General features: G+C 40.1%; 2 protein-coding genes across 3 annotated transcripts; one reads left to right on the forward strand and one right to left on the reverse strand.

Moving 5' to 3' along the window:
* Positions 1–705: 705 nt before the first annotated feature.
* Positions 706–36,218, forward strand: LOC131228596 (cell division topological specificity factor homolog, chloroplastic). 2 transcript variants are annotated; one of them, XM_058224361.1, is made up of 3 exons: positions 706–934; positions 34,464–35,035; positions 36,015–36,218. In XM_058224361.1, exons 1-3 carry the CDS (start codon positions 845–847, stop codon positions 36,016–36,018), a joined length of 666 nt encoding a protein of 221 aa, XP_058080344.1. In that variant the 5' UTR covers positions 706–844; the 3' UTR covers positions 36,019–36,218. The 2 variants fall into 2 exon arrangements, with proteins under 2 accessions (XP_058080344.1, XP_058080343.1); XM_058224360.1 differs by lacking the exon at positions 36,015–36,218 and having other exon boundaries at positions 709–934; positions 34,464–35,397.
* A 13,467-nt stretch (positions 36,219–49,685) lies between these two features.
* On the reverse strand, positions 49,686–53,692 carry LOC131229252 (pentatricopeptide repeat-containing protein At2g20540-like). Its single transcript, XM_058225158.1, has 2 exons — positions 52,383–53,692; positions 49,686–50,791 (listed from the first exon to the last, which is right to left on the reverse strand). The coding sequence occupies exons 1-2, from the start codon at positions 53,535–53,537 to the stop codon at positions 50,315–50,317; spliced, it is 1,632 nt and encodes a 543-aa protein (XP_058081141.1). The 5' UTR covers positions 53,538–53,692; the 3' UTR covers positions 49,686–50,314.
* Between the last annotated feature and the right edge of the window lie 18,397 nt (positions 53,693–72,089).

Raw genomic sequence — 72,089 nt, forward strand, 5'->3', positions numbered from 1 at the left:
AGATCGGTCAACTCGCTCGACTTGGCTCGAAAAAGCTCGAATTGGCTTGGTTCAAAGCTGAGTTCGATCCGAGTCGAGCTGATTTTTAGAGTTCGAAAATGAGTTCAAGTTGAGTTCGAGCTGGCCCCAGCTCGACTCGAATCAGTTCGATAGATAGCTCAAACCCGGCTCGACTCGAGTATTTTCTGATGTTGCTCACCAAGTGTTTGATGAAATGATTCAACGAAGTGTCAACTAGTGGTAAGGAAGGTATGTTTCATCAAATAAATTCCGTTTTTTCTTGATTTTGATGTTACTTACAAGGTGTTTGATGAAATATCTGTAAAACCGCTGCTAGTGTTTTACATTCAATGAGAATTTGAAGATGTAGTCTATGTGTTTGTGAAAATGTTGCATAGACGAACTCAACTCGATCTTGGCTCAAATTGGCCTGAGTTGCTGATCGAACCGAGCCGAGCTAGCCATTCAGGCTCAAGGACCGAGCCGAGCTGAGTTGGAGCCGAGGTCAACTAGTGGCCGCCGCAGGGTCGAGGTGAGGCCAGCTCGACTCGGTTGGACTCGATGCACACCCCTACACCGACCACTAGCCACCAGGCTAGTGGCAGCGTCACTGGCCAAACCGCGTCCGTCCGAGTCCGACGATCAGACGGCTGATTTCGTGCATGATGAGACAAGACGAGCTGATGAACCGCATGGATATGGTGGTACCTGCAACAACGGCACGTGTGCGGGCAGAGGAGAGAGAGAGAGAGAGAGAGAGAGAGAGAGCGTCGTTTTGTCAGCCAAAAGGTTCTGCTGGAAGGAATGGTAGGCACTGCTTGTTGAAAGCAGAAGAGAAAAGGAAATGGCGATTTCGGGAGATTTGAAGGTGGCTGCGACCTTGGCTCCTTATCCTGCACACCCCCTCAGACACTTCCTGCTTCCTCCTTCAAAGGTCTCACCGTCTTCCCTTTCTTTTCTTTTGATGGTAGCTGCATTTGGTTGCACCAAAGATCATGAAATTTCAACGCAGACTAATTTAGGGAAAGTGCTATGATCTTCAAATACGACTGATGAAATTTGACTATTTCATGCTTCGATGTCTCTACGGGTACTCGTGCACTATATTTTTGATATAAGTGTATCTGAAAGTGCTATGATCTTCAAAATTGGGGATTCTCGGTATCTTTTAGTGAAGAATCTTTTAGTCTAGTCTGTGGACATGGTTGGTTTTTTGGTGTATCCTGATCATCCATACCGTAGGCTATTCTTGTGGGTGGCTCAGGATGCAAGACCCATACCAATTGAAGAATCCTAGTAACCCGATTGACCCTAGCCATTTGATATAGTTTGTGAATCCTAGTGCCCTGAGGTTAAGAGTTTGAAGCAGCTGGGATCATGGGTTGGAAATGTATTAATTGAACAGCATCAATTTCCTTCTTGGCGCATTTCAAAGTACTTTTTAAAGTGTTCTTCTGCAAGTGGAGCCAGATTCTAATGCAAATGGGCCCACAAATGTCGCTCGTAGTTCCTCTTTTCTCTGATACATGAAAATCTCAATGCATAAAACAAAGACAGAAATTCCATTACTAAAAAGAAGGAGAATGCTCGATGCATAAGGATGATCTTGCTACCCTTCTCTTGAGCAAGTATTGAATTATCCGTTGGCCATGTGAAGAATCTGGCTGATTTTGATTCATAAAGAATTTTCAGTTCTCTGCAATCTCAACAATGATGTGTCTGGATGCCTTTCTGGCACAAAGTTTTGGAACTCATTATAGATACACAACTTGGCCATTAATGAAACCAACACAGAAATGTTACAGTCTAATTTAGGTATCGTTTGTCCAAGTCATGTTGGTATAAAACAAGCATAGACATGGATTTTTTTTTTTCAAAGAAAACTTGTTATGCACCTTGTTTGTGATGGCCAAGTCACTAGAAGCAAGTAGGCTATTATGAATGTGTGATGGCTGGCTTGGTTTATATATAAAAAAATGTTAGTAGTGGAGTCATTTAGGTTAAATACTTATTTTGAATTACATAGGCAACTTGATCCATGACTTTGAAACTGAGTCAACTGGGCCAACTTGTGGTTACTTGACAATGTCTTTAAACAATGCTTCAATGTCCATGATGTACACTTATCAAATTTCGTTTCACCATAAGACGCCCTCACTGGTTCTTTGAAGATCTTCAAGCATTGTAGCACCACCTTTGCCTTTGCTTCATTGGAATCCTCAAGACTAATCTGATAAGAGAATAAGACTATCACCTTTATAAAGCACCTAATTGTGGTTGAGAAAGATGGTTTTCACTTTTGTGGATTCCATTGAATTTTTTTCCCTTCTAATCCTACTGGCAACCAATAATGAATCTCTTGCAATTTCTTTGGAACTCAAGTTCATTTCTAACTAACGTCCAAGATATGATATCACATGGCACCTGATTTGCTTTAACATAGACAATGTCACCACGATAAAATCACAAACAATTCTTTTCTTTCATTCTTGCTTCTTTTTAAGCATCAATTCTCACTTTGTATTCTGTGAAAGGCAACACCCACTATTGGCTGCAGTTTTCCTAGTATAGTTGGGGGAGGGGGGCTGGGATTTCTTGCTTTGTCCCTACCACATAGGTGCTACCCAATGTTGAAAAGGGATAAAGCTCGTTCACTAAAGTGGATGACTTCTACTTCTTGGTTTAGGCAATGACTGTTGCTATATTGTCGTGGAGACCATAATAGTTACCTTAAGAGCCCATGTTTGGCTGCTTTTGCTAAAATTCAACATTCACTGCAGTTCCCATGACAAAGTCTATGCCATTAAAAAGAAGATGACTCTACTTTTTATTATTCAAGTTGAGAGCAATAAATGACAGGATGGCTCCGCTTTTTTACTCCTTTGCTGGCCCTCTTCTGGTGGAGGGACCCAAAGATGGATGTTTCCTGGGTCACTCTCTTTGTGCCCAATCCATTGATGCATGTGCACATATTAAATAAAATTAAGGCCTTTATATATTTGTAAGTGGGTAATGATGGGTATTGTTCAGTCACGTGTCTAGAAAATTCAGTTGTATATTCTCTTGCAAATGGGTCTCAACTCTTGAGGTTGGCCTTTAATATTTCTAACTCTTATCCATTCCCTCAATGGAAGAACTTTGTTCTTGTCTCTTAACAAATTTGTGGCTACTCATTTAATAAAAGCTCTTTCTCTCATGCACATGCATCGAATATTAGAATGCATGTACTATATAGTGTTTTAAATATCTTACGCTACGTTGTGTAGCTTGCTCTTAACATTACGTAGCTCATGAAAATACCTAAGTCGTGTATAACCTTTGGTACACGCTAATTTGCATACACTACACGCTACATAACCTACTCGACATGCTATGTAGCTTACATTAAAATTAAATTTCACTAAAACATTAAAAGCAATTATTGTGTTAAATGATCTATTACGTTTTTCTATTTTCAATAAAATTTAGTTAATCTTTTCAATGATTTTTGTAAAATAATGTAAGTAACAATGTTAAATCAGTTTCATTGCCCTTTCTTTATCTTTATACTTAATCTTTACTCTAATTTTCCTACTATTTTAGGTTGTGTTTGCTTGCACTAAATATTATGAAATTAAATTAATTTTCCTTATTGATCAATCTAATTAGGTGCAAAATACTATGATATCATAATATTTGGTGCAACCAAGTGCAACCTCAATTAAAAATCTAGAAGTACCCTATAGCTTACGCCTCATACTTGAGAGAGGTGAATGCTATTTTATTTTTAGAGATAGGGGTGAATGCTATGCCACAGGCTATTCACTATTTAAAACACTAGTTCTGTATCAGAAGCCTTATACCTTCTTCTTTGGGAAAATGTTGTGCCCACCACTATAAACACAATCCTTGCAACGTAAGTAACTTTGATGGCACTTGCCCACTAGACCTAAAGGGAATATTGGCTATTCTTGCATAGGATCCATTTGGATACTTCGCATTAGATTGCCTCCACTGAAAGGGACCATCTCTTGTTAGAACCTGTTAGCTCTAACGGCTCAAAACTCCCACGATGGTGGATCATCTAGATACACGATTGTTGCCTCTCTCCTTTTAATATAGAGGACCTAAAAAGATCCATCAATTGGAATTTATACATTCATAGGGGCGTTTCTTTGAACTCACTAGTTTGAGTACACTCCACTCCACTCCACTCCACTCCATACATTCTTTTCTCATAGTTTTCCATGAGGAGCATCTTTACAACACCTCCGTGTGTTTATTTTATTTTATTTACTTAGTGTCTTTCTATGAAAAGAATAAGGAAATAACCAAATCTCTTACTTGAGGACATATCTTCTAGTACAAGAAGGAAGCACCCTATGTGCACTAAGGTGCTCCTACCTACAGGCTACAGGCAAGGTGTCCCGTATCGGTATCGGTTGGCATAACGGTGACCTCCAAAACCGATACGGATACGGGGGGCATAACGGTGATACGGGGGCGTAACGGCCCGTAACGGCGCAATTTTTTTTTTTGCCAAAAAATTATGAAAAAATATGGATTAAATCCGGAATATTCTAAGCATTCCAAATATGCATTCATTTATAAATTGGAACATGTTTATGGTGGTGTAACGGTCCACTCTTTGGTGAGAAGTTGTATCGGACTGTCTGATGAATTTATGAACCAGATAACCTGAATTTGACTACAAAATTCATATATTTAATTTTCTAACTATCTACTATCAATGATAGATATATTTGAATGAATGTAATATGAAAATATCTTACATTTAAGTGTTTGCAATTATTTTTGAGGGCCAAAATTCATGTGTAAATAGAAAAAATATATATATATATATATATAAAATATAAAATGGCACCCCAAATATGTAAAATGCATATTAACATGTTCTACTATGATTAACACATCATATGGCATCATCAAAACAGCAAAAGAATCATTAAGAAATGATTTTTCGAATTTTCAAAAAAAGGGCCGAAATAAATGCGTAAATAGAAAAAAATATAAAAAAATATAAAATGGCACCCCAAATATGTAAAATGCACATTAACATGTTCTACTATGATTAACACATCATATGACATCATTAAAACAGCAAAAGAATCATTAAAAAATGATTTTTCGAATTTTCAAAAAAAGGGCCGAAATAAATGCGTAAATAGAAAAAATATTAAAAAAATATAAAATGGCACCCCAAATCTGTAAAATGCATATTAACATGTTCTACTATGATTAACACATCATATGGCATCATTAAAACAGCAAAAGAATCATTAAAAAATGATTTTTCGAATTTTCAAAAAAAGGGCCAAAATAAATGCGTAAATAGAAAAAAATATAAAAAAAATATAAAATGGCACCCCAAATCTGTAAAATGCACATTAACATGTTCTACTATGATTAACACATCATATGACATCATTAAAACAGCAAAAGAATCATTAAAAAATGATTTTTCGAATTTTCAAAAAAAGGGCCAAAATAAATGCGTAAATAGAAAAAAATATTAAAAAAATATAAAATGGCACCCCAAATCTGTAAAATGCACATTAACATGTTCTACTATGATTAACACATCAAATAGCATGATTAAAACAGCAAAACAACCATTAAAAATTGATTTTTCAAATTTTAAAAAAAGGGGCCAAAATTCATGCGTAAATAGAAAAAAATATTAAAAAATTATTAAATGGCACCCCAAATCTGTAAAATGCACATTAACATGTTCTACTATGATTAACACATCATATGACATGATTAAAACAGCAAAACATATTAAAAAAAGTATAAATACTTATTTTTGACGAATTTCTGAAAAATGGCCCACCGAGCTTTGATTCAAAAAAATCTGTAATATAATGTGTTTTTATCTCAAATACCTAGCCAAGGTTGGTCGAAATTAGTAGTGGAAGGAGTCAGAAACAGTTTGGAAGTAAGAGGTTTCAAAAAAACAGCAAAAACAGAGCTAAAAATGACAAAAAAAAAAAAGGTTACCGTTACGGGCCCGTAACGGCCCGTTATGGCCGTTACACCCCGTAATGGGCCCGTATTGGCCGATACGGGTACAAAAAATCGTATCGGCCGATGCGGCCCCGAAACGGGTAACGGTTCGCACCGTTACCGTTACGTATCGGCCGATACGTAACCGATTTGGCATACCTTGGCTACAGGTAACATTATGCACATTCACAGATAATTTATATGATGAAAATGCTCATAAGTCTTTCTCATATGACTCACATTACATTGGGCCTGTTTGGTCAGGGTGGGAATTAGTGAAAAACTATGCAAATTGAATCAATTTCCTCTACTGTGATGCTTTTCCCTGTTTGTGAAGACACAATTACACTTGGAAATCGATTTTCATTTCCACGGTTTTCTTCAAAAAAGTGGTATAACCATTTCCAAAAAAAAAAAAAAAAAAACCTATTAAAACTAAATCTTTGTAGTTATGAGAGGTAGGTCTCACTTTGTGGCCATTGGCCTTTTTAAACCTTTTCATGGAATCATGCTTGCTAAAACAAACAGGTTAATGTGGATTCTTTTCCACATATTATGTTTTCTTTGATGTGACATTTGTTTTTCTATATGCATGTTTTAGTTTCCACCAATTTGTGAGAATCTAAAATGTAGACATGCAAAAGCGCTATGGAATCCTCAGGAAGTGGAATACGGAATCAAACAATTATTTTGTTGTTTTGTTTGGAGTGTTATTGTTCATGGAAATGTTAAAAGGTCAACAATAAAGTAGCAAGACCTTTTTATTGTAGTTGTGGAAGTCCACATCCATTTTTTAAAACTTTTTTTTTTGACAAAAAGCTAAGAAAAAGGTAATCGGTTACCCCCTCCTTTTAGTTTCCCAAACAGGTGATACTATGAAATCATGAATTTTGATTCTTTTCCAGACTTTTCTCTCTAAACAAACAAGCTGAGAACTCTCTCACCTTACCGTTTCTATAGAGACACTAGAGTATCAAATACATGCACTTGACACACCTAGTTGCCAAGTGTGCCATGTTGCAATATGCTAAATGCTTGATGTGTGCCACCACCCATCTTCAAGTGCCCTTGGTGTCCATATGCCACATGTCCTAACGTGCTAAATGTGCATCCCTCATCTTCAAGCACCCCACATATGCCAATGTACCACATGTGCTATTGTGCCCAATGTACCATGTGTAATCGTCTATTCTTAAGCGCTTCACATGCATCACACGTCCTAACATGTCATATGTGCAACTATTTATTTCATACAATTGCATGCAGAGATGAGAGAGAGTTCTCAATCTATATTACGGGTACTTATGCACTATGTATTTTATATAAGTGCATGCGAGAAAGAGTTCTTCAAATGCTTTGATGTCTCTATGGAAAAGAGGTAGGATGAAATAAGAGTTTCTGACCTCCTTGCTTAGAGAGAAAACTGTGGAAAAAATATGAATTCCCCTAATGTGATAGTTTCTTTGTTTGGAAAACCAAATAGAAAGTGAAATGGATTTCCTTTTCCTAGATTTTTGTCAAGAAACAAGTAAACAACTTTTAGATATTGATTTCCACTGCTACGAGAGATAGCTCTCGCTGTTTGACCTTTCAAACTTTAACATTGCCTCTTCATCCATTGTAAGTTTGCTTGGGAGATGTGGAGTCACCTTCTCAAGTCATTTTGAGATGTCCTAGGTTATCCTAAAAATGATTGAGGGTTGCACTTGAATTGGCACGGCATGAGGATTGGGAGGTAAATGACAACTATTTGGAGATTGGCTACGTTAGCCACTTGGTGGGCGATTTGGTGGGAAAGAAATGGGAGGAGGTGTTTACGTGATAGTTCTTATAAGGATGTGGAGGATTCTCGAAGGCAAAACTTTTTGTAGTGGGATGGGCGACTTGTATAAATTCCTTCAAAGATTGTAATTTAGTTTTTTTATTGGCGCCATTTCAGCACCATTTTAATAAAAATTTTCATTACTCGTAAAAAAAAAATCCATGGAAATGACACCCTAAACCGAACAATGGAATAATTGTTGGATCTCACAGTTTCCTGTATGCTAAGGAGTGAGGATTCCATAGGGTTTTCCATGTCCATATTTTGGATTCTCTCGAACTGATGGAAATTAAAACGTGAGTATCGGAAAGCAAATGTCACATTAGAAGAAAGGGAAATGTGGAAAAGAATCTAAGTTAACCTATTTTTTAAACATATGATTTCTATGGAAATGCTATAAGGTCAATGGCTAAAAAACGAAAGTTGTCTTTTGTAATTATGGAAATTTAGATTTAATAGGTTTTTTCAAGGAAATGGTTATGCTATTTTCTTGAGGAAAACGCTAGAAATAGAAAAGTGATTTCCATGTCTAATTGTGTTTAATAAACTGGGGACAACATCACATCTATGAAAATCGATTAATTTTCATGGCTTAATTCCCTTTGCAGCACAACTCAAAAATAGTTTTTGTAGTGTTCTTCCAGAAGTTGAGCTAGATTCTAATGCAAGTGGACCTACGAATGTTGCTTGTAGTCCCTCTTTTTCTTTGATGCATGACAATATCAATGCATAAAACAGAATGAAATTTAAAGTACTCAAGGGAAGGAGAATGCACGATGCATAAATATGATCTTTCTACCCTTCTCCATGTGAAGAATATGACCAATTTGTTGCATACAAAATTTTTAAGCTCTCTGAAATCTCAATAATGATGGGCACTATCGTCTAAAGTCTGGATTCCTCTTTGGCTGGAGGTTTTGGAGGTTGATATAGGTGCGCGACTTGACTGTTAAGGAAACCAACATGGAAGTTGTACAGTCCAAGTAGGTATGGCTTTGCTAAGTCATGTAGGCAATAAACAAGGATATACAAACCAAAAAAAGAAAAAGAAAAAAAGAAAAAAAGAAAAAAAGAGAAGGAATGAAAAAGAAAACTTGTTACCTTGTCTGTGATGGTCAAGCCACAACAACTAGATTACCGTGTTACGAAAATATGATGGCTGGCTTAGCGAATGTATAGAAATGTTAGTAGTGGAGTCATTTATGTTAAAGACTTGTTTTGAATTACATAGGCAACTTGATCATTTAGTTTGAAATAGAATCAAATGGGCCAACTCAAGGTGACTTGACAAGTCTTGATCAGTGTTGTTAAATGTGACCGCATATTCACATATGCGAATTCCCATATGCATATCGCATATGCCATCATCGCATATTCCAAATGTGCGAGGATATGCAATCGCATATGCGATGTATGCGATCGCATATCTGCCAACTGTTGGTACATTATTTTGTTTGTTTATTTTTTATTTTCGCAAAAATCAAACTTTCGTAAGCAGTGTAACTTGTAACTATAAGTTGTGTAAGTATATTGTTCAATGTAACTTAGTGTTTGTGTAACTAAGTTGTAACTTATTGTAACTAAGTTGTAACTTATTGTAACTAAGTTGTAAATTGTATCTTGTAAGTAGTGTTAGTGTTATAATGTATAAATAGTAAACATTAAGATGTAACTTCAAAATTGTATTTGTACAATAAATAAGTTATTGATTGTTTTGTTACTTAACTATATTGTTGAATGTTGAATTTGATGTACTTCATTCATTTTTCTAACAAGTCACAAACTAATTTTATATATGTGAAATTACTATATTAGTTATCTATTGACTTATTTTCAAAAAATAAAAATAAAAAAATATGCGACCGCATATGTGATTGTGTGATCGCATATGCACACACAAGCATATCCGATCGCATAGAACCGCATATGTGGTTGGACAAGATTGGTCTTGATACAATGCTTCAATGTCCATGACTTGCACTTTTCAAGTTTCCTTTCAACATAATATGCCCTCACTGGTTTCTTGAAGATCTTCAAGCATTTGCAAGACCACCTTTCTCTTCACTTCATTTGAATCTTGAATACTAATCAGACCAGAAATATGACTATCACCTTTATAAAGTGCCTAATACTGGTTGAGTTTACCTAACAAGATTCCATTAAAAGATGAGTTTTCACTTTTGCGGAACCAATTGGAGGTTCTTTTAATTTCATTTCCAATGATTTCCTTTTTCGTCTAATCCCACTGACAACCTATAATAAATCTCTCACAATTTCCATGGATCTCACACCCCAGAGTTCCTGTCTAACTAGTGTGCAAGATATGATAGCATATGGTACTTGATTTGCATTAACATTTATGACGTCAAAATAATAAAATGATGAATGAAGCTTTTGTTTCATTCTTCTAAAGTATCATTTCAACTTCGTATCCTGTGAAAGGTGAAAACCACCATAGGCTGCAAATTTCCTAGTTTAGCTGGGGCAGGGGGGTGGGGAATTCCAGCTTAAGTCCCTACCGCATAAGTGCTGTGTGACTTTGAAGAGGTATAGAGCTTCTTCACTAAAGCGGAAAACTTCTGCAGCTTGGTTTTGGCAATGACTGTTGCTACCATGTGGTGGAGACCATAATAGTTTATTACCTTAAGAGCCCAATGTGTGGATGCTTTTGCTAAAATTCAACATTGGCCGCAGTTGGTCCCACGTGGCAATGATCAACAAAGTCTATGCCATGAAAGACAAGATGATCTTACTATTCAAGTGGAGTTGAGAGCGATAAATGATAGGATGACTATACATTTTTACTCCTTCAGTGGATGTTCCTGGGTTATTGGCTTTGTGCCCATTCTGTTGATGCATCTGTCCATAGTAAATAAACTTAGGCCTTCTCTATTTGTAGGTGGATATTGTTTGGTCATGTGTCTAGAAAGGCAAATTTGGTTGTGGATTCTCTTGCAAAGGAAGGGGCCTCAAGGTCGCCTTTTCTATTTTAACGCTTATCCATTGCGTCAATACATAAGAGCTTCGTTCTTGTTTATTAACAAATTTGTGCCTACTTATTTAATAACAACTCTTTCTCGCATGCACTTGTGTCAAACATCAACACACAACATGAGATGCCATGTACCTTCTTTGGGAAAAATGGCTTGCCCACCACTATGAATGCAATCCTTGAAACTGAAGTGACTTTGATGGCCGTTACCCACTAGACCTAATGGGAAGATTGCTTACTCGTGGGTAGATCCATTCCATCCTTTGCAATATATTGCCTCCAATCCAACTCCAAGGGACCATCTCTTGCTAGACCCCTTCATTCTAATGGGTCGAAACTCCCTTGATGGTGGACCAACTAGAGATAACACTATTGTATTGCTCCTCTCCTTTCAATATCAAGGACCTACAGAGTCAGAGATCCTTTGAATTGGAACTTCTACATTCATAGGGAGGATCCTCTAAACCAACTAGTTTGAGTACACTGCATATATTCTCGTCTCATGAAACTCGATGAGGAGTGTCTCTACAGACACTGCCTAATTGGAAATGTTAAATTTGGAAATAACCAAATCTCTTGCTTGGGGACATGTCTTCTAGTACAAGGTGGATGCATTCCTTTGTGCACTACAGTGCTACCTATGGGTAGCGTTGTGTACATGCATGGATGATCACTACGCTATAGTGGTTTAGATGATGAAAATGCTTGTAAGTCATTCTCATATGACCCATATCATGGGGGCTTGTTTGTTTAGGGGGTGTTTGGATGGGTGGGAAATGGTGGAAAATTGTGGAAATTAAATTGATTTCCGCACATGTGATGTTTTTCCCTCTTTGTGAGAACACAATTATGCATGGAAATTGATTTCCATTTCCACTACTTTCCTCAAACAATTAGTATAACCATTTCCCATTAAAACCTATTAAAACTAAAATTTCATACCTTTCAAAATAAAAAAGAAAAGAAAGAAAGAAAAAACTAAAATTTCATACCTTTCAAAATAAAAAGAAAAAGAAAGAAAGAAAACTAAAATTTCATAGTTACGAGAAGCAACTTTCACTTTTTGATTGTTGGCCTTTTAACCTTTCCAATGGAAATCGCATGTGCCTAAAAAAATAGGCTAACGTGGATTATTTTCCACACATTTCTCTTTCCTTTAATGTGACATTTGTTTTTCAATATCCATGTTTTGGTTTCCACCAATTGAAGATAATCCAAAATGTAGGCTTGGAAAACTCCTATGGAATCTCTAGGAAATGGGAAAACTATGTAATCCAACAATTATTTTTGTTGTTTGGTTTTCAGTGTTTTTTATTTTTTTTATTTTTTTTTGTTTTCCATGGAAACGTTAAAAAGGTTAACGATCAAATAACAAATCCTATGTCTCTTGTAACTGTGGAAATCTACCCTGTATTTTTATTTTATTATTATTATTTTTTTAATACTTATTTTTGGATGAAAAGCTAGGAAAAGTAAATTGGTTTTTCTCTCTTTTTGGTTTCCCAAACAGAAGAAACTACCACATCATGAGCATTCACATTCTTTTCCATAGTTTGTTCTTTAAACAAACAAGTCAAGAAATCTCTCATCCTACCTTTGCCATAGAGATAGAGTATCAAACGCATGCACTTGGCACGCCTAGTTGCTAGGTCCACCATGTTGCAATGTGCCACATGCGCGACATACGCCACCACCATCTTCAACTGCCCTAGGTGTGCCACTTGCCCAAATGTGCCACCTCATCTTCAAGGGCCCAACATGTCTCAATGTACCACATACTATTGTGGCATATGTACCACATGTTGTCATCCATCTTTAAGCGCTTCACATGCGCTATCCATGCTAACATGTGACATGTGCAATTATTTATTTGATACAAGTGTCTTTAGAGATGAGAGAGTTTTCAATCCATCCATTGTTTACTCATAACATTTACCATGCCGACAAAACCAATCGAAGGAAAGAGTGGTGCTGCTATGTCTAGTTTCGACATTTCTTTGAAGGATGCAGTCGTCGAAGTTACAGTTGAGAGGGTAATAGAGGATGGTGGAAAGTCCATTGGGGACTCCCTGCAATCTTCGTTGGAGACTTGCTGGTTATGGAAGGATTCCATTGTCATGGGCCCCATGGTGAATGTGCACCCGAAGGTCATGGAAAATGCTTCATAGAAGATATAGTGGAGTTTGGTGGTGGAGGTCAAGGTCGGCACCCCCATCGGAGTTGTGTGAGACTGGTCTACAGAGATTGGGGGGTGTGTGACAGTGGTTTCGTCCTCAAACCCTTGTCAGAGACAGAGATCTGTGCATCCTTCAGACCACATATGGAGCTCAATAGAGTTTTGATGGCGAGGGTGCTCTTCAATGATGGCGCAGTGTTGAGATTACTTCAATGGGAAGACAACTCGATCTTTGGCTAGGAGATGACTTGGTTTCGAGTGAGGGGTCTCCCCTTGGAGCTCTGGTTCAGAGAGGCATTCATATTGATATCAAGGTGTACCAAAACGGTTATGTTCGGTTGTAATGGTCGATATGTATTAGTAACGGCCAAGGTCATTACATGATATAGGTCCAAGGCGGGGTGGGGGAGAAAAAGGGAATTGTAATAGCTGTTACGGCCCTTGTAGTGGCTGATAAAGGCTGTGACGGCCGTTACAACCACGTATATAGTAGTGTTCATTCTTATTATAGCTTATTCTTATATAGTAGTATTCATTCTTCAAGATTTCATTTCTCAATAAAAGTTTTAAATTTTTAAAAAGTTGTTGACTTGTTATTTTTTACATGTTGGTTATTAACTTATTATAGCTTAGGTAGTAGGTACCAATTGCTAATTACACAAATTATAATGAAATAGATAAGAAGTTCTGCTATTTTTTTTTTTTTTTTTTCCAATTTTATCAAAAAATTTCCCAAAATTTGTTTTTTTATTAATTTTGTTTTTTTTTGTTTTTTTTTTGTTTTTTTGTTTTTTTGTTTTTTAAATCAGTGTGATCGATCGCACAAGTGATCACATAGGGTGGATCGCATATGATCACATAGGTGATTTGACAACATTGTGTACATGCATACATGTACACTCTCATCCATCCAAGCATACATGCATACATTATCCATCCATCCATGCTTACATCCATTCATCCTACTATGCATACATACATACATTCATACATGACCAACCTTGCATCCATCATTTTGTACAAAGTTGATCACTGATTTGTATCGAAACTACATAATTTTGACCATTAATTGTGTATTAAATTTGTCGAAGCTGTGACCGTTTATGTGTGTTAGATCTGTCTGGTTTTAACTATTGAACAGTGTAGCAAATCAACCCACTCATGACTGTAGATCTAAGTGCTAAATTAGCCCGATTGTGACTGTTAACTTGCGTGTTAAATCTACTCAATTGTGATCACTGATCCATGCATCAAATCTATCCAATTAGGACCATCAATCCACGCCTTAAATCTGTCTAAATAGGATCATTGATCTATGTAACCTGCATAATGACGACAATTGATTTTAGTGTTAAACCAGCCCAATTTCAACTGTTGGACCATGTGCTAAATCAGTCCAATTATGTCCGTTAATTCATGTACCAAACCTGTCCAATTTTGACTGTTAATTCGCACCATAAATCTGCCCACTTTTGACCTTTGATTTGTACCTTAAATCTACCTAGTTATGACTTATGACCATTGATTGTGTCAACAATCTGCCCGAGTACCCTTAAATTGCATCTCAAACCAGCTCAATCATAGCTGTTGATTCATGTGCTAAACCTGCCCACTTTGGACCGTTATATTACATGTTAAATCTGTCCACTTAGGACCGTTGAATTGTGTATTAGATTCATTCAATTTGGAACGTTGATTCACATGGTAAATCAGCCCAATCACAACTGTTATATTGTGTCAAATCTGTCCAATATTGACCATAGATTTTGTGCTCCGGATTTGCCCACTTAAAGACCATTGTTTCACACTCCAAATCTATCCATCTGTGACCGTTGATTAAGTGTTCAAAACTGCCCTAACCTGATCTCATGACCATGTATGAAAGCCGTCAAAATCTGTCCACCAATCAAATGTATAAGAGCACCCAAATCCGTCCATTTATCTTAGTATGTCAATCACGCAAATCTGTCCATTTTTTTTTTTTTTTTTTGTGGGTTAGCGACACAAATGTGTCCATTGAATCTGTCTGTTGATTCACTTGTCCGAACTCTTCAAACCGTCCATTGATGTATGCATTCAAGTTTGACTGTCCAGGCCTCCACCCAACCATCCATCATCCACTAATTCATCCACCAAATCCAACCCATCTAACCATCCACCCATCGAACCATCTTAACCGTCCAGCATGCATTCACACATGTACAGCACATGCATGCCTCCTTATCTTTTTATTATTTATTATTTTATTTTATTATTTTGTGATTGTTTATATCATTTCCTTTTTATTTAATTTGCTTTATAGGATCCTTAAATTTGGAATAATCATATGCTTAGTTATTTTTTATGTAATAATTTAATTTCAGAAAAAAATTATTACTAAAAATTTAATTTTAAATCAATATCTAGTGATGAAATTTTGGGATCATTACACAAAATTTGGAATTTTAATCTTAATAAACAATTTTCTGCAATTTCAGGGGTTACTGTGTAATTTTCTAGAATTACAACACCTGTGTAATTTTCCTGGAATTTCAGCACTAATCTGTTCAGGGGGTTTTCTATTCAGAAATTCCAGGGCCTTTTTGTTCAGATTTTGCATGACAGTTTTCTGCACAGTTTTTTGCACTTATTTGCACTATCCAGAAATTCCAGGGTCTCAGATGTAATATTCCAGATTTCCAAATGCATAACTTTGGAATTTCAGGGACTGTTATGTAATATTCCAGATTTTCAGATATGTTTCTTTCAATTGATTTATTTACTCTCTTTTGGGGAAACTTTTATGATAAAAGTATTTGTTAGCAATAATTTAAATACCTTATAATCATGGCTTGATAGATCTCATGCACATTACATTAGGGTTTCGATCAAGGAAAGAATGATCGTGGGATGTTTACGAGGACATCGATTTTAGAATAAGCACGTTTGTTGGATTATTGTTTTTGGGAATTACATGCATTCATGATTTGGATGATTAATAAGTTGTGAACATTGGAAAATAGGTGGGGCGATCAGGTCCCCTGTGTTGCAAAGCGTAAATAGGTGAGGCAATTTAGACCCTTAGGTTGAGAGTCCTAGAAACACAATCGGTACCTCTTGAAATCTCTAGTGTAGACCCTATGGGCAGGTGAGCATGTCATGATTGCAAAAGATTCCCGCTACTAGGTTCGATAGTCTGACTAGCTAACGTAAGAATGGGTGCCTCATCTAGTGCCCTTAGGATGGGTCAGCATGTCACGCAAAACGTTTTCATTGTTAGGCCAGGTGCCCTTTGGATATGGTTGAGCATGTCATGCAAAAAATTCCCATTATTAGACTAGGTGTTGTACCGGTGAGGGCATTGGCCAACCGGTGTAAACTGGCTCTTGTGTTAAAAAGGTTAAACTGCACCGATTATTATGGATTGTTGCATATGTTTCTCCATTTATTCATATTTATTTCCTAATGAATTTAGGAGGGAAAACCTTGTTTATTACCATCTTTACTTTTCCAAGCTTTGCATAAATAGTTATTGGGTTTTTAAATAGTATGTTTCATTTGGATTATTTATGGTTACTTTCGAAAACTTGTATTGAGATTAACAAACCAGGCTTTGCAGCTTACCCTTTTGGAATTTTAAATTTTAGGAGTAGGATCTCACCAAGGAGTGTGAGGAGTGCATATCTAGCTACCCTTTATATTTTGCTTAGATTTAGTTTCTTTTAGAATTTCAAATTCAATTGTAAAAGGACTTTCCGTAGAAGGTTTTGTATTATGAAGGCGATGATTGGAATATTTAATTTTTTCAATTAATAAATATTTTGTTTAATTTAAGGAAGTGTTTGTTTTATGGATTGTTATTATGTGAGGGTATGTGAATTATGGGATGTAAGCGTGTAATATATAAGTCATGTCCGCGGGTGCAGGATCAAGATCGAGCGTACCCAGGTGCTTGATTCGTGGCATGAGAGGTTCCTAGTGACAAAAGATAGTTGATTTGAGTGGGTTTAGGGAGAGATGGTAAACAAAGGAGAGGAGAAATGATGGGGACATCACGTGCACACGCGCACGCATGCCGCCCCTTACGTATGTACGCCAGAAGGAGGACCCCAACATCGATCTGGATCGATGACGACGTCCAGGGAGGGCCTCCTAGTTAGGAGACGAAGTTTTGATTCAAAAGAATGGGCCTGACAATCAAGAAAAGCCCACCATAGGATCTCATGATCATGGCCCACTAGTCGGATTGATTTCATATTTATTGTTATTATTTAGAACATCTTGAACGCTTTAGATTTCTTTGTTTGGTTTTTATTTTGGTTTACTTCATTGCCAAGTAATAGGTTGCACACATGGCGCGAGTTTTGGGGTATAGGGTTTTCTTATAAATAGGCACCCCTTGTAGCTTTTTTGAGGGATGGAAGATTAATAAAAATTCAGCGTTTTCCTACTCTCTGAGTTGTGAAGCCTAATTGGGTGCGAAGCCCTCCCTTCATCGAAGGGTTAACTACCGTAGTGCGAAGCCACATCTATCCCAATCCACCCCCATCTTATACCATCCACCCTTCTCATCTCCCACAATCATCTACGCTACAAATTTGTCCCTTATTGCACCAAATTCCCTCTCTTCAACAGATTTTCAGAATCTAGCCCTGCAGGAGGGCTGAACCTTCGGCGGAGCACCACGCACAAATCGTGCATCGGATCAAGCTGCAATTTGGGGGTTTTGGAGTCTATCCCTGGCCGACTAAGGCCAAGGTGGCCTTTTTCTAAATAGTGGGCCCCACACACGTGCGGCCGAGATCACACGCACGTGCGTCTGGACCATTGTTGTTGTCCACGTGTGCGGTACTTCTCTGATTCGTCTCTCTCCTCTCTTTTACTCCATTTTCACCCAAAATCCTTAAACCTAACCCTAAATTACTCAAAACCCCAATTTCATGCCCTTCAACATTAAGGTTCCCTGAATTGAAATTTGTGAACCCCTTGGATTGGGGAATTATTTCTGTGCATGTGTGGATGAATTTACCCTCATTTGATTCTTGTTTGGTCTATAATTTTGATTGATCCGACCCTAGCATGTGTAGGCTTGGATCTGCATAAGGGCCTGTTTGGCCGGGCGGATTGGAAGGGATTGGATGATATTAGAGGGGATTGCAAGTTAAATCCCGGGATTGGGCGGGCGTGCCAAACAACCTCAATCCCATGGATCTTAAGACAATCCACTGACAACACCATCGTTACCTTTAATCCAATCCAATCCACCATAATCCGTTCAAATTTGCCTGGGACATGTTTGGTTCCAGGGATTGGAAGGGATGGGAAGGTTTAATCCTGGGATTGATTGGGCGTGCCAAACAGACTCGATATAGCAATCCCATGGATCTTTCACCAATCCACTAATCCACTGACACAACCATCATTACCTTGAAATCCATGCCATCCACCCTAATACCATTCAATCCCTTCCAATCCACCAGGCCAAACAGGCCCTAAGATTCCCCTTGCTTGAGTGTTTGCACTTTTATGTGGGATGTGAAAATTTGTGTAATTGTTTTTGAACTAACGTGATCTTAAGCCTGAAAATCTTGCACATCATACTTGAATTTCATGTCCTACATCAAATTTGGTATCAGAGCTTAGGGTTCTTATAGGGGAATGCATTACATGTTTAGGGTTGAGTTGTTTATGTCCATTACGCATCAATTCTCATCATATATGACTATTTAGAGGTCCATAAACCCTGACATAAGCTGTTAAAATTTTCTGTAATCCCCTTATTTAAATTATTTTAGAAATTAACTTAGTTTTCTATTTCTAGGTTTAGAAACTTTCCTTTTCTGTTTTTAGAAACTTAAATCTGTTTTTAGAAACTAATTTCCTTTCCTTTTTTCTATTTTAGAAACTAGCTTACTTTCCTTTTTCTTTTTAGAAACTAACTAACTTTCTATTCTTAGAAACTTTCCTTTTTCTTTTTTTAGAAACTAGGTTGTTTTTTTCTAGAAACTTTCCTTTTATTTATTTATTTATTTTTTATTTTTTTATAGAAACTTTCCTAATTTGTTTTTAGAAACTTTTCCTCTTTTTTTTTGGTTTTTAGAAACTAGGTTGCTTTTTTAAAAACTTTCCTAATTTGTTTTTTTAGAAACTTTCCTAATTTGTTTTTAAAAACTTTCCTTTTTTCGTTTTTAGAAAATAGGTTGCTTTTTTAGAAACTTTCCTAATTTGTTTTCAGAAACTTTCCTTTTTCGTTTTTAGAAACTAGTTTCTTTAAAAAAAAAAAAAAAAAAAAAAAAACTTTATTATATTTTGACAACTATATTGCTGAATTTTGGTTTGCACCCTACACTAAACATGGAACGACTGCTAGAGTCACTAAACAAGCTGTCCCAGGAAATCGAGTCTTTGGATAAGCACTTGGAAATGGACTAATGCATTACTCGACTAAAGACCATCGCCAGGACAAAACCCACTATTGGGGTAGATGTCCAATCTCAGGCAAGTGGCCTGGAGGATAGACCAATGAATAAAGTTGGTCAAGGAATCAATTATGGGCGTGCACCCGTGCACCCACCCCATGAGAGACATTAAGATCACTATTTTGAGGGGTACAACATGTGCTACCTTGTGGCTGGAGAGAGTGCACCAGAGGCTAGTGTAGAGTTACCCACTGAGGCTCTTCCGATAATGGATGAGTTACGTGATGTCTTTCTTGATGATCTACCGGATGAGTATCTCCCTAGGAAGGATATAGAGCACACAAGAACATGGGACACCGTAATACTTACAGCCAATGTTGTCGACTAGCATATGCGATCGCACGATCGCATATATATATATATATATATATATATATATATATATATATATTTCGCATTTTTTCAAAAAATTAAAAAAAAAATCAGAAAAAATCAAAATAAATTATTATATGTCATTGGGACATGAAATACATTTAATATAAGTAAAAATAAAATAAAACCAATTACATACATTTACAAATTACAATATACTTAACTTAACAATTAACATTTAACAAATATGAAATATCCATATTCAACATTCAACACTACATGATATATAATATATCAAGTTATCAACAATCAACAACATCAACACACTTAGAGTTAGTAAATATTAAACAAAATTAAGAAGTTATGTATTTATTATTTATCTAATCAATAATCATATACATTGATCTAGTAGCCATTATGGCATGTCACCACCAGGTCCACCACCACCACTACCATCATCATCATCATTCGAGTCATCTTCTTCTTCCACATACACGTCTTTTTCTTCCGTTTCTTCACCATCTGTACGTACTAATACTTCATCAACATCCAATGGTGGATGATTTTCAGCTTGATCATCATTATCACCAGCTTCTTCTTCAATCTCCTCAATCTCATCAACGGGTTGACGGCTACTACTCACCCCCCGGCTCCCCCCCGTCCTTTGCCTTCGAGTGGTACTACCTTCACCAGGTGTCGATCCGTATGCGGCATCTTCAACTTGTGCCCATGTCAGCTCCTCTCCAGTAAATACCGGGTCCTCCGTCTCTACGAGCCACTCGTTATTTGCATCTAACTCATCTAAGCAGATAGGGTCAAATGAATGGGGCTTTTCTTTCCTACTTTGGAATCGTTCTCGCAATTTTTGATTGTATTGAACGAAAACCAAGTCGTTGAGCTTTTTTTGCTCAAGGCGATTCCTTTTCTTGGTATGAATCTGCAAGAAAGAAAGCGCATTTGACATTAGCTATTTAGGTAATTAATTTAGCTTAGGAGTTAGGCCACTAAAAAATTAAAGTTTACAAACAATTACTAAATAGTCTAAACTTACCGCCTTGAACGTGCTCTAATTGCGCTCGCAACCACTGGCAGAACACGTGAGTCCAAGAATCTTCATAGCCAGCTTCTTTAGAGTTGGATCCTTCCTGTTCGGGTCTACTCCATAGGCAGCCTACCAGCCAGCTGAGAAAAACAATTTAAGTAGGTTAGAGACTTAGAGACACTTTGTAAAAAAATTATTTGTAAGAGTTCAGTACACAGTACACTAACATTCATAGAAGTACTTAATAGGTAATTTCATTGTCCGATGTTTTATTATGATATCCCTCAAGAATATCTCTTCACTTTTTGTGTAGAAGTCCAACAAAGTTGAGATTCTGTCTTGTTCTCCTCTATCTGTAATCATTCTTTCTAATACATCAATAAATCCAACCATATGCATAGTTAGTGCTTTTGCTGGATTAGCAGAAGTGAATAAACAGGCTGGGTTAAGGATGTAAGCAGCCAAATACAATGGGGATGACATTTGGCTGCCATATCATCTATTTATAATATCGAAAATTGGTTTGTAATCATGGTCTCTATAGTTAAAATGGTCAATGATCTTATTTTTCGCCCTCTCCATCGCATCATATATGTAGCCCATTGCGGGCTTCACATCCCCGTCCACCAATCGCAACACAGTGACTAAGGGCTCGAATGATTTTAGCGCATTTACTACTTTGAGTCCAAAAACTTTGAGAAAGAATTGTTTGTTAAACCTGTTTCCCTTCAGCCTTCTTTGACCAAGGCCCACTTGTAAAATCGACTGACACTACAAAGCTTCTAAGTTCTGATTTCTTTGCATGTAGCCTTTGTATTGTTAAAAAGGCTATAGCGAAACGAGTGACTGTTGGACGTAGCAAGTTACCCCCAATGTGTTTTCTCATTCGACTGAGAAGAAGGGCGTGTTTGTACATAAAGACCGTGATTCTTCTAGCCCTTGCAATCACATTTATAAATAATCTACCTATATCTTCTAACATAAGAACAATACAATGGGCCGCACAGGGGGTCCAAAATAAACGTCGCCTCTTCTCTATAAGAAGATCGGCCATTACATACGAGGCCGCGTTATCTTTAATTACTTGTACAACATATTCCTCACCTATTTCTTCAACTACACTATTTAGTAAGTTAAACAAATATTCTCCTGTGTGTGAATGGCCCAACGCATCCGTCGACTTCAAGAACATTGTCCCAGCTGGACAATTTACCAAAAAGTTAATGAGAGACCGACCGGATTTATCGGTCCATCCATCTGCCATTAGTGAACAGCTATATATTTTCCACGAATCCTTATATTCAGTTATGAAAGATTGTGTACATTCAACTTCAGTTTTTAGGCATGTCTCCCTCATTTTATGATATGAAGGAGGTTTAAGCCTAGGTCTAAATTGACTTATAGTCTCAACCATTATTTTGAAGCTTCTCGATTTAACGGCGTTGAAAGCAATGCCAGTTTGGTAAAACTACTTAGTAATATATTGAATCGTGGTTTTTCTATCTTTTTGTTTATAGCGGTTCTCTAAAGTTGTTTGAGCCGGCCCTTTCCCTCTACCCCCTTAGTCGATCACATTCTCGGGGTGGTCTACACCATCTATCCATGGGCCCATGCCCTCGGGCTTTTTTCGATGGTTGTACTTGTGGTCTAGACCGGCCTGTCGAAGTAGGGGGAGTGGGACTAGCTTCATCTACATTAACTACATTTATATCTTCATATGCATCTTGTTCCAGATATTCCTCCTGATGTAGGTCACTATCGCATTTCTTTCTTGATTGTTTTTCCATATACTTTACGATCTCCCTTCGGATTTCTGAAGTAATTTTGTCGCATGCTTTTGCATTTGACCCTGGTAAATGTGCATGGTGTTGCTTGTGCCTTGCAATGCCACCGGAACTCACATACCCACATAACTCACATACTATGTGAGCCTTTTCGGTAGCACCACGGTAGTGCCCATACTTCCAACCCGGGTCATTCGACTTGGGTTTCAAAGAGGAAGATTGGGAAGAAGACATTATGATGGTGGATTGGTGGTGTGTGTATTATTGATTGCTACTTGCTAGTAGCCTAGTACTAAAAAGTAACTACTAACTAGAAACTAGAAAGTAAACTACAAATAAAAAGTAAACTAAAGTAAAGTAAGAGAGAGACTAAGAACTAAGAAGTAAGATCTAAGAGAGTAAGTAAGAGTAAAGTGACTAAAGAGATGGGACTTGGGGGGGGGGGGGGGGGGGAGAGGGAGAGAGAGAGAGAGAGAGAGAGAGAGTTACACTTACACACTTTACACTAGTAGTAGTAGTAGTCTAGTAGAGGGGGAGAGAGAGTTGAGTTACACACTTACACTTGTAAAAAGGGAGAAGAAGAGGGAAAAGAAAATGAGAAAGAGAGAGTTGAGTTAACACTTGTAGAGAGAGAGAGAGATTTACACAAACAAAATTAAAATTACAAATCTAAAAGAGGTTCCAACTTCCAACTTTCAACTTCTAAATTCTTGTCTAAGTTGTCTTCTCTTCATCTTTGCCCCTTAACTTGAGTTTTGTTGATCTTGAATTATTGTTGTAACTTGTACTTGTAAGTTGTAAGTTGTAAGTTGTAACAACTAACAAAGTAACAAATCAATTAACAAACAAACTAAAAAAAAAATGATAGAAGTTGTTAGTAGTTAGAACTTAGATAACTTAGAACTTGGATATTATGAAATATGAAACTCTAAGTGAAAATGAGATAGAAAGAGAGAGTGATATATGTCCTTTGATTGAACTAGAAAGTAGAAAGAGAGTTCAATCAATTCAAATATTCAATGGATGGAGATTGGAGAGCTTTGTTGTAGTTGTAGTCTCTTGAAGAGTCTTGACTCTTGAATCTTCTTGAATCTTGATTCTTGAATGTGGATGAATGTATCATGTATGTTAGTACTATGTACCCTTCCTTGATTCTTGATTCTTGAAAGTTGAAAGAAAAGAAACATGGAAAATGGATGGAGAGAGGAGTGGATGTAGATTGTAGAGTGCTTAGAACTTAGAACTTAGAAATATGTAAGAGAGGATGAGAGAACAAAATAGAGAATAGAGAGAGTTTGAGCTTTTTTTCCATGTAGGAATGCTTAGAATACATATTTATAGAGAAAAAATTTGGATTAAAAAAAAAAGGTCAAAAAACAGTCAGAAATATGACCGTTGGCTAGTATGCGATCACATATGCAATATGCGATCGCATACATCGCATATGCTGACACATGTGGCATATGCGATCGCATATATGCAGTGATCACATATGCCACTACCGCATATGCGATCTCCCCTGCATTATGTGCATATGCGAATGTGCAATCGCACATGACAACACTGCCTACAGCTGAGTTTGTGTTTAATAGTTCTGTCGATAGGTCCACAGGTCTCAGTCCTTATGAAGTCGTTACTGTTTATAAACCTGGGAAACCTATTAATCTTGTCCCTATGTCAGTCCCATAGGGCGTCAGAGCCGGCAGAGTCTTTTGCACTTCACATTCATTCATAGCATCAAGAAATCAGGCATAAGATCACTACTAGTAATGAACATTACAAATTTTCTGCAAACCAGCATAAACGTTTCAAAGAATTCAATATTGGGGACTCTGTGATGGTCCGCATCAGACCCGAGCGGTACCCTCCGGGGGCCGTTCGTAAGTTACACGCGCATAGCGCTGGACCCGTTAAAATTATAAAACAAAACGGTCTCAATGTGTATGAGGTAGATTTTCCACCTTCCATGGGAATTAGTTCCACATTCGATGTGGAGGATCTACTTACTTTTCAGGGGACCACTGATACTGTTCGACCCTTTGCCCACCCATCCTGATTCCCCAGATTTATCCCTTGATCCATAGCCCCCTCCTGACTCATTTTCCCAGCCTCTACCTCCCATACTAATCATTCCCGACCCATTTTTTCAGCCTTTACGTCCCATACATACCCATCCCGACCCATTTTCCCAGCCCCTACCTCCCATACCTACCTGTCCCGACCTATTTTCCCAGCCTCTACCTCCCATACCAACTCTTCCTGACCTTTCTTCCCAGCCTCTGCCTCTCATACCTAACCTTCACACTCCCAGAGAGGAAATAGAGGATATCTTGGACCATCAGATAGTTTTAACGTCGGATGGCGGTTTCAGAAGTACCTAGTTAAATGGAAGTCACGTCCAGCTTCAGATAGCACGTGACTCACTGAGGAGGAGCTTCAGAGACTTGATCCTGACATCCTGGAGCGGTTCAGGAGTTTTATTTCGCCAGTGGCGAAATCTTCGAAGCTGGGGAGAATTGATAGGGACATTACGCGCACACGCGCATGCATGCTGCCCCTTACGCACGTACGCCAGAAGGAGGACCCCACCATTGATCTGGATCGATGACAACGTCTAGGGAGAGCCTCATAGTTAGGAGACGAAGTTTTGATTCAAAAGAGTGGGCCTGACAGTCAAGAAAAGCCCATCATGGGATCTCATGATCGTGGCCCACTAGTCGGATTGATTTCATATTTTAAGTTTTAGTTATTGTTATTATTTAGAACTTCTTGAACGCTTTAGATTTCTTTGTTTGGTTTTTATTTTAGTTTACTTCATCGCCAAGTAATAGGTTGCATACATGGCGCGAGTTTTGAGGTATAAGGTTTTCTTATAAATCGGCACCCTTTGTAGCTTTTTGGGGGGGATAGAAGATTAATAAAAATTTCGCGTTTTCCTACTTTCTTAGTTGTGAAGCCTAATTGGGTGCGAAGCCCTCCCTTCATTGAAGGGTTAACTACCGTGGTGTGAAGCCACTTCTATCCCAATCCGCCCCTATCTTATACCATCCACCCTTTTCATCTCCCATAATCATCTGCGCTACAAATCTGTCCCTTATTGCATCAAATTCCCTCTCTTCAACAAATTTTCAGAATCTGGCCCTGCAGGAGGGCTGAAACTTCAGCGGAGCACCACGCACAAACCGTACATCGGATCGAGTTGCAATTTGGGGGTTTTGGAGTCTATCCCTAGCCGACCAAGGCTAAGGTGACTTTTTTCTAAATAGTGGGCCCCACACACGTGCGCTGAGATCACACGCACGTGCGTTTGGGCCATTGTTGTTGTCCACTTGTGCGGTACTTCTCTGGTTCGTTTCTCTCCTTGCTTTCACTCCGCTTTCACCTAAAATCTCTAAACCTAACCCTAAATTTACTCAAAAACCCAATTTCATGCCCTTTCTTCAACTTTAAGGTTCCCTGAATTAAAATTTATGAACCTCTTGGATTGGGGAATTATTTCTGTGCATGTGTGGATGAATTTACTCTCATTTGATTCTTGTTTGGTCTATAATTTTGATTGATTCGGCCCTAGCATGTGTAGGCCTGGATCCGTATAAGATTCCCCTTGATTGAGTGTTTACACTTTTATATGGGATATGGAAATTTGTGTAATTGTTTTTGAACTAACGTGATCTTAAGCCTGAAAATCTTGCACATCATACTTGAATTTCATGTCCTACATCAAGAAAAGAGAAGGAGAAGTGAGAGAGCTTTTCTCGTGGGTTAGGGCATCAAGCCCTAACGCCCATTTTATTATATTGTTAGAAATATAAATATATACTCCACATGAACACAACATTGGGTACATGTATACACTCAAAAGAACATAAAAAACAACCACTTTGCACTCTTTATATGGTTGAGGGCTGCGATGCATTAGGTGGATAGAATGGTTGTCTCCTTTGGTAATGACGTCAAAGATTACCGAGTTTTCTTCTAGTTTTTGAAGGATCGGGGAAGCCAGGTGTCTCTCCCAGTGTCTCAAAAGAAGGCCCAGTGTTCCCCCAATGGTCACAAGAATTGGTAAGTCTTGTTTTTGATTTTAATTTCAAGACTAGAGGTTTTGTCTCTTACTCTAGGAAGGGAATAAGGGCCGGTCAAATCCCAAATGAAGATTCTAAGATGGAATGTGCAGGGGTTGGGATATTAGCAAAAAAGGGGCTAGATAAGAGATGTTTGCCGTCGTTAGAAAGCTTAGGTGGTTACATTTTTGGAAACCAAGCTACAAGCCATTGACAAGAAATTGATGGACTTTTGTGGAGTGTTTCTTCAAAATAATGGGTCGCTATCAATTTTGTTGGATCAGCTCGGGGTATAATGGTGGCCTAGGACTCTAGTCTCTGGTCCAAGGTGGATTGGTGGGAAGGTGCTTTCTTTGCCTCTATGGTGCTTCGGGACAATGTGTCAAGACTCTAATGGTGCTTCATGTTTGTGTATGGGCTGAACTAGTCAGCTAGGAGGCAAGAGTTTTGGGCTAAATTCAACTTTATCTACGCTAGATTTGTGCACCCAGTGCATCGAGGGGGATTTCAACGTAATGAGGTTCACCTTCGAGAAATCCCGTGGAGACGGGATCACTTGAAGCATGAAAGATTTCTTTGATTGGGTAAATGGGGCAGAGCTAGTAGATCTCCTGATGGTTGATGGTAAATTTACATGGTCAAATGGTCAAAGATAAATTCGTGATGTCCAGATTGGACGGGTTCTTAGTGTCGATTGATTGGGTGGACATATTCCCTTTGATCTCTTCGATGGGGCTTCTGAAACCTATTTCTTACCATTGCCCTATCATGTTGGATGTTGCAATGGAGAGTTGGAGTAATGCATGAGCATTTTCACACCAGGCTCGAGTAGGGTGGCTTGTGTGAGGCATGACACACTCGGGGTGGGCGGTTCGTGTGAGGTGAGACCCATGTGATGTGGGCCCATGTGAAGTGAGGCCCACGAGGGGGGTTCGGCTGAGGGTTTGACCCATGTGAAGTGGGGCCTGGGCTATGAGATAAAGGGATTGATTTGCCACGCTCTATCAATTCAAGCTTTTAGAGAAAGTATTTAGTTGTTTTGCATCAAAGTGGTATCAGAGTGGGAGGTTTTGTGTTCGAGATTCCTCATTGGGGGTGATTAATGAGCGGGCATTTTCACATTAGGCTCGAGTGGGGTGGCTTTGTGAGGCAATGGCACACTAGGGGTAGGTGGCTCGTGTGAGGCGAGACCCATGTGATGTGGGGCCCATGAGGGAGGTTCGGTTGAGGGCTTGACCCATATGAAGTGGGGCCTGAGCTATGAGATAAAGGAATTGATTCACCACCCTCTATTAGTTCGAGCTTTTAGAGCAAGTGGTTAGTTGTCCTGCATCATGGAGCCCAAAGCTTTTTAGATTAGAGCTCATTAGGTTTGAGGTGGAAGGTTTCTCTAGTTTAGTTAAGGAATTGGTGGCAATTGTTCCACATGGAGGGTCTCACGGGATTCAAATTAAGGCAGAAACTTAAGTTCCCACGAGGAAATCTATCCCAATCTCCCACCTTCAGTTTGCAAATGACATAATCTTATTTTGTGAAGCTAAAGAGTGAGATGTTTTGAATTGTTGTTGGGCTTAAAAGTCAACATTGCCAAGAGTGAGATGATGGGTTTACATTATCCAAGGAAGAAGTTGCACGGATGGCAAGTATCTTTGTTTGTTGAGCGGCCTCCCTCCCTTCTACTTACCTCAGGCTCCCTTTATGCATCGGTAAGTCGGCTAAGCATCCGTGGGATGTTGTTATGGAAACGTTGATGAGGAAAGTATCCAAGCAGAAAAGTAGATATTTGTCCCTTGGAGGTCATCTCACCCTCATCAAGGCAAAACTATTGAACTTACCTTTGTATTACATGTCCCTCTTTTAATATCCGAAGTCGGTTTGGCTAGGTGGATTGCCTAAGACATGGCTTTTTGTGGCAAGGGATAGATGACAGGAAAAAGTTTCCCCTCATGGATTGGAAAGAAGTTTGCAAGCCTTATGAAGGACGAGGGGCAGGTATAAGGAGTTTGTAATTGATTAATCTAGCTCTTTTGGAAAAATGGCTTTGGAGGTTCGGGGTGGACTATGTGGAGATGGATCATCGAAGAAAAGTATGGATGCCAACTGGTTCTGGGGTCAGATTTCATTATCTACTACTCTTTACCATTGGAGCACTTGGTTTCGGTTGTTCTTCACTATTGGTTCGGCTCTTTTCTCGAAAGTAATTTGGATGGGACGGGGATGTGATTTAGATAGATCCAATGATATCTTTTTCCTTCTGCCATTTTGTTGTAGTTGCACCTGCATAGTGGACTAGCCCCATGTTCGCCTGTCCAATGTAAATGCCTTTTATGGTTTTTTTTTTTTGAAAAGAAACTTCCCTTAGATGGGCATGAGATGTTTCTCCATCAAGAGTGAGGACATGATACATGCCATTAGAATTGGTGGGGACTGGAACAACCTATGATTCTTATGCGTCTGTATAAGGGCTAGGTTTTGGGATGAGATATTGGGAAATTTGGCTTCTTGGGATTTTAAGGTTGATTACAAGTAGGCAGATTGTTTGTCTGGGATTGTTGGATGTTGGATAGGTCATTAGTTGAGGGGTGTTGCATTAAGGGTTTGGGGATGTTGGGGATTGTATGAAAGGGTTGGTTTGGAGATTGAGAAGGAATTTTGGTTACAGTTTGTGGACAGATTTGGTACAAGTTGAAGGCTCTAAAAGGGTAGGAGGAATGCCCAAAAGGACGTGGATGGAGTCTGTTAGAATGGTCACACGCGTGATGTGTCCACACGTGTGACATGATCACACGTGTGACCATGTGATGTGTCCACACGTGACCATCATGTTTGGGTCCAGTCTTTGTGCATGGGTTGAGTATACATGAGCTTTTAAGTCTATGGTAGTGTGCTTATTTATGTTTCTTGGTGTAAGGGTATTTTTGTAATTTTTCCTTTTAAGTGAAGCCCTACTAATAAAACAAGAGGGGTGGGGGCGTGTGAGCATTATAGCCCCCCATTCTCTCTCTCTCTCTCTCTCTCTCTCTCTCTCTCTCTCTCTCTCTCACTCACTCACTCACTCACTCACTCTCCTTACATTCTTTCTTCTAGATCGAGAACGTGGTATCAATACGACTTTGATCCGGGTTTTGCTTCTTGATCTCTCTTCTTTGCCTTGTTTCCTCTCTTTTTATTCTTTTTTCATTCTCTCTAGTGGGAAACCCTAAGGTGTTTGGGCTGAGCTAATCTAATCTCTTCCGGGCGTTGTACCCCCACGCAATGGGTGGTGAAATCATGTTTAACAAGTATGTGTAAGGCCCGCTTTTGCATTATACCCGCGTGATGGGACAAAGTGGGCCATCGTTCATCCATTGTGCAATCTATGTTAAGTTTCTTGAAGCATAAAATCAGATTTGAGGTCTGAAAATTCAGACGTTCGTGAAGACCCTCCTTTATTGTGTTGATCGAGACAAGTTGAAGGTCGGAATCAAGTATTGATTTAGTACATTAGTTTGTTGGAAAATTTGTGTTGAAGGAAAATTGTTGTTATTATTCAGATGGATTCCAAAAATGATCCCAAGAGTAGTATTTTATCCTTATCGGATTTGGCGCCCCTCCAAATAACATCAAGGAAATTGAATGGCACAAACTATCTACAATGGGCCACATCTGTAGAAGTTTTTCTGATTGGAAAGAGGAAAGTTAAGTATTTGACATCCCCCAAGCCTAATACCACTGTGACATATTATGATGATTGGGTGGCAGAGGATGCCAAATTAGGGCATTGTTGTGGAATAGCATGGAATCACATGTCAATGCCAATGTTATATTCTTCAAGATCGCCAAAGATGTCTAGGACGCCTTGAAGGAGATGTATTCTGGTGAGAAAAAACTTAATCCATATTTATGAACTCTTACAGAATATATTTGTATTTCAGCAAGGAGATAAAAGTGTGGGAGAATATTATTCTGCCCTATGCAGCATTTGGGAAGAGTTGAATGTATATCAAATTGTTGTCAACAAATTTTGAGGTTATGCTTTGGCAAAGGGAGGAATTTTGTGTTGCTAGATTTCTCTTTGGCCTTCGACTTGAGTTCAAGCCTGTAAGGTCCCAGATTCTCGGAGGTAGTGAAATTCACTTAGTGATAGAAGTGTTTGCCAAAGTATAGAGGACAACTAGCATGTCTACTTGAAGTTTCACTTTATCTGATCGTTCAACTTTTATTTCTACAACGGGCAGAGGTGATGGGGGCTATGAAGGTGGCCGTGGTTGAAGCAGTAGATTTGGAGGTGACTGTTGTTGTGGTTGTGATGATCATTATTGCACCCATTGTGGCCTCAACAATCATAACATTGATTTATGTTGGGATCTCCATGGAAAGCTTGCTTGGGCTAATCAAGTCAACTCTTTGGAAGATAGTTCGGAATGTTATGTATCCAATCTCGCCACTCCTGCTGAGCTTAGTACTTCAGGTGACACAATTACTATGACCAAGAAAGAGTATGCCAAGCTTCTGAAAAATTATTCCACTCATGCGTCTTCTTCCATTGCTTCCCTTGCTTAGTTAGGTACATCCTGTCTTACATTTTCTGAGCGTACTCCATGGATTATTGATTTTGGTGCTTCTGATCATATAATTGGTAAGCGTAATTAGTTGTCCAAGTTAGTCCAGTCTTCATCCTTTTCATCTGTTACCCTGGCCAATGACACTTCAACTAGTGTATTTGGTGAGGGTTCTGTATGTCCTGTACCAAATCTTTCATTGTCATCGGTTTCGTATATTCCAAAGTTTCCATTGAGCCTATTATCTATAAGTAAACTAACCAAATCCCTGAATTGTTCTGTCAAAACTTTCCCTTCTTATTGCGAGCTTCAAGATCTAAAGACGGGGATGATGATTGGTGGAGGGCGTGAGTCTAATGGACTCTGCTATCTCAAGAATGAAGCAACTGAAGCTGGAGCTGCCTTGCAAGTTAACATCTGTCCACATCAATGGCATTCCATGCTTAGGCACCCATCCTTAACTAATTTGAAGCGTCTTGTCCCGTCTTTGTCCTATGTGTCTAAATAGAATGTGAAGCTTGTGAGTTAAGCAAGCATCACAGAGTGTCTTTTCTTTCCCGTGAAGATAAAGTTAGTGATAAACCATTTTATTTGATACATTTAGATGTTTGGGGACCCGTTCATATTTCTAGTTTATCTGATGTTTGGGGACCCATTCAGATGTTTTGATGATCCAGGCAGACATCGCCAGTTGGGAACCCATTTAGATGTTTTGATGATCCATTTAGATCTTTCATTGTCATCTAGATGTTTGGGAATCCATTTAGATGTTTTGATGATCCAGGCAAACATCACCAATTGGTTGGGAAATTGATCTATTTAACCATTATACGACATGATATCACTTATCCAATCAGTGTAGTTAGTTAGTTTATTCTCCTTGTGTATCTCATATGGAAGTTGTGGTCCGCATATTTAAATATTTGAAGGGTGCTCCAGGTCGTGGAATTCTCTACAAGCGAAATGGACATCTTAGAGTGGAAGGATTCTCTGATACAGACTGGGAAGGATTCTCTGATACAGACTAGGTTGGATCTCCTTTGTAGGAGGTAATCGTGTTACTTGGAAAAGCAAGAAGCAACAAGTTGTTGCCCATTCTAGTGCAGAAGCAAAGTATAAAGCCACGACTTATACCACGTGTGAACTTATATGGCTGAAGACATCGATGTATGAGTTAGGTTTTGTAGTTGATACTCCCATGAACCTATATTGTGATCCCACGAACCTATATTGTGATAATCAAGTTGTGTCACATATCACCAATAATTATCATGAGAGGACCAAGCATATTGAAGTAGACTACCACTTCATCAGAGAGAAGGTCGCAAACAAGGAAATATCCACACCATTTATCAAATCTAAAGACCAAGTTACTCATATGTTCATAAAGGCTCTAAGTCAGGCTCATATGGACATGTTTTTTGAGAAGCTTGGCATTTATGATATATATGCTCTAGTTTGAGGGGGAGTGTTAGAATGGTCACATGCGACGTGTCCACACGTGCAACCATCATGTTTGGGTCCAATCTTTGTGTGTGTTGAGTATGCATGAGCTTTTGAGTCTATTGTAGTGTGCTTATTTATGTTTCTTGGTGTAAGGGTATTTTTGTAATTTCCCTTTTTAAGTGAAGCCTTACTAATAAAACAAGAGGGGTAGGGGCGTGTGAGCTCTCTCCACACACACACACACACACTCTCTCTCTCTCTCTCTCTCTCTCTCTTTCTCTCTCTCCTCTCCCTTCTCCTTACATTCTTTCTTCTAGATCGAGAACAGAGTCAATGATTTAAATATCAGTATTGATGCACATTTCGCTTCCTTCGGATACGGAAGCATACCGGTATCATATGGGAAATATTGCATGCATCGGCAAATGTATCACTGTACAAGGGAAACATGGTTAATGATGGAATTTATCAATGGAAGTTCAGGATATGTTGAAAGAAGCCTATGATTGCACACATTTAAAACTCAAAAGATCATAAAAAGTGAGTATGCACAATGAGTTTCCTTTGCATAGGGTCCTAAACTATGTGTTTTTCAGGGTATTAAAATGGTTATGCTGCGGTCATTATGGAAAAGATGGCCCGTAACAGCTGTTACAGGGCTGATATGGCGTTTTTTTTTTTTTTTTTAAAAATTAATTAATTATTATTATTATTATTATTATTATTATTTTTTTTTTTAAATTTTTTTTAAAATCTTTTTATAAAGGGTGTAATGGCCTTATTATGACTGGCATCATAACGGTAATGGCTTACAGCCACCATTACCATTATTGGATACCTTGGCGCGGTCTGATAGAAGTGATGCAATTATTTCAAAACGAGTTCACATAATTCGTAAAGAACACAGTACAAGTATGTAAACAAATTCCCAAACGAATTTGGGAGAAAAAAAAGATTTTTGCGGAGTTTCCTGCGATTTTTTCTTTTTTCTCGAATTTCTGGTGGGGGAATGTATTGCTGATACGTATTGCAATGTATTGCGACGTATCACATGTGTAAATGATATGGGGGAATTTTATGAAGGGTTTTTAGCAAAATATCACAATGCATCGATATATCACAATATATCGGCGATACATTGCCATATTTTGTGCGATACAGGGGAATATAGTAACTCCCCCTGCATATTGTATCGACCACTTGTGATTTCGATAGCATCTATCGGTCAATGTTGGCTGATACTATTGACATTCAAGTCACTGGGTGGAGGTAGTGAGAAAAGAAAAGACTTGATGACCTATGTCTAACTGAAAGTTATGGCCCTTGATAGAGTGGAACGGCAGAAAGGATTCATGTAGCCGACCGGAAGGCTCAAAAGGACGTGGGTGGAGGTAGTAAGAAAAAGCTTTATTATTATTATTATTGTAATGGCTGTTATGGCCTTTTTAGCCCCTCAAATCAGGTGTTATGGCCCCGTATCATGTAATGGGCACTACTGATATAATCATCTTTTAATAACTTCCCCGAGACAGAAAAGTTTGTAATTGTTATTGAGTTAGGCCCCAATTTCTTTCGCCACTGTTGAGATCCTACTATTTACAGTTCAAAGATTATAAAAAAGAAAAGAAAAAAAATAAAAAAAGGTTGCAAATTCAGTAAATCTAAATTAGAACATTGGACGATGGATGGTCCATTTTGCATATTTATGAGCATTTTTTTATCCTCTCTAGTTTAAAGATTCAATTGTGCCAGCTCTGATTCTCCAAATTGGACCCGTCTCTCAACATTTATTTTGACATTTCGCCACCTTCTTCATTGCACAGGTAGGATTTAGCAGTTTTGTTACTGGACGATCTAATGTTCTTGAGATGTCACCCAAATGCACTCGTGTAGAACTTGGAGCTCATAATACAATGCGACATTGCCACCGATGTCTTGGGATAATGGGTGACAAGGTCTCCTTCCCCAAAACAATAAACCAAGAAGTCGAGGGCTTCCTCCTTGATGCCATAAACATGAGCTTCTTTGAGCGTTTGAACTTGGCCTGGAAGATACTATTCCCATCGGTTACTGCTCAGAGAAACTCCAATGCAAGGATAGCCAAACAGCGACTAAAGATGATACTCTTCTCTGACAGATGTGCTGTCAGCGATGAAGCTAAGCGAAAAATTGTCAGCAACATTGTGGGTGCTTTATCTGATTTTGTCGAGATAGATTCTCAGGACAAAGTTCAACTAAGTGTCTCAACGGATCCTGATCTTGGGACGGTGTACTCTGTAACTGTCCCAGTACGGCGTGTGAAGCCTGAGTATCAGGATGATGATGAAGATTTCAGGGGAATAACAAGCATTGAGTACAAAGATACTGGAGAAAAGTCGGGCTCTGTTGATGTCAGGTTTGATTTCTTCATACCCAATGACAAAATTCAGTAAATGAGTGGCTCTCTAAAGAGTAATTGGGACAACATTGTTGGGCTTTTATGTTTAGATTGTTCTTTTCAGTTGGGGCCAAAAAAATAAAATAAAATTGTTGTCATGTTTATGACTAAAGATGAAACAGGTTCTTCTAGAGCAATTATTTCTCATTTCAGCTGTTTGGATTTGGGAAGCTTTTGATCATTTACTTTGTATATATTGGAAGTTTGCTGTAAGATGGAGTTTCTGCTACCTTTGAAATGTTTAATTCTGATTGGCTGACATATTGTATGCAATCCTAAGCATCTCAACCTTTGCCAAATCCAAGCTTGTTTTGTGCTTATATGTTATTACACATTCACACTTTGCATTAGTGGTGCTGAGTTGCATCCTGTGGCATTACTGTGCCTTTCAGAAGTTACAATTCCCAGTATTTTAATTCTGGAAGTGATGCTCTGTAAATTTTTGGAAATTACATGCCAGTAGGAGCTGGTTTCTGGATGTTGCTGGATGCTAAGAAGCTGAAAGTCAATGTATGCTATAATTTTCAATGAGGGGAATTTATCGGTATCTGAATGTGTCCTTCATGTTCTCGAGTATTTGGAATAGAAGTATTTATTAAATGTGAAAACTCCATGATTTAGGTTAAAGGAGTGGGACTTTTGGAAAATAGAATTTACATTTCTAGAGGAGCTAATGAAGATTCGTAAGGCAAGGATGTAGTTAATCTATAATAAGTGGTTACTTCTATGGGGAGAGACTTTTTATTTCATTTAGTGAGAAAAGTGTTAGCATTTTTTGTCGCAAAGTTTCCTTTTCTTTTCACTCTCAGGAATACCTTTGCCAATTGCGGTGCTTGCATCAATTTGTTGGCAGTTCAAACCATATAATGATTTGCAGGTATTAATTGTTAAGTCACCTAATAAGTTTTGGTGGTGCACTGGTGCTTGTGATTCCCAGGTAGAAGTTGGTTCTTCGGGAGGTCTATGCAGGGATGTGATGCTGATCCCATGTTGATTAAGGCAAAAAGATCATAATCAGCATGTGGCAATGGGTTGTTTATTTTCTCATGTATTATCAAGCAACTTGACTTCTCATGTTGCATCTTTGGAAAATAAGTATATGAAGATGAGATATCAATAAACCACATCTTTTTTCAGGTGAGATGTTGGTGAAAATTCATTGTATTGCAATGTCTTGTTCGACGATTCTCCCTAGTTAAATACATGGTTACTGGTATTTATGAAGGATTAAGGGATGATCGTGACCTCTAAAAGAATATTAGGGGATGATAATTGGGGTTTGTTAAGGAATTTTAGGTAACTCCTTCAAGGTGTGGCTTATAGGAATGATCCAGTTTTAGCTGATTATTAGAGGGGATCAAGGTTGAGAATGATAATGGATGTCCTGTGTGGAGAATTGATGACAATCAATCCTATTGACAGGGTTTTAGACAAAATGAGCATACTGAACTTCTATAAGCTATGATGCTTAGATATAGACACATGATTGGTGTTGCTGGTGCTACGACTCTCCCTTTCTAAAAAATCTAGGGATGTGGATATGGGTATCTCATTTTTAACATGATACTCATATTTATATTTATGTTCCTTGATAGAGTGGTATGATGGAACAAGAATCGTGTAGCTGACTCCAGTTAGTTGGAAAAGCCCTTAGATGATGGTGATGGTGATGATTCATATTTAGTTTTGTGTTGCCATTCCATTTAAAGGTTTAGTTTTTATTAAACGAGGTAATGTTTGAATCCTTCTAACTATTGTTCAGAGTATTCCTGATATTATTGATAATATACCTGATATTATCCATATTTCTAGCTCGACAATGCTGATAATATTGGTAGCATCAGAAATTCCAGGTATTGGTAATCATACTGCCAAGTATCGCCAATGTATCGATATCGCTAATTGCCAATATTTTCAACTGTGTAAATTCCAAGTGTTGCTTGTATTGCCAATGTATCAATATTGTTAATGTATCACCACTATTTTCAACCATGTAAATTCCATGTTCCACTTGTATTGCCAATGTATCAGCCATATTTCGATAATTTTGCTAATGTATCAATATCGCAAAACAAAAAAAATAAAAAAAATAAAAAAAATAAAAATTGTTTATTGTGAAAAATGTCATTTCAATTATTATTATTATATATGTATTTTTTATGGGTGCATGGTTGTATGATGAATTGCATATTTGTGTGTGTGTGTGTGTGTGTGTGTGTGTGTGTGTGTGGATGGATGGATGGATTGATGGATGTGTCTTTGCATGCATGGATGGATGGTTGGTTAGATGGATAGATGTGTGGATGGATGAATCATACATGTGTGTTTGTATGTATGTATGTGCATGTATGGATGGATGCTTGGATGGATCCACCATTTTCCCAATGTTTTCTTAAAAGTTAACTATACATGTTTTCACGCCATATTAAAGGAGAAACTTATTATGCAAATATGCGTCTTTTTCATTATTATTTGATTCTTAAATATGCAAATATATGTATTTTAGCATTTCTAAAGTATCATTGAAAAATTCTACTATTTTTTCCATATTCCTCTAATGTTTCCTTCAGCCGGTGTTGCATACTTTTAGACCCTATTAAAGAGATACTTATTAGGTATTGAAATTATTTGATTTCTAAATATACAAACATGTGTATTTTAGCATTCCGAAAGTTTTATTAAGAAATTCCACTATTTCCTCATATTTTCCTAATGTTTCCCCTAGTCAGCAATACATTTTCTAGAATCAGTGATAATATTGGCGATATCTACACATGTTTCCATATACCTGGCTGGCCGGAACTATGAACACGGCTTGTAACACATGCTAAATTTAATGAAATGTTAACATTTACAAAATTTCCAGCACATTCGTATATATCATGACAAGAATGCAAGAAAATTAATTAGAATTTTAGAAGTAATGAATCTAAGGACATAATATTTAGTTAAAACTGGAAACATTTCCAACAAGTATACTAGAGCACTTGGCTATCATTATTAGTGTCGTGCCTGACACGATACATCGAGCACATGCAACTACTTGGGCACCATAGTAAAAGGCTAAAATGGTTGAAGCCTTCTCCCAAGACGGGACGTTGAACATGTATGTGAAGGGTAAAATAATTATCTGGTTCTAATAGCAGGGAAATGATCAAAGCTAAGCGAAAAAAAACAAAGAAAAGAGATCCCCTTACGTCAAGTTGTAGGAAACCAAAATTATAAGATGATAGCCACAATCCTCTAGTGGAAGCTCTACCTGAGTCTCTCACCCCCAAGTCCTGGATCTCTCTTCTATTGGAGGATTATGGGATTCATCCTCACCTAGAAACATTGTTCTATCTATTTAGATTAGAAACATATCAATCATGTTCGTTTGATGTTTGTATTCAACTGGACTGACAGCGTTCTTTTGGATCGATTGAACAAAGTCTTTTATGACTCTGTGAAAGTTTGTGCCACTTTGGCACCTTAGGTGATCTGGCCTAACTAGAACGACTTTCCTTCACTTACTGCTAGTTGGAAAGATAGATTGATTTTACCAAAGCCAACTTCCTTTCTCTGTATAGCTTGACTTGACTCTAATTGGAGTGAAAATCAAAAGCAGGTGCTTGAGCTTAAAACAACCGTTAATTAAAAAGGATTTGTTGAAAAACTTAATTAATCTCATTAAATTCTTTTGGGAAGAGATTCCTTGGTATGGGGACCGACTTAGCAAATCAGATGTGGAGGAGATTCAGAATGCATTAATTCATTCGTTCTTTCAGTTTCCCCCATGTATCGATCATGGATTTCGAAACCCCATAAGCTGGGGAAGAAGCGGTAGGTTTTGAGAGTGGAATATCCACACCATTCATAACAATAGATCGCCACAGAAAGCATCTTCTGGTTAGGCCTGCATTGTGGGTCATAAAAGTTGAAGATCCACCATTCATAACAATAAGTCATCACAGAATTTATGTGAGTATGCTTGGAGCTGATCTACAGATTTACGGAACTTAAATTTTTTTGGTGAAAACACAATTGATTTGGACCTAGAAAAACATATTTTTAAAACCATCCTTTGATCAAAAGATGGCATGGCAGCATCTCTTTATTTGGGTGGCAATCTTTACATCTAGTTGATGTTCTAAGAGACTATTTTCTGGATCCCTTTCCAATACACATGGGCATGCTCTTGGACTTCCTTTTGGTAGACCCAAAACACTTGGCTATTGCCTCTCTTTGAGGCTCTCTTATGGTGATTCAAAGTCATATAGCAGAGAGCTTAAGACTCCCAAGTCATACCTTAGGACAATTTTGATCAGGTAGAGGAAGTGTACGCTCTTATAGAGAACTTCACCAGGATCCTTGTTTGAAGTGTCATATGACTCAGATCTGCAAACTCAATGTACTAATGCTGCGAATCCACCTAACCCAGCCGAGGCTTAATCACACTGCTTATGTCATCTGGTATCATGGCAACTTTTCTGGCGAGCTGTCCAGCCCATCATCGGTTTCAAGAATAGGTCAGATATGGAATTACAACCAAGTATTTCAGTGTCATTGTCTCAGAACCAATGCACCTTGGCTAGCTACAGTGTCAGTCTGTGGACTAAGGCTTGTTTGGATGGGGAGAATTCAAAATGTGGAAATGAAAATGAAATCCCTAGGTAATGGAAAACTGTGGAATCCAACAGTAATTCGGTTGGTTGTCTTAGAGTGTACTTTTAGATATTCATGTTAGAAGGCCAATGATCAAATGGCCAGAGCTCTCTTTTAGACTCGAAAATCTATATGTGATTTTTTTTTTTTTTTAATTTAAAAAAAATCAATATTCACTTATTTCGAGTAAAATCTTGGAAATAGAAATTAATATTGTTTGGGGAAAAATTGACAAGTCCATAAGTTGGCTTATGGAATGGACCAGCTCTACTTAACCAACACAGGCCCTTTAAAAACTCGAGCCTGATAAGGCGTCTACGTCCAGAAACAGTCTGACCTTCAAGGAGGTCGATGCAACTATAAAGACACTATAAGAACACGGCTACGAGCCCATTCGAATGAGCTGTGTTCCGACCTAATAGGTCAATTACAGATCGATCATAGAATGGTCATAGGTCGGATAAAGCCCGACCATAGATCAACCTCAGATCGCCTACTACCCAGTTATAGCTCAGTCATAGCTCGACCATTAGATGGTCGTAGATCAGCCAATGTTCGGTTACAGGTCGGCAATGTCCCATGACAAGGTCAAAGACCATTAGCGCCCAGCTAAAAGGAATAGGGATCTGACGACCCAACCATTGGTCGAAGATGGTGAATGCTGATATATCAAGAAGATCGAAGTCGCTTATTCCCGAGCCATCACCCGCCTATGGGAGCCGACCTAAATCCGAGCTATAGATTCGAGGAATCTCCTATAATCCCGAAGATCTCTCCCCAGATCTTCGAGGGATAAGATCAGATCCCAATAACATCGGAATCTAATATCTCGTAAAGATCCTGGATCCAAACAGATCTTCGAGATATCAGGACGAATCCTCGTACGATTGGACTCTCTACCCTATATATAGAGGTATCCCCAACCTTCAAAGGTATGCACATTCTAACCCTAGCATTCAACTGGTGTCTCTTTTCTGGAGACCCTACCCTATAAAAAAAAAAAGATCCCGTTCTTGACTTAGGCATCAGAGAGTCCCCTGCACTAGCCAGGGTCTCCTTTATTTCTCTTTTACACCAGTGCAGGTACAAGAGGGTCAACCGCAGAGGGTCTGTCGGAAAACTAATCAACAGTTTGGCGTCGTCTTTGGGAACGACCTTCTAAGCCGTTCTCAGCTCTACCAGCAACATTTACAATGGCCAGGGGAAAGAAGAAAGCTCAATCCCCTCCAGTGGTGATTTCGATTGCAACCCTACCTACAACTAATTGCATCTCGGAACCGCTAGTATATCCAAGGCCGCCCGAGCCATAGGAGAGCCATCAGGGTTCCTCCTCTGGCTCAGGTAGATGCGGCCAGCGGACTTGTTCCAGGAACAGTTGCTTGAACAATCTCGAAAGAGAATTTGGAGATATGAGGGCAGACATGGGCTACGTAAAATGGATGCTGGAACAGATACAGCCTCAACATGCACCGAGAGTCAACGAAGAGGATGGGTAACCTAGCCATGGTCTTTCCTGACCTTCCTGCGTGCATACTATGCCTCGGCTGAGCCATTAACACAATTTGGTTAGGCTTATCCTGTCTCACATTTTTAGAAATGTCCTTTTGCTCACCTCCGACCTGCGACACGAGTTAGATCGGAAGAGGCACGGTAAAGCCCCGGTCGAAGCTACTGCTAAGAGCGGGGAGCCATGGAAAGCCAAATTGAAGAGCCTACGGAACCAGATTGGCAACATGTAGCAGACATACCGAGCTAACGCGTCGATGATCACAATGAAGGAAACTGAGTACCCATTCACTACTGAGATTCTGCAAGCACGACTGCCGGACATGTTTCGACTGCCTCAGATCATGCCATTCACAGGGAATACCGACCCATCAGAGCACATGGAATCCTTCTCGATCTACATTGAACTCCACGACGCTTTTGATGTGGTCATGTGCCGAGCATTCTCTCTGACTCTGGCCGACGCTGCTCGACTATGGTTTAAACAATTAAAACCGAGGTCCATTAGCTCGTTTTCGGAGCTTACCTAAGCTTTCGTCACAAACTTCATCGGAGGGAAGAAAAGACTCAGAACACCTACTCATCTTCTTCACATAATCCAGAAAGAAGGCGAACTCCTGAAGGACTACATCAAGCGCTTCAACCAAGAAGCACTACAAGTTTGGAAACATTCGAATGAGACTGCCCTGAACGTCATCATAAGCGGGCTGAGAGACAAGACTTTCCTCTTCCCTCTATATAAGAATCCTCTTGCCAGCCTGGCTGAGTTTTTGAACAAATCGCAGAAATATGCTAACATCGATGAATCCCGGATCTTATGGGACGCAGCCTAAAGCAAAAATCCTCCAGCTAAAGAGTAGACGAAGGCCGAGCCCAGTTTAACCAATAAGAAGAGAAATGATGATCAATCTCAAGACGATCGAAAATCGAACAAACGGCTCGACCGTAAGTTCAAGACTTACACTCCTCTGACCAAGACACCGGAACAAGTCCTGATGGAGATCAAAGACAAGCATCCTCTCCGGTGGCCGAATAAGTTGAAGTCTAACCCCTACAAAAGAAGCAAAAATAGATATTGCCACTTCCGTCGGGATCGCGGACATAATATGAGCGATTGCTTCGACCTCAAGCAAAAAATCGAGGCACTCATTCACGATGGTCATCTCAGAGATTATGTCGACAACAGAGGAGATCGGATCAAGGCTGTCGAGGAACAACCGATCAACAAACAGCCAACTAGGGAAATTCACACTATCTTTGGAGGCCACGGAGGAGGAGGCGACTCGAATAATGCTCGGAAAGTGCACGCTAGAAGTATTAGTCGTCCTGAGGAAGAAGTTCTGCTCCTCAGTCGACCTTCGAAAGAGCAAAAGATGGAGAAATACAACATAACCTTTATTGAAGAGGACACTCGAGGTATCCACCTCTCCCATGACGATGCGTTGGTAATCACTTCAACCATCGTCAACCGAAAAGTGTTTCGGATCCTTGTCGACACAGGATCTTCTGCGGATGTGTTCTTCGTTCAAGCCTTCGACAAAATGGGAGTTGGTCAGTCTTTACTCCGACTTGTTAAAACTCCATTACTCAGTTTTTCGAGCAGACGGGTCGTGCCTGAAGGAGCCATCTAGTTCCCCCTCTTGGCCGGGGACGGACAAAATCAAACCACCATGATGGTCGATTTCCTCGTGGTCGACCAACCATCTGTCTACAATGCCATCCTTGGACGACCATCGTTGTACCTCTTGTGAGTTGTGGTATTAACTTACCACTTGACAATGAAATTTCCAACCGAGCAAGGAGTTGGGATCGTTAAAGGCGATCGACATGATGCTTGACAATACTACGTGATGGCATTAAGAGTCCCACATGAAGCAATGACTATCGAATCTTTGCATCTGCATGAAGAATCTCAAGAGAGAGGCTGACCCATGGAAAACCTCATTCCGATCCCGCCGGACAAGTCCGATTCATCTAAGACTGTCCAAATCGGGTCGTCCTTGACATCGCCACTGCGTGATAAGATGGTCGCCCTCCTCTGATGCTACACTGACATTTTTGGCCTGGTCCCATGAAGATATGCCTGGAATTAATTCTGCCATCATCACGCATTGACTAAACATAGATCCATCCTCCCGACTAATTCGACAGAAGCAATGCACCCTTAGTCCTGAGAGGTATGCTGTGATTGAAGAAGAAGTTGGCAAGCTCCTCAAAGCCGGTTTCATCAAAGAAGTCTACTACCCGGACTGGGTAGCCAACATCGTACTGGTAAAAAAAAGCTAATAGAAAGTGGCGGGTCTGTGTAGACTACACAAATCTGAACAAAGACTGCCCTAAGGATAGCTTCCATCTTTCCTAGAATCGATCAGTTGGTCGACAGTACAGCGAGTCATGAATTGCTTAGCTTTATGGACGCATATTCAGGATACAATTAGATTGTAATGCATTCTAACGGTAAATCTAAGACTACCTTTGTCACTGACAAAGGTCTTTATTGTTACCGCGTGATGTCATTCGGTTTAAAAAACGCAGGAACGACCTATCAGCAGTTGGTCAACAAGATGTTTGCCCGCAAAATAGGGCGGACTATGGAAGTCTATATCGATGACATGCTTGTCAAGAGCATCACAGCTACAAACCATATAGCCACAAACCATATAGCCGACTTAGAGGAAATGCTCCTCATCCTTCGAAAATACCGAAAAAAATTAAATTTAAGCAAGTGCACTTTTGGCGTCAGCTGGGGAAAATTCCTTATTTTTTTGGTCAACCAGCGAGGGATCGAGGCAAATCTAGAGAAAATTAAGGCCCTACTCGACATGCAGTCACCAAAGACAATCAAAGACATACAGAGGCTCATTGGAAGAGTAGCGGCCCTCAACTGCTTCGTATCCCGAGCTACGGACAAGTGTCTCCCCTTCTTCAAACAGTTGAAGGGGAGACAAATAGTAGACTGGATCGAAGAATGTGAGGCGACCTTCCAGCAGCTCAAGCAATACCTAGGATCACCGCCCTTACTCTCTAAACCCGAGCTAGGAGAGACTCTGTTACTATACTTGGTCGTATCCAATGCCGCAGTTAGCTCGGTGCTGATTAGAGAGAATGAGGGAAGAAAGTTCTCAGTCTATTACATCAGCAAAGCACTGGTCCCTGCAGAGATGAGGTATCCCACATTGAAAAAACTGGCCCTAGCTTTGGTTATCTCTTCCCGACGCCTGCGATTGTATTTCTAAGCTCACACAATCGTTGTTCTGACTGACTAACCACCACGTCAAATCCTCCAAAAACCTGAAGCCTTAGGTCGGTTGACTAAGTGGGTGATTGAAATAAGCGAGTTTGACATAAAATACTAGCCATGGGCCGCGATCAAGGGTCAGGCAGTGGCCGACTTCATTGCTGAGCTAACTTGTTCTCCCGAGCAAGATCCGACCACAGACCGACCTATAACTGACCTACCTATATTAGAACTCGCCCCAGACATCATTAAACCGTCCGACACCCAGGCATTACCCGACCCACCCAAGTGGATGCTCTACGTTGATGGCTCCTCCAACTTTAAGGTAAGCGGGGACGGGATAGTCGTGGAGACTCCTGACCATACGTGCATATAATATGCCTTGATATTTAGATTTTAAGCCTCCAACAATACTGCGGAATACGAGGCCTTACTTGTCGGACTCAAATTGGTAGCAAACATGAGGGCTTAACACCTTGAAGTTTTTAATGATTCACAATTGGTCGTCAACCAAATAGCCGACGCTTAGCAAGCTAAGAAAGAACGCATGAAAGCTTACCTCCAAAGAGCCAAAGAATTGATCGGCAAGTTTCAGAAATGTAGTGTCGTCCTGATTCCATGGGCCGAGAACTCAAAAGCTGACATGTTGGCAAAGCTTGCTACGGCAGATGAAGATCAAATCCCACGGTCCATCTCAATCGAATTCCTAGCCAAACCGAGCATCAATGAAGCCAAGACCGCGACCATGCTTCCAGTCATCTTGGAATCAACCTGGATGGATCCGATCATCAACTACCTCGAGAACGGCGAGCTACTCGAAGATCGAATGGAAGCACGACAAATGAAGATCAAAGCTGCCCAATATACCATACTCAACAGTATACTCTATAAGAAAGGATTCTACCTTCCTTACCTGAGATGTGTCCCACCAAAGGATTCAGAATACGTCCTAAGGGAGATCCACGAAGGAATCAGCGGGAACCACTCTGGGGGACGAGCGTTAGCACACAAGGTCATTTGATAGGGTTACTACTGGTGGATCATCTAGCATGACGCACGGAAGCTCGTCTAGAGATGCGACAAATATTAAAGATTCACTAGTATACGTCGACAACACCCGGAAGAGCTTACCCCAATGGCCGGGCCCTGGCCATTTGCTTAGTGGGGAATCGATATTATCGGTCCACTCCCCATGGGTAAAGGTCAGACCAAGTTCGTCATCGTGGCCATCGACTATTTCACCAAATGGGCAGAAGCAGAACCGTTAGCGAAGATAACCGAGCAAAAGATCACGGACTTTGTTTGGAAGAATATAATATGCAGGTTCAGAATCCCTTGGACTATTGTATTCGATAATGGGAAACTGTTCGATAACAAACAGTACTAGGAGATATGTAAGAACCTTGAAATTTGCAATGTCTACTCTTCACTACAACATCCACAAGCGAATGGACAGGTCGAAGCAGTCAATAAGATCATCAAGCATCATCTCCTTACCAAGCTCGAGGATGCTAAAGGAGTGTGGGCCGAAGAACTCCCGAAAGTCCTTTGGGCATATCGAACTACTGCCCGAACAGCTACCGGAGAGACCCCTTTCGCCTTAGCATATGTAGCAGAGACAGTCAATCCTGTAGAGATCGGACTGCATACAGCCTCAACAGATTCATTTGATGAATAAGCCAATACCGAGCTTATGGCCCTCAATCTCGACCTCCTGGAAGAGTAAAGGAAATTAACTTAGACTCGGACTATCATTCGCCAACAGTAGGTATCACGCTTCTATAATGCACGGGTGAAGGTCAGAAGATTTCGAGTCAGAGACTTAGTTCTTTGGAGGATGTTCCAGAATACTAAGAAGATAAGGTCAGGAACCTTATGTTCGAACTAGGAAGGACCCTATGTAGTTTTGAGCACAAGCCGACCTGGTTCACATCAACTAGAGGACTTAGCTGGACAACTGCTCCTGCACCCTTGGAACACCGAATATTTAAAGATCTATTACCCTTAAATTGGGTCAGTACGACGTTCATTATGTATTCTTCAATTCTGAGTTACATTAATAAAGCATTAACATGTTATCCGATCAATTCCCGACTAAGATCTGATGACTGGGTGATCTCGATCTGATGACGTTTATGTGCAAATTCTTCTAATTAAATAAAACGGTTTAAGTAGATAGATCGGATTCAGTAGCTAGGTCGAATCTAGTTGATAGGTCGAACCTCGTAGATAGGTTAGCCTTTGGGAAGAGGGTTCTTCCTGGTTATCTTGTGAAGTCTTCAGTGGATTGTTTCGATGAACACTCCTTCGAGAATATGGAAGTAGGAATCAAACAGTAAAATTTTCATTTTATACTAACTTGAACATGACCAACACATAATAAGCTATAGATCAATCTCTTAAGGGTAATAAATTTTGAGATGCTTAGCATTCCAAGGATGAGGCAGGAGTTGACAATCTAGATCTTCTAAATGGTACAACCCAGGTTGGCTTGTACTCGTCATCACGTAGGGTCCTTCCCAGTTTGGGCCCAAGGTTCCCGAACCAAGTTCCTTGGTATTTTGAAAGGTTCTCCGAAGGACCAAGTCCCCAACTCGGAACCTCCTAAGGTTTACCCTGGCATTGTAGAAATGCGCTACTTGTTGTTGGTGGATTGCAGTCCGAATTTGAGCTTGTTCTCTTCTCTCCTCGAGAAGATCGAGATCCAGGGCCATTAGCTCAGAGTTTCACTGTTTGTCGAAGGACTCGGTCCGAGCTATTGGTAGTCCAAGCTTTACAAGGGTGACGGCTTCGGCCCCATAGGTTAAGGAAAAAGGAGTTTGGCCAGTAGCTGTCTGAGCCGTAGTTCGGTATGCCCAAAGAATAGTGGGGAGTTCTTCGGCCCACTCTCCCTTGGCCTTCTCGGGCTTGGTTCAGAGATGGTGTTTGATGATCTTGTTGACTGCTTTGACCTCCCCGTAGCTTGCGGATGTCGTGGTGAGGAGTAAACATTTCATATTCCAAGGTTTTCATACATTCCTTGGAATTGTTTTCCATTATCAGAGACGATCGTGCGGGGAATGCCGAACCTATATATGATGTTCTTCTAAACAAAGTCTGTTACTTTTTGCTCGGTTATTTTTTCCAGAGGCTCGGCTTCGGCCCACTTCGTGAAGTAGTCGAATGCGACCACATCAAACTTGGTCTGGCCTTTTCCAGTCGGGAGAGGGCTGATGATGTCGATGCCCCATTGGGAAAATGGCCACGGTCCGGCCATGTGGGCTAGTTCTTAGGGAGGCTGCCAAGGTATATTTGTGAAATGTTGGCACTTATCGCACTTCCAGGTGTACTGCCAAGTGTCGGCCTGAATGGTCAACCAATAATACCCTTGTCGAATGACCTTATGGGCCTAGGAGGTTTTTAATGGTGGACATTCAATCACAACTGTTTTCTGTGGTGTGGTCCATCTGAGATTTAGATCTGCCTCAGTTTTGGTTTCAGCCCCCTAAAATGATCTGTAAAAATGGATGGACATCGTGGATATAACAGATACATCATGGTGGGCCCACATAACACTGACTAGTAGCTACCTGGGAACGTCACTAACCAAAACTGCGTCTGGTTCATGCCAATTTCCTTTACAGAAAGAAGCGAGGTGGAGCCCACCATGAAGCAGGAGGGATTAAATGAACACCCTTGAAATATACACATGGCTACAAAAGTTTTGTATCGGGATAAGTTTTTTAGCATTTTCGGTTCATCCCAGGTATAATGACCTTATAAACGGTTTGGATGGCATATAAACATCAAGGTGGAGCCAAGGACGGTTTCAACGGTAAGCATTTCTTTTCCAATTTTCTTTCTCATGTGGCCCACTTGAGTCTTGAATTCAGCTCATTTTTGGTCGAATGTACTAAAATAAGCTCACAAAACAGATAAACGATTTAAGGTAGGGTTTAGAGTTTCATACGTTCCTACGCAAGACGGTTTGAGGTAGGGTTGGGAGAGAGGGTAGGCTTTTTTTTTTTTTTTTTGGGATAACTACCTTATATATATATATATAACAGTAGAAACCTTAGCCCAAAACGTAGACGTGCATTCTCTCTCTCTCTCTCTCTCTCTCTCTCTCTCTCTCTCTCTTCTTTGTTTTTTTTAAATTTTAAATTTTAAATTTTTAATCTCTTATATATAACACCCATAACTTTTGGACATTTTGGTCCCTATAGTTAATTTTGACTGGTTAAGAAAGGGTAAATTTTTCATAAAATTTTAGCTGCTTAGCAAGTAACAAGTTAAGATTTTTACCACTCAAGGGAGGGCCGAGAATCGACATGCTTACCCTTCTTAATGTGGCTAACATGAACCGACTTCTCTTCTCCCCATATATAGCTCCAAGGAAGAGGAGATCGTGTGATGCTTTTTGGGATCTACCATATATACAATATGTAAAATCCACTTCGGCCATCAGTTGAGAACCATCGTTTGAACTGTAAAAATGATAAGCTCGATTAAAAACTCACATGAGCCACACCAGTGGAAAGTTGTTAACTTGCTAGTGGAACTCCTAAGTTCACACTGTGTAGCCCACCGGTGTTTTTTTTTTTTTTTTTTGTTTTTTTTTCTCTTCTTCTTCTATCATTCTGTCATATGTATATTCTCTAACTCAAGACCAATGGGTTTGATGAAAGATACACTACATAGTAGTCCGCACACAAACCTATTATGGCCATCCCATTCCCACTGTTCCATGTGGTGTGCCAAATCAAAATTGTTGGTCTAACTAATACACACACACACACACAAACGCACACACACACACTTTGAATGTCATACGCATGTTAGATGTTGGCAAAATGGATAAGTGGGGCCCACATCTATATATTTTACACCTCAATATAGATTATTTCTATGTATCAAACAAATGCAAAAAAAATAAAAATAAAAAAAAAAATAAAAATGGAACTGACTGGGCTGTCCGACCAAACAACCAATTACAAATATCAGGACTAATGACTCCCAATACAAGATGCAGGAAAACAGCAGATGTACCAGAGAGAGAGAGATTGGAAATTGTACACAGTAGGCATACCCAGTATTTGATGGTTCAATCCGACTTAAAAAGAGTCATTACTGATCTACAACGGGTCCAATGACTTGGACAGTCTAATTTTGAGTAACAGGTATGCCACTTGTCCAATTTATAATTTCTAAGGGCATATTTATGAACCATTACAGCCTGAGTATCATATAACAACACCTCTTTCTTTTATTGTCTAGTAATTGTTTCACTGAGGAGCCCCTTGTGCATCGTACCATCTACATGGCAGACATATATAAGGCAACCAAATCATGGGCCCCACTGCTAGATTGGTTTCCATCACTGGATGGCTAAAATGGAAAATAGTCCATATATCCAAATTCAACAACAAAAAATCCATGAATCAGAGATTTACGATTATCCAAGCATTCTATTCTGATCATACACCGTCCTAAGTGGGGTCCAATGATTTGTACAATTTGAGGAACCTCTGTAAGCCTGAAGTTCACTGGCTGCGTACATTGCATATGGAGAATCATACAATGACAGCGTATCAACCAACTCCTCCACCTTCAGCTCCCTAGTTGTATCAGGAGACTGGATCTCCAATAATCCTTACAAGAACATGTCCCATCCTCCAAATGGTGAAATCCGATCCGATCTCTAACAATTATTTCCCTTTGGACAATCTTTGATATTAGCTTAGTTGTGGGCATGGCGATCTCCACAAACACTCTAGTTCTTGACAGCTCTAATTGGCATCCTCAGGCTAGTGCTGATGTACTCAAAAGCAATGGTGAGCTTCTTGCAATGCACATGGAGCAGCTGCTCCCTACTCGCATACAACGTGCAACAGCGAGTTTAGGTCGGGCACATAGCCTGCTTGCTTCAACTGGATTCCCAACTCCTCCAACTTGTCATATATCTCCTTTGTGCGAGGATGAGACCTGTCCCCTACGACAAACTCATGGATTGAACTCTCCACTTCAATGGAGCTTGACCCTGGAGTCTTTTGGACATTCCTTCCTCTCATTTTCTTCCGCAACCATTCGACATCATCCCAACGGCCTCTGGCTGCATAAATATTCGAGAGAATGACATAGTTCCCTGCATTCCATGGTTCTAGTTCAAGAAGGCAAATCAATGCATGCTCCGCCAACTCCAAGTAGCCATGAGTTCGACAAGCCCCCATTAGAGCACCCCAAATACCTGCATCTGGGGAGATAGGCATGCTCTTTATCAGCTCATGAGCCTCAATTACATACCCACCTCGACCAAGTAGATCAACCATGCACCCGTAGTGCTCTACCTGTTGATAAATAGGAAAAAAAAAAAAAAACAATGATCAGTGTTTAGTTTTTTTGAAGCGATGAGAAAAAATATTAGAAAGGCCAAAAGCTGGCAAAAATAAGGGCAAAAACTATACAGGATCAGTGTTAGTTGTCATCTCTTTTAGATAATAGAAGCATGCAATAATATTATGCATATCATTCAAATCTCCTCAATCAAAAAATATATTTGGTACTCCAACTTGACAATTTCATAATCTACAGTTTATTGTTTAGGATATTTCCTAATTTTGTTGTAAGAAACTAAATTAAACATATGGGATGCCTGATACAATCCACAGTTGAGTTGGTCTTCCAATCCCTTCAACATGTAAATCTTAGTATTCTCAAGATGAATTAACAAAAAATGCCGTTCTCTTATCCCATGATAATCACATATACTACCAGAGAGTCCTTAAATAATTACGTTTATAATTATGAAAAAGAATAGTAATAAAATCATCATTAAAGCCATTTTCTAAAGCTAAAATGAAATCTTGTTCAACCATTCAGTTAAATCATAGGTCATCAAATCTTTTCTCACTACCTCATCCACATCCTTTTGAACCTTTCCCCATCCCCTTTCGAGCCTTCAACTTGAACCAAGTCACTCTTTCTAACCGTTGCAGTTCTTGGTCTCTACTGCAAGTCTCTGAAAAGTATAGTTCTGACTTTGAGCTGACATTACATGCATTGTTTGTATTTACCAGAGATGTCTAAGAGAGTCAGTTTTAAAATAAATTCAAGAAGCTTAGCAAAAGACTTAAACAGCTCAACTCAATCAGGAGTCTGGATGAACCACGTTGGCATCCTGATTTTTAAAACCCAAGAATAATGCTCTAAAGAAATATACAATCTGCATCTGAAAGCACTAAAATTAGGGCTAAAGTTCTTAAAGTCGAAACGCAATCGAGTTTTTGAAATCGACTCAGACTTGGGCTCTCGAGTATGGACCATTTTCTGTGAGGTTAAAGTGGTGATACACATTCTACTAGACCAAGATAACATTAACTTGATTATTGCCTTTCCTAGAAAAGGGGGAAAAAGAAGGAAAGAAAAAGAAATGATTATTGAGCTTTGTTAGCTCCAGTTGCACCCTCTGAAATTTAACATCCTGAAAACATATCAACCTGGTATGCATGTGCAATGCATGAGTTGTACATAAGGTAGTCCAACCGTGCATATGACTTGGGGCAAAAATCAGCCTGTTCCACTGAAAATAGGCCACATATATATGAAAACAATGGATGGTTTAAAATTGTAGTGTTCTTTTCTATAGTATGGTGTCATTTTGTTGCTTGATAAATTTTTAGTCTCCTTCCAGAATAAAAAAAATGAACAGCTTAAGAGTTCTTGGTGAGTATAGAGATTCACTGTGATGGTGTGCCCTCCCGATTAATGGACCAGCATTTGTTTCCATCACGTTGTCTACACAACGGCAACCCACCTTATGCAATGTTCAGATGGTCCACACATGTGCCGGCTTAGAACGTTCTCAATGTGTAGAAGTGCATCTGGAGCTAGAAAATCTCCTTACAGCAAAAAGCATGGAAGAAAAGAGGGCCCAAAAACCTTAGGTGTAATCCCATATTCTTCAGCCATGCAACTGAAATATCTGCGCCCTTCTCTGATTAGGCCAGCATACGCGCAAGCAGTGAGAACACCAATGAACGTGATATCATTAGGCTCGACACCTTCCCTCTCCATCTCTTCAAACAGCCAAACTGCATCCTCACCGAACCCGTGCATGGCAAATCCGGCAATCATTGCGTTCCATGACACGACACTCCTCTCACCCATTCCATCAAAAACCTGGCGTGCATCTCTCAAGCTACCTCCCTTTGCATACATATCAATCAAGCAGTTATACAAATGAATATCCATCCGGATCCTGCTCCTCTTGATGAAACGGTGTACCCATTTCCCAATTTCAAGAGCGCCAGCCTGTGCACAAGCTGTCAGTACGCCGACCAGCGTCACCTCGTTTGGCTGAACCCCTTCCAACTGCATCTTACGAAAGAGCCCCAACGCTTCAGTTGCACACCCATTCCGCGCGTAACCCGCGACCACGGTATTCCAACTCACCACATTACGCTCGGGCATTCGCTCAAACAGGTCCCTCCCCTTCTCCACATCCTCCCTTCTAAAAAACCCCGCGACCATGCTGTTCCAAGCGACTACATCCTTCACAGGCATTGTCTCGAACAAGTAGACTGCACTCTCAAGAAACCCGTGTTTCGAGTACATATCAATGAGCGCGTTGCATACGTAACGATCTGAGTTGAACCCAGTCCTTACGATCTCGCCATGGACAGCAGGGCCGATGGGCGGGGATGAGGGGAGAGCGGCGCAGGACTTGATGAGGGAGGGGAAGGTGTAATGATCGGGTGGGATGATGGTATTTTTCATCTGGGTGTAGGTTTGGAGGGTAAGGAAGGGGAGACTGTTTTGAGAGAGGAATCTGATGAAGGCATTCCAGAGGCTGATGGTTGGGTTGGAGATGTGGTGGAAGAGAAGGGAAGCATGGGAGATGGAAGAGGTGGAAGAGCAGAGATGGAGTAGCTTAGTGGCAAGAAAGTTATTTTGGTGAAGTCCGAGGGTGAAGAGTTGGGCTTGGATTTGGAAGATGTGATGGGAAGAGGTAGAGATGGAGAGGAGAGAGAAGATCTCTTCTTCTATGACTCTGTATTTTGAATGGGTGAATGGGGAGTGGAGAAGTGGAGGCATTTATTCGGTGAATGTTCGAAAGATTTGCATTTCAATACCATATCCTGCCAAGAAAGGGGCTGAGTTAGGTTAGACCCTTGACTGTGGGGCCCACTGTGATGTATGTGACTACATCCACGCCGTCCATCCGTATTGAAAACTTATTTTAGGTTATGGTCCAAAAAATGAAGTAGTTCTAAATCCCAGAACGAATATAGTAGAGGAAACAACGACGACTGACCATTAAAACCTCCTGCGGGCCACTAAAACTTTGGATCAAGATGATATTTGTGTGATCTCTTCGCCAGATGTTTGCAACATTATCAAGAGGTTGGATGGTAAGATAAACATTACGGGATCCCGAAAAGAATCGAATGTGGCTTTCATGGGTATTTCTTTCAATGGTATTTGTGCTAGAATGTTGGAAAGGACGTTATAATTGACCAGAGTTGCAACTGCCCAGTTACTTTATTTTTACAGTCGGGTACTCGCCAGTTACTTTGTTGCCACCGTGGGCTAGACCCCGTTGAAACGTTAAGAAGGAGGATTCCACCTGAAAATGATTACTTGATTTACGTTTAGATTCTACGTAAGTACTGCAATTACATAGATGAAAGATGTTAGGTATCCCACTCTATCCGTACGGTCTCTTATTTGCAGGATTAAACTATCTTCAAGGATTAATTCTAGTTCCTGCATTTTGATGATGCAATGGTGTGTAGTGTAATACAAATTAGCACCAAGTTTCTAATGGGCATGATTCAATTATATTGTCAAGCCATATGGCATATGTTTGTACTCATGTTTATATATGCGAAGCGATGCTTATAATGTAATTAAATATTGCTATATTTTGTCAACCACAGTGCCTTTAATAGGCTTTAATTTAGGCTAGATAAATCTTCCCTACCCCCTCCACTTGTCAACATGATAGACCAACCAGCACAAGTTTCTAATGGGCGGGATCCGACTACATCGGCAAGTCACAGAGCATACGTTTATACTATCAGGGTGCCATATGCTATGTAATGCAATGCAGATGGATGAGATAAGCATAGGAGTTGAGAAGGGAGTGAGTATTACACAATGCTACTGTCGTGATTTGACAAAACTAATTAAAGATTAGATGGTTGGATGGACGACTGTGTCTCAAGGACTGAATTGAGCAGGTAGGATTAGGGTCTTGGTGGCTCAGAAGGCCAGGGATTAGGTTGGACTAATCTGACCTAGGCCTATGTTTCGAATAAGAAACAAATGTATTTTATTTGGGGAAATTTATGCACTTTATAATTAATAGAAGAAGGCAAGAGATGTAATCACAATGTTAATTTATTTATTCCAAGTTCTTTTACATCCCGTTCTCCTTTGATTCCAAAACAGAATATTTACAACTTGTAGTAGAAAGCGGATATTTGGTTAAAATATTTGATTATATCAAATATCCAGCTGAAAGTCACTGAAAAGGGTCCACTGCGCGCTGAGATCCTTGTGCGCTGGAGCCTTTGTGCGCAGAGAGCTTTTGTGCGCAGAGAGCTTTGTGCGTAGACGACCCTTCGTGCGCTGATGATCTTTGTGCGCAATGAGCCTTTGTGCGCAACAAGCTTTGTGTGCCGCACAATGGTTGTTCCGCACAACGGACAGTGAACTCGAACTCGACTTTACCTTCTCTCTCTTTGGTCTGCTCCTCTCCGATTGCTAGCTAATGACCCCTGCAGAGGGGTCGAGGGGTATTTATAGCCCTCTCACACGTGTGAATGTGCTACATCAGCACCGCGCTCTCCCTTGTGCGGACCTTGCTGTGCGCTCCTTATTGTGCGCTCCTTGCTGTGCGCTCCTTGCAGTGCGCTTCTTGCTGTGCACTCCTTGTTGTGCGCTCCTCCTTTGTGTGGACTCATTTGTGCGGACTCCTTTGTGCGGAAGCCTTTGTGTGGATTCCTTTGTGCGTAAACCTGTTTCTCAACGTTAAATTCCGCACAACAGTTGATTTCTGCACAACAGTTGATATCAACTGATTTCTGTACAACTCCTGCTTTTTTCTTTCTCTTTTCTTTTTTATGCCTTAACAGATGCCCCCTTGATCCTGCATTCTTTTTATGCCTTATAAAATAATATAGGATTAATAATAATAATAATAAGGAAATGAATTCTATTGTGCGCAACCCTTGGAATACATTCACTCTTTAGATTGCGCGCACGCATTGATTTGCGCACAATGATCAACGCACAACCACTAGCGCACAGTAGGTCATTCTTCACCTATAAATACAGGACTTGCATTTTCAATTCATTCCCGTCTTCTGCTCGCTGTGTCAAGTTACTTTCTTAGCCAGATCGTTGTGCGCTAACCTTGTTGTGCGCTGCACAACACCTTTCTCGCACAACAGCCTTTCTCGCATAAAGACGGGTAACTTTTTGCACGTAACAACTGTTGAACAATGACCTTATTAGTTTGTTCACTAAGTCATTCGCACAAAGACGGGCGCACAAAAACTCCATCTGTCTGCGCACAAAGATGGGTGCACAACAGCCTTATTTGCCTGCGCACAAGGATGGGCGCACAACAACCTTATATTTTATCTCAAAATTTTTAACTTTTGACAAATCTCCCTTTAACTCTGACTTTTCTGCTAACTCCATGTGCAGGTTATGATGGCTGGCTCATCAAAGAGACCTCATACTTCTGTAAACACTGCAGGACCCTCCGATCCTTAGCAAATTGAGTCCCGTACTCACAAAAGGCCAAGGTCTGAAGACTATTCCACCTTTTTCAAAGAATCGGCCCCCGTCATCATCAATTTCACTGATCGCATTCAGCGTTTATCTGACCATATTCGAATGGCTGTTCTGATGCGAGAAATAGAGGGTCCCCCAACAGAGGGATAAGAGTTAGACTGGGAGGATTGGCTGAAATCCACAGCTAACCTTCAAACAGATGTCACCCAATTATCTGTCGCCGAGACTTCCCCTGATGCAGCCTTCACTAAAAAGAAGAAGGGAAAAAGCAAAGATGAAATCTTCTAAAAGAAGATTCGAGAACATAATCAATGGCGCTTCCAAAATGCTTGGGATTCGATCAAATCTTATCTGGACTCGATTAAATTCCACAATCCCTATAAAGATGAAACCATCACCCTTCCTTTGCTCCTTCACCGTCATCGCTCCATAATGCAGAGTGAACCGACTGACTTCATGACACAAAACAGGCTTCCGTACATGTCAAACTGGGTAATAAAGGAGCCGAAACTTCTTGAAGGCTATTTAACGGGGAAAGGGTTGATCCAGAAAATTGGGCAAATAGCATACATGCGCTTCCTCATTCCATGCTACAATCCTCACAACTTATTCCCCACCCACTTTTTTAAAATAATCCAACAATGTTTCCGTCACCGTGACTCTCTGTGGGGTAAGGACAAGTTCAGAACCCGAGGTCTTTGGACAGATCGTTCATACTACAGTGCGTGGACGAAGGCAATTTTTAAAGAAATATGAAGATGTCCTTGTTGCAGCCAATGTCTACTACGCCATAGAAGCTACCTCTAAATTTTTCCACAAGGATACAATGATCTACAAGGGTTTTCTGAAATATTGGTCTTCCACCACAAATTCCTTCCACCTCCCTGTTGGGGAGGTAAGTATCAATTTATGGGATTTATTCAGAATGGCCGGCTTACCCATAACTGGATCTTTCTTGGATGAATATATTCCCATGAATGAAGAATTTTCTTATGTGGCCCCAAACAGGATTCCCAAAATTACTTCTTCAACAATCGCACTTTTTCAAGAAATGTCTTATTTTCTAGACATTCATAAGATATCTCCCCTTTCATGGCTTGCGCACTTTTTGTGATATTTAGTGTCAGTATCCTTATCATTCTCTTCATTCCTCACATAATACCTGTTTATTTGTATATATTGTTAATCCTTCCTTCTTCTCCTTTTCAGATTCCCTGACAGTCACGACCCAGAACTGGAAGCCACTCGGAAAAAGATAAGGGGCCCTACTGAATTTACTGCCGAAACTGAATTGACTGCTTCTTAGTCTACTGGTTGAGCTTGATTGTGCTTCTAAGTTCAAAAAGCTCAGATTCCATTCGACCTACCTTGTTTGTCGCGGCCGGCGCAATGGCAGAGGGTAGAAAAAAATATTCTTTAGCTCCACACGTATTATGCTCATTGTACCGAGCTTTTGGACATACTGCGGCGCATTGCTCAAGCCCAGCACTAGGAGTCTCATCCTCTTTCACTCCTTAGCATTATTTCTCTGGTTGGCTAAGCATCTACTTTCCTTGGACATACAACGATCCAAAAAAATCCTATGTCCATCCTAATCATCTACCTTTATGGCATTTCCAGAGGCGAAAAATGATAAAGAAAACATATGACTGCATAGTAGACAGGACTGACAATCTGGAATCCATCGATTTCTTTCCTTTTTACTTAGATCATCAGGCCAAAGTTAGGGACGTTGAGGACAACAAAAATCTGGACCCTATCGAGCAAATCTTTTTTGTATGCATCCGTTCTTACAGTCTTCCTTTACGAGAAGGGGTAGAATTTTGGAGGGAGCCATATTACCCCAATCGGTTTAACAGGTAATTTGGATACGACCAGACTATGCCGCAAATAAGAGAAGATGTTACTTGGGTTATATGAAGCTATGGTGTTGGCCCCTATAATTGGGCATTGATATGGAAGCAACTTTTGTCAAGGAACCTTGGTTCTCGATTCGTTCTTCCAGGATATAACCATCGAGTGACAGCCTCATATGCTTGAATGCGATGGTGGGCGCACCATTATTATTTGGTACGCAACTGTTTTCCAGTGGACCGCCCCATTTGGATTCCTCCTCCACGCTTGAGGAACTACAGGCCGGAACAGGGAATAAGCTATTTTTACGAGAAAGATCAAGCTGCTGTTTTCGGAGAACTTTGTTGCAAGATTTCTTTAGAAGAATCTATCAGAGAAACGAAACCATCGAACACCCTGGAAGGTTGGTTTGCATTTGGCTCTCTTATAGATTTAATAAAGCGAGGAATACAGCCCCCTGTTCCTCATGAGGGGTTTGAGACTGTGGGTGGTACTCTGCCTTCTTCGACTCCCAAAAGAGGAGATCAACCTATTCATGGTACTTTTGCCGCCCCTGCTATCACAGAACCTGTGATCGTTGCTGCTCTTTCTAATATTGTTTGCACTAGTACGGGCCCTTTAATAGTTGCAATCTCCCTGGTATCTCGTCATACTACAGCCTCAACTTCTCCTACTACAAATCAAGTTACCACATCTCCTATGATCCGATCTCGGGCTAAATCATTGTTCCCTATTGTTTTGGCCCAACTAGCTCCTTCTCCAGTTCGAAGTACACGCCTCCTTCCTGTAAAGACTGTTTATAAAGAAAAACAGACGATATCGGTGAAAGATAGTTCTTTGGAATATTCGGCTAACACTGACAGTGACGATCTATCTTCTTTTACAAGCTTAACTGATGAGGGAGAAGCTTTACTAGATGTGAATACTGATGTTGAAGTAGACGTTGGGGAAGGAGGAGATGTCAGGACTAAATCTCCACTTCATGATATTCTGACTGATCCAAATGTTCCTCTCCCAACCACAATAAATTCTTTACAAGAGGAGCAACTCGACTATGGAGAATATGAATGTTCCATTGGAGCGAATATCTTCTTCTCCTTTGATGCCACATATTCTCCGCGGATTATAGAGACCACCGGCACGACCGCTCATGGAGCACCAATGTTAATAGAGATAGAGGCTCAGTCGTCAAGACTTCCAATAGAAACGGAAGATGCTCCTCTTCATCACAACACAGAGGAAACAGTGCCAGCCACAGCTGCACCACTTGATTCTTCTCCTCGTGTAGATAAATCTCTCACGGTGCATCCTTCCTTCATTCAGCCAGTGGCTCAGAGGTTGGAATTCTTTTCAGACCCTGTTGATGTGCCGACCCCAACAACTGTTGACTCTAGCATGAGAGGGGCTCATGAACTCTCCTTCAACGTTGCTGCAACTGCAGATATACCAGGGTCTGTAGTTCCTTCAACCTGCTCCACTCAAATTACTCCTACCGTTGTTTCGGAACAAGGTACATATATACATAAATATTTTCTTGTTTGATGTATCCTCTTTTTCTAAACTCAACATCTTCTTTTCCTTCTTATTTAGCCACAATCATGCCAACCCCAAGTGGTTCTGAGGGCTCTAACTCAGTGGCTACAGCCTTTGATGGACTTTTATTGGAGAAAGTACCGCCTCTCGCGTTAGGATTATTTAAGAACGCACTCTTGTTCATCATCAATGCTTTCAAAGACCCAACTCAATGGCTTTTCTTAGATAGTGCTTTGGCTGTTCTTACTCATTCTGCTCGCCTTGAGCATGTCAACGTTCAATCCCTCCATGACTGTCTATCAGAATTCTATAATTCGACTAAAAAATTAGAAGCTGCTCGAAGTGTTGTTGTTGTTCCGAAAATCCTCAATTGTCAAAAAGAATTGGCATCACTTAAGGAGCAGCTTTCTTGTTCGGCTGACGTTCTTGCTACCCATGAGATTACTGGCCAATCTCTTCATGAGAAGCTAAAAATTTCTGACAGAAACAAGGCAATCATCGATGATCAAATTACCCTTCTTGAGAAAGAGATATTACTACTCAAGGGTATATTACTGCTCAAGGGTAAGAAGGAAGCAGAAGATTTGATTATTCATCAAGTTAGAGAAGAACTTGAAGCCATTGTCCAGGCCATGGATCTTGTAAAGACTGAACGGATGAAAAATCAGGAAATTACTGGTCTTCTAGAATCAGAATTGGCCGACATTCCTGATCAGGCTAAAATCATTCTAGAGGCTGAGCAAACAACTTCTGCAATACAACTTCGGTTAAAAGAGGAGTTACAACGCTATATAACAACATTGAACATAACTAAAGATCTGTAAAGAAATTTCATATTATATTGTGATGCATGTGTTTCTTTATTCCTTTTGGTAATGTAATATATAAACAAAATAGAGTATTTTAATGAATTTGCATTCTTCTTCTTTTCATATACTAAATGGCAATCCTGCGTGGAGTCTTATTTCAATGGGCGGAACTACTTTGTTTTGAAGTTAGTAGAGTTAGTTCACACACAGTTTAAGCTCTTGAGTATTGGAGCAAGCAGTTTCTTAGACTCATGCAGGAGTCGGCTCTCACGTGATGGTCTCTGTAACTCTTAGGAGTTCACTGGACTTTTCATAGCCTGGTGTGTTCACAAACCGTGATCCATCAGAGGGGCCCAGTGAAGCTACCGGAGCCGTGAATTCGGTTGGAATTATGCACAGGGTTGGCCGTAGTAACTCTCTAGAGTTCACAGGGCTCATAAGACAACCTTTGGGGTACCAAATCTAGGGCCGCCAGTCCATCAATGAGTAGGTTTAAGCCCTTCCTCATGAGTTAGTACTGAAATCAAGCTAAAGATCTGGGGGGTCTTACGCATGGTTGACCTATCTATGGACATGGCCAAAGAGCTCACACTGCGGCCTACTTTTTCTTCGTTTGCAAGGTCAAGCCCATTCACAAGAGGGCATTTTCCTTCGTTCTCCGTGACGCTGCCGGAAAGCTATACAAACAGCATTGGTCTTATACGTGATTACCCATTGAGGACTTTTTGGCCTTTTAGGCTTTTAGTCACTGGCTTCATCAGCTGGCCGCATGAGTATGCATACGATGGCCTTCACGGGCTTTTTAGGGCCACTGGCTTCTTGCCGCTGCCCGAATGGTGAAAATGATGGGTCTTATGCGTAGTTGGCCATATAGGCTTGGCTAGGCTGCCTTAAAAGATAATAGTAAGTGGTCATCATTATTGCGAGAATGATAGACATATTTGCCTGAGATCGATAATACGTCACCACTCATGCTAATATCTTCATCACATGTGCTGTTTATAATCTATTAGCTTAGTGACGATACCAATTTCAATAGAATTTCACAGAACTCGCTTGATGATGATGATGGGCATTTTCTTGACGCAATACTTGTTGGTACATAATCTTGATATGCTTGCAAATTTCTTCTTTATTCATTCATCTGATCGTACATAGCTGTGATCTTGGTTAATCTTGCCCCCTTTTGATACAGAATCATTATTATGATAATATTCTGGATCAAAATCAGTAGTGTTGTCAGGGACGGTATCATTTGATAAAGCGAGCATTGACCGGTATACCGATACCATGTCCATGTTGATCTACGACTCTGTATGCGCCATTGGAGTATACTTCTTTTATTATGTATGGCCTGTCTCATTTCGGCTTGAATTTGCCCCCTGTTCGGCGGGTGACCACTATAGGTCTTTTCAACATTAGCACCATATCCCTTTTTTTCAAAGAGCAATATTTGACTCGTTTATCAAAGGTGGCCGATACCCTTGCTTGATATGATTGCAATCGCTGCTGGGCCTCCAGGCGTTTCTCATCAAGCGAATCCAACTCTTTTAGCCTTATTTTTACATTTTCATCATCTATTATAGACTGATGTACTGCTACTCTGAGTGATGCTACTTATATTTCAATTGGGATTACTGCTTCTACACCATAGACTAACGAATACGGTGTCGTTCTTGTTGCTGTCTGGTGGGTAGTTCTGTATGCCCACAATGCTTCTTGTAATCTTTCATCCCAATCGCTCTTGTTCCCTACCACTATTTTCTTCAGTATCTTAACTGTCATTTTATTAAACGCCTCTGCTAATCCATTGGCCGGTGGATAGCAAGGTGTTGAAAATGAGTGATGAATGCTGAATTTCTGACACAACTTTTCCATGCCTCTATTTTTGAAGGGAGTGCCATTATCTGTAACAATCTTCTTCAGAATACCATGGCGGTATATGATTGCATGTCGGATGAAATTAACCACATCTTTTTCTTTGACATTGTGTAAAGCAACTACTTCTGTCCACTTGGAGAAATAATCTGTTGTTGCTAATATATACTGCTTCCCTTTGGACGAAGGTGGATTTATAGGACTAATGACATCAAGTTCCCAAGCAGAGAAGGGCTAAGAGGTGACCGACTGATGCAGGTCTTCTTGAGGAACATGTATAACATCTCCATGAATCTGGCATTCATCACACCACTTCGCATAATCTATCGCATCTTTGAACATGGAAGGCCAATAATACCCCATTCGATGTATTCTGTGGAATAAATTTCAACCAGCTTGATGTGCCCCACATTCTCCAGATTGTGCTTCTCGCAATGTCTGACCTGCTTCTTGTTCACTTAAGCAACGTAGCAGCATTCCATTATAAGATTTTCTGTACAATACTTCACTGCATATGATGAATCTGTTTGTTCGTTGCTTAATTTGCTGTCTTTGCACTGGATCTTCTGGCAGGATATCATATTTGAGATAATCGATGAAGGGTTGACGCCAATCATCCATCGATATCTCTAAACACGATACAGTAAGTGTTTTGATGCTCTCTTCAATGACCTCTGAAGATGGCAAAAATCATCTTTCTTTTATAGTTATATGGAGAGGACTTTGATTCGGGCAGGATAGAGCCATTGCCAAGCTAGCCAAAGCATCCACTCATGCATTTTCAGATCGTGGTATATGCTTGATTTCGACATGATAGAACTGCTCCAGCAACTGCTGTGCTTTCCGGCAATATGGCAAAAGTTCTTGCTTTCTCATTTCGAAGTCAGTCGTTAATTGATTTATAATCAATTTAGAATCCCCGAAGATATGCAGCATTTTTATCTCCATTTCTTGAGCCATTTCCATTCCAATGATGAGGGCTCTGTACTCAGCCTTATTGTTTGTGCATGTAGTGCCCAGCGTGAAGGAGTATAGTAACAAATCATCTTGAGGATAATGAATATCACTCCTGCCCCCGCTCCTGATGCTCGAGCAGCACCGTCAAAATACATCTACCACGGGCTTTGTGATTCAGCCTGCATAACTTGTTCATCCAAAAAGTCATCGCTGATGGTTTTGCATTCTAGTACAGGGTGTGTTGCAAGGAAGTCCGCCACTGCTTGTCCTTTTATAGCTTTCGCCGGCTCATACGTAATAGTATATTCCGAAAGTAACAGTATCCATTTAGCCAATCTTCTAGACAACATCGGCCTTGTCATCAAAAATTTTATCGGATCTGCTTTTGAAATCAAAGTTATATAATGGGAGAGACAATAATGCCTCAATTTTTGAACTGCAAATATCAGTGCCAGACACTCTTTCTTGATTGGAGAGTAGTTGCATTCTACACCCATCAGAGTTTGGCTTAAATAATAAAGAGCAGTTTCTTTCCCAGATTCATTTACCTAAGCCAACAAAGCGCCTAAAGAATTCTTAGCTGCAGATATATACAGAATAAGCGGCTTTCCTTTTACCAGAGCTGTTAGTACCGGCGACTGTTTCAACAATTCTTTTATTGAGTCAAATGCATTCTGGCAAGCTTGGTCCCACAAAAATTCCATACTTTTTTCATCAAATAGGAAAATGGTTGACATCTTCCTGATAGATTTGAAATGAACCGGCGAATATACGCTAACTTTCCTTGCAGGCTTTTCAAATCTTTTAATGTTTTCGGTGGTGGCATATCTTGAATGGCTCTAACTTTCCTTTGGTCTATCTCAATACCCCTGTGTCGGACGACAAAACTGAGAAATTTACCCGAAGATACCCTGAATGCACATTTAGCTGGATTCATCTTCAGCTGCTTCCTTCTGAGTCGATGGAAAACCGATGCCAAATGTTCACGATGTTCCTGATGATTTCCTGACTAAACTACTAAGTCATCGACATAACACTCAACATGCTTGTGCATCATGTTTTGGAAGATATTCTGCATTTCCCTCTGATATGTTGCCCCAACATTTTTAAGACCGAATGGCATAACTTTTTAACAATAAATTCCCAATGATGTTCTGAATGCCGTAGCTTCTTCATCTTCAGGTGCCATTCTAATCTGATTATACCCTGCATAGCCATCCATGAAGGACATAATAACATACTGAGTCATACTGTCAATCAGTAATTCAGTGATCGGGAGAGGAAAATCATCTTTCGGACATGCCTCGTTCAGATCTCCGAAGTCAACACACACCCTAACTTGTCCATTTTTGTTCTTCACAGGGACAATATTCAATATCCACTTGGGATACTTGACCTCCCTGATAAACCCGACCTTTATCAACTTACTGACTTCTTCTTCTATCAAAGGAACTAAGTCCGAATGAAATCATCTTTGCGCTTGCTTAACTGGCCGTTTCTCCTTAGAGATATTTAATCGGTGCAGTGCTACGGAAGGTTTTAAGCCAAGCATCTCTGCATATGTCCAAGCGAAGACGTCTTTATTTTCCTTGAGGACCTGAACGCACTTCTCAGACTCTTGCTCAGAAAGGCCGGCGCTGATGAATGTGTTCCTTGGCTCTTCTTCAATACCCAGGTTTATGTTGTGCAAACTATCTATTGTCGGCTACCCCCCATCTTCCATTTGCTTCGGAGCCATTTTAGGATGCTCGATCGTTTGAGGATCCACTTCTGATAAATTTTTGATTGTAACCATATTCACCGATGACTCTGCCCTCAGTCCTTGAAATTTTCTTCGCTTTTCCTGGCCAATCCCAATAGGAATTTGAATTCCTTTCCCATGATTCAAGCCGATGGGTTCCACATAGTCAAACCCCATACTTCTCATGATTTTTTTTCTTATCGGACTATACTTTTTGAGGTCTTGCGTTGTTAGCTTACCGCAGTACATGTTACTCTCAGTCTCTTCTCCTACCTTCACTTCTACTGAAGCATAAAATTCTATTGGCTCTGGATGTTTTGCGCTAGCCTTGACCTGAAATCTTCCTGGGGCGGCCGAAAATGGCTTATTTTTCTCAACACACGGTAATGGCACTATATAATTAGACTGCAAAATTCTCAATTGTTTGGGTGATAGCAAGGTTAATGGCTGTTGTCCTGGCTGTCTCAGATGTTTCAGTACAAAATAGAATTTCTTCTTTGCTGCTGCAGTCCTAAATGATCTCACTTTTTCTGTTCCCTCTTTAATCACATTTATTAACTGTCCTTCAGGACTTTGCCCTCATCATTCTTTCTTTCATCTTTGGCGAACCCTTTATAGTAACTAGCATCCGCAAAGGACTCGGCCTTTGTATATGGCTTCGCATTAGCCGTTACTTTATACTGTATTCCATCTTTACAGTATTTGAAGCATTGATGTAGCGTAGAGGGTACGATGCTGTATTAATGGATCCACGGTCTTCCTAGGAGAAGATTGTATGTCGTCACAACATTTATAACGTGGCACACAACATCAATAATCAACTCTCTTACTTCCAACGTCACTGTAATCTTACCAAGTGCATGCTACCCATCTTGATTGAAGCCCTGTATCATCATTCTACTAGGGCGTAGGTCAGAACGACAATAACCTAATTTACTCAACAATGAGAGTGGTAAGAGGTTCACCGCAGACCCATTATCGATCATAACCTGCTTGACTTTCTTTCCTTGGATATGGCCTTCTATCATTAGCGGCCTGTTATGCTCTGCCTAGCAGATCAAATCGTCATCAGAAAAGGAAACGACTGGCAGGCAATTTTCTTGCTCATCGTGCTCTTCGCGTTCTAATTCTGCCAATAAAGTTTCTCTGACATCATGATTGGACAATGCTTGGACCAAGCTCTGTCGAATTCTTCTGACAACTTAAGCGCATCATAGACGCTTAATCGAGCCGGTATGCCCTTCAGATGACTCACTACATCATAAGTCACTTTCGCCATCTCACTCTTCTTTTCTTTCCTATCATCATCATTCTGCTTCTCAATGACTTCTCTCCTCACAATCCTAGCTTTTTACTTCGCAAGACTTGTTATATTCTTTCCTGATCACAATGTAATCACTGCCACCTTCTTTGTCGTCTTGCGGTCCTCTTCCTTTCTCATTTCGCGGCCCCTTTCTCGGATCGTAAGCACATTCACCGTTGCCATCGTATCCCTTTCCTTTTCTTTTCCAATTACTATGTCACTCCTAACTATCATCCATTGTATTATGCACTTCAATGTATAACAATTTTCCGTCGGATGTCCCACCAGGCGATGATAGCGGCAAAAATCTCTTTCTCTGGTCTTCGTCACATTTTCGGGGCACTTGAGTTCCGGTAATTCAATCTTGCTGGCTTTTAACATTGGTTCATCATAGGAATAACATCTTCCTTATCGAACGTGAACCCTTCATGAGAATTGAGCAACCTGGACCTCTTTCCACTGTATCTATTTCTTGATTGGTTCCATTCTTCTTTTAGTTCAGGCCTGTTTTCCCTTGAGTCCCTTGTATTTTTGCTCCTCTTGTCATGATCGACAGTATTTATGGCCATTCTGTTGGGCACTCTCCTAGCTATCTCATGGTGAAATGCTGACATCTCGCGAGTCATCAATTCTAAGGCATGAGCCTTAGTGGCCAGGTCACGGAAAGTTCTGATGTCAGCGCTGGTGAGTCTAAACGTGATCCCTGTCTCCATAAAATTCAGACACAATTTGACCTGTTCTTTTTCTTTCGGCAGCTGTCTACATGAGGCTCCCAATGTTTTGTATCTGTTTATAAACTTTTCCACCGGCTCTCCTTCTTTCTGCCGCACAGAGGCCAATTCCATAATACTAACATCACGCTCCGAAGAAAAGAAGTTTGACATGAAGGTGTCTTGCATCTGTTCCCAAGTACGTATCAACCCTGGGGCCAAACTGGAATACCATTGAAATGCCTTGTGTGTCAGTGATGACCCGAACAATCATAAACAATACTGCGGTATCGTAGAAAAATTTTCCATGCTAGTAATGAAGTGCATTAAGTGTTCTTCTGGCGATCCCTCCACATTAAACTTCTAAAAATTTGGATGCTTAAAATTGGCCGGGAATGGGATATCTTCTAACTCTCTTGGGTACGACGTTCGGTACCTGAAACAGCCAGTGCTTTCACATTCTCTTTCTATTCTGATGGCTTCTTTAACAACTTGTCTCACTTCGTCTTGTGTTACAGTTCTCGTGGCTGGGACAGACCTCGTGATCCTGTCCCCTGTGGTTGAGAACTTTCGGGCTGATTTTCTTGTCCGTTCATCGTGCCCATCATTGGTGGAGCTGCTATCTGGGCCACATTGTGTGCAAGGGTTATTAAAGCCTCTCTGAGATTTTTACATTCTTCCATTAGTGTTCTTTGCGCTTCTGCCATTACATTTATACGATCTTCTGTGGTCGGCATATCATCTTGATTTGTTCCGGCCATATGTACTGCAGCTTCTCCACTCTTTGACGAAGCTGTAGTTGGAGTGGGGCGAGAGTACGTCGAAGTAATAGGGCTTACGAAGAGAGGAGAGGATGGAGTTTCGTTTGACTTTTGGACACTTCTGGTGCTATTAATCGAGCGGGGTGATATGGTCATTGGTGAACCTGTTAATAACGCCTTACCTTTCTCCTCTCTCGTCTATTTAACTCTAGGGGCGATCAAAGCCAGGAAGTCGCGCGACGCTAACTGCGGAACTGTTCACCCAGGATATATTGTAGGGGGAGCGAGTTTAGGATTCCTCCTGGCAATATTATGCGTTATCGGTCCCCTGACTCTTGTCAGTGGTGAATTTATTCTTGCTGCAGTTACACCTCGGGTCCTTGTCCTCCTGCGAGTGACGACAGTTCGTTCATCTCTTTCTTTTTATGCTACTGGTGAAGCAGTCACGACTGTAACAGCTGCTTGTGATTCTGTTTGCTAGCTCAGTACTACTTTATCTTTGCTACCCTCAGTTTGTTCATCGGCATACTCCACGACAAACCCTGTCGCAGTGAAGTAGAAACTCCTACTTTTTTCTTTCTCTCTCTTCTCTTTTTATGCCTCAACAGCCTAACTCCTTCCTATTGCTCTCACTTCTCCTTGGTAGCGAGATGGAGATGGCTAAAGGGAGAGGCTTAAAGAACTTGGGGGTTTTAGATGCTTGAGGGATTGTTAAATGGGTCAGGATGCTTGAAATGGGAAGTGGAGGGGGCTATTTATAGCTTCTCAGCCCAGTTTTCTTGTAACTCTTGGCAAGTTTGGGGTTGCAAGGTGCTTGATTGGTTGAGATTCCATATCGCCACATGGCACAATCTAGATGGCTATATTGCTTGGTAAAAGTGTAATTTTGGGTTCAAATGAGGGACAGAGAGGTAATTCCACACTTTCACACGTGCAGATGTTAAAAGGGGAGGTTTGGCACATGTGGGGAATTCCTTGCCTAAGCAGGGGGTTTACCATGTGTCGGGCATGGGTTTTGCCCCTGCTTTGACACGGGATCTCCCACATGTGACTGTTGTGATGTTTGTTTGTTGCCTGGGTTGCGAACCTTTGTTGGGCTTATGGGCTTAAACTTTAGGCTTGGTTTTGGGGTTGTATAAGGCTTGGGTTAACTAGGTGAGTTGGCCGAGTTTTGGGTCCGTGAGTCGATTTGGAATGACTCGATGGGTTAATTCGGTTGAACCTGGCTTAAGAAGTTCTAGGGTTTAGGTTTCTAAGGTTTTAGGGTTTAGGATCTGAGCTTAGGTTTAGAGTTTGGATTAGAATTTAGGTTTAGGGTTTGGATCAAGGTTTGGGTTTGGGGTTTGGATCAAGGTTTGGTTTTAGGGTTTTTCCATCCATCGGGACCGTCCAATTTTAATCAACTTTTCAGCCTTAGGTGGGTGTCTATAGATGGCCCTCTTTGGCAGAGGTTGGGTGCAACCAAATGCCAAAGTGAGTGCACACCCTACCTTCCTTAGTTAGATTTTGAATGTGGTCTGGATTCATTACCTGTCTTCGTATCCATGTCAGCGGGTTGTTTGGAAATAAATAACTCACATATATCATGAGGATCTGGGGAAAATGATGCGATTGTCCTTACGCTTTTTGTGGTATTATGGGTAATAAATTGCATCCCTTTCACTCTCGATTGGTACTAACATCGGAAGAGTATAGTAGAGCCTCTGCACTTTCTGCGACATTACGTGGATACTAACTCAAACTGGAATGTCTGTTGTTTCCTAGATTAGCCAAGGAGTACTTGTTTTGCTTGATCGTCAAAGTGTTTAGCTTACCCTGTGCTTTCTGTAGCCTTACTGGGATCTTACTACGCCGACTTGGACTCAATCAGGTTCTACAAGCATTCACGCCTAAGCAGTTGCGGGTAACCTTTTTACATGCAATCTTTTGGTTTTGACACTTATGTTACAATTCATCTTTTCCACCATTTGGATGGTTTCTTTTGACCAGGTTTGGCTTAGCGTCTTTCTTGGCACTAGCTTTTGAGATGATCTATTTGTCACTGGAGTGCATACCAATCGTACTTTGCTTACATTTGAATTCGATATTCTCCAGAGAAACTGTGAGACATCAGATCTTGTTTGATTTTGCGCTGGCCCCCACCTAGAGATATAGAAGATCTCTTTGTGCCTCGAAAGCCTGATGCTCATTTTGAAAAATGTTTTTATGATTTTTAAAATGTCATCCCACCCTAGGGAGTGATACTCTGTGGGAGTTTTTATTAGAAGAGGTTTTTAGAAAATAGATCCAACTTACCTGGTCATCTCCAATGGGGTGCCTATGAGACTTTTAGGAAGCTGGTTTTTATTGAAAGCATGTGAAGGGGCTAATGATTGCGATCAATGTTGACTCCACCGAGGATATGTAAGAGTTTTAGATTTTGTGCTTAGTTGTTCGATGCTTATTACTTTGATGATTTGATGGCCTTAATCAGGTTAGACTTCATTGGGGATTTTGTTTTATTGCTTTGATTTTTTGCCAGGATAAGAGATCCATTGGTCTCGGTGGTTCCTTAAGGTGAGTCTAATCAAAGGCCATGATCAGGATTCCAATTTGTTTGAGATGGTTGATCGGTTTCATTGTCTCAAAGTATGATCATACTCACTGGGGATATTTCATGTGCTATTGGAGATTGTTTATGAGATAATTTGTACTATTAATTATGGTTAAGCCTGGTGTTTATTGAGGATAATGTGTCTTTTTGGCGGCAGTCTTGGCTAAGATCCCAATCCACGATTGACCAAGTTCATCATTCCAAAGATGTGGCTATGACTTCTTTGAAGATAGAGCACTATTTGACTTGTGAGTTGAGAATACATATATGTTTTTTTAAATTTTCATAAAACTATCCACTCCATTAGATCGAGAGATCGTCAGTCGTGATCGATGCTGGTTTTTATTGAAATAATTTTTAGATTTTAAGAAATGATTCATTCAATTGGATCATGGGATCAATGGTCACAATCGATGCCATTTTTATTAATATATTTTTGAGATTTTTAAAATTGATTCAGTCCATCAAATTATGAGATTGTCGATGGTGATTGATACCAGTTTTTATTAAAATATTTTTGAGATTTTTGAGAATGATCTAGTCATCAGATTGTGAGATCAACGATCACAATCGATGCCAGTTTTTATTGAAAGATGTACGGGGTTTGCACTTTTGATTGACACAAGGATGGCGGGCTGACTGCCCATTGGCTTGCTCTAGTAGGTGAGATTATTTTGTGGTTGAGGTGACTTTAATACCTGCAAGGAGATGAAGAGTATTTTAGTAAAAGGATTGAAGTATTAGAGCAGGGAGAGAGATACATTTTGGGGATTCTGGTGAGGATTGGAAGTTTATTACTTGGTTTTTGGAATTATTGGGTTATCATACACACTTTTTGTATGGCACGTGAATGGTGGAAAGCATTGTATTTTTTATTAGCAAAGGAAAGACATATAGATATAAAGAAAACATATGATGAGATGAAAAGAAAGTTTTTTAAAATGTTGTACCTTGTGTTGTTTGCGTATGCGTGGTTTGGACTTGTTGTACCTGCAGTATAGGAATTAGAATATTTAACTTAATCGGATGTCATACCTAGTTTTTAAATTGTTCACCAAGGGTTTCGACCCCCTTAAGGTAGTGTGCAACAGTATCTTGACCTTAGAATTTGGGTAAAGCTTAAAAGAATTTTCGATGCATGGTTGTCATCCTAGCTTCTATTGAATCTTCGTGTTGCATATATCTTTCATGTACCGATTTTTTTCTCTTGTTATTATTGCCTGCGGTGTCATTTTTAGTTTTTGTTATGTCCGGCTTGCTCGTCATTTTTGCCTATAGCGCCTTTCAGGTTTTACCACATCCTGAGTGTTAGATCTTGCCCGTCCCTTGGTAGTCGTGTTGTTTTTACCCTTGGCAGCCTTTTGGGTTTTTATCAAGTCCGCTACATGCATGCTATTTTTACTTGGAGCACCCTTTCAGGTTTTCACTTTGCTCATTTTGCTAAGGCACACCTTTCAATCCTTTTATTTTCTTTGATTTTATAGCAGCAAAGAGGTTGGATTTTCATCATTGTCAACCTATTGGTAGCCTCCCCAACCTTGTCTTGAATCACGATAGGAAAGTTGTTGTCTTGAACTGAAACGATCCTGAGGGGAATGTGATGGGGTTGGAACTGTGCTCTACTTTGAGGTCAGACTTTTTCTCTTTCTTCTTTTTTTTCTTCTCTTTTTCTTACTCTTTTTTTTTGACATGTGCTCTTAT

The sequence above is a fragment of the Magnolia sinica genome, chromosome 16 (genome assembly GCF_029962835.1).
Source record: "Magnolia sinica isolate HGM2019 chromosome 16, MsV1, whole genome shotgun sequence".
Classification (NCBI taxonomy): Eukaryota; Viridiplantae; Streptophyta; class Magnoliopsida; order Magnoliales; family Magnoliaceae; genus Magnolia; species Magnolia sinica.

Excerpts from the sequence above, each read along its gene's own strand:
- LOC131228596 (XM_058224360.1), top strand. The coding sequence starts at position 845 with ATGGCGATTTCGGGAGATTTGAAGGTGGCTGCGACCTTGGCTCCTTAT. Across the intron at positions 935-34,463 it reads TCCTGCTTCCTCCTTCAAAG|GTAGGATTTAGCAGTTTTGT; the intron begins GTCTCACCGTCT and ends TTCATTGCACAG.
- LOC131229252 (XM_058225158.1), bottom strand. The coding sequence starts at position 53,537 with ATGCCTCCACTTCTCCACTCCCCATTCACCCATTCAAAATACAGAGTC. Across the intron at positions 50,792-52,382 it reads AATATGGGATTACACCTAAG|GTAGAGCACTACGGGTGCAT; the intron begins GTTTTTGGGCCC and ends ATTTATCAACAG.